Source organism: Thalia democratica, chromosome 7 (genome assembly GCF_965202585.1).
Source record: "Thalia democratica chromosome 7, ktThaDemo2.hap1.1, whole genome shotgun sequence".
Lineage (NCBI taxonomy): Eukaryota > Metazoa > Chordata > Thaliacea > Salpida > Salpidae > Thalia > Thalia democratica.
The window spans coordinates 66,213,137-66,285,225 of record NC_139171.1 but is presented as its reverse complement, the minus strand read 5'-3'; the positions used below and the strand labels follow the sequence as shown (position 1 = coordinate 66,285,225).

General features: G+C 26.0%; 1 protein-coding gene across 6 annotated transcripts; it reads right to left on the bottom strand.

The window, feature by feature from the left end:
* Positions 1–18,233: 18,233 nt before the first annotated feature.
* LOC145841728 (uncharacterized) lies at positions 18,234–63,464 on the bottom strand. 6 transcript variants are annotated; one of them, XM_082949079.1, is made up of 36 exons: positions 63,434–63,464; positions 60,286–60,337; positions 59,165–59,235; positions 51,301–51,318; positions 49,450–49,506; positions 38,774–39,966; positions 38,252–38,282; positions 37,784–38,107; positions 37,423–37,527; positions 36,654–37,048; positions 36,459–36,513; positions 33,166–33,238; positions 32,961–33,103; positions 32,155–32,371; positions 31,857–32,075; positions 31,483–31,685; positions 24,582–24,768; positions 24,303–24,401; positions 24,139–24,236; positions 23,286–24,067; positions 23,066–23,117; positions 22,878–22,945; positions 22,716–22,762; positions 22,509–22,614; positions 21,982–22,202; positions 21,567–21,894; positions 21,322–21,489; positions 20,963–21,103; positions 20,554–20,754; positions 20,284–20,404; positions 19,964–20,172; positions 19,679–19,804; positions 19,394–19,621; positions 19,135–19,256; positions 18,621–18,759; positions 18,234–18,486 (listed from the first exon to the last, which is right to left on the bottom strand). In XM_082949079.1, the coding sequence occupies exons 5-36, from the start codon at positions 49,465–49,467 to the stop codon at positions 18,483–18,485; spliced, it is 6,423 nt and encodes a 2,140-aa protein (XP_082805205.1). In that variant the 5' UTR covers positions 49,468–49,506; positions 51,301–51,318; positions 59,165–59,235; positions 60,286–60,337; positions 63,434–63,464; the 3' UTR covers positions 18,234–18,482. The 6 variants fall into 6 exon arrangements, with proteins under 6 accessions (XP_082805205.1, XP_082805204.1, XP_082805208.1 ...); XM_082949078.1 differs by lacking the exon at positions 51,301–51,318; XM_082949082.1 differs by lacking the exon at positions 51,301–51,318 and having other exon boundaries at positions 24,303–24,389.
* Between the last annotated feature and the right edge of the window lie 8,625 nt (positions 63,465–72,089).

Below are 72,089 nucleotides of genomic sequence, written 5' to 3'. Positions count from 1 at the left end.
TTTAATGTATTGGCTACGACACGCTTTTTTTATTTTTGCTTAAAATTGTTTAGAAAAAATTTTACAGTCTTCTGAACTTTTTACTAGTTAATGTATAATCCATACGTTTTAGCACTCTTACACAAACAATTCTTGACTAAAACAGTTAAAACTTTGCAAATATGTTGTTTAATGTATTGGCTACGACACGCTTTTTTTATTTTTGCTTAAAATTGTTTAGAAAAAAGTTTACAGTCTTCTGAACTTTTTACATTAAAAAACACCTATGCTTGCTTTTGTCAATGTATAATCCATACGTTTTAGCACTCTTACACAAACAATTCTTGACTAAAACAGTTAAAACTTTGCAAATATGTTGTTTAATGTATTGGCTACGACACGCTTTTTTTATTTTTGCTTAAAATTGTTTAGAAAAAATTTTACAGTCTTCTGAACTTTTTACATTAAAAAACAGCTATGCTTGCTTTCGTCAATGTATAATCCATACGTTTTAGCACTCTTACACAAACAATTCTTGACTAAAACAGTTAAAACTTTGCAAATATATTGTTTAATGTATTGGCTACGACACGTTTTTTTTATTTTTGCTTAAAATTGTTTAGAAAAAATTTTACGGTCTTCTGAACTTTTTACATTAAAAAACACCTATGCTTGCTTTCGTCAATGTATAATCCATACGTTTTAGCACTCTTACACAAACAATTCTTGACTAAAACAGTTAAAACTTTGCAAATATGTTGTTTAATATATTGGCTACGACACGCTTTTTTTATTTTTGCTTAAAATAGTTTAGAAAAAATTTTACAGTCTTCTGACATTTTTACTAGTGAATGTATAATCCATACGTTTTGCCACTCTTACACAAACAATTCTTGACTAAAACAGTTAAAACTTTGCAAATATGTTGTTTAATGTATTGGCTACGACACGCTTTTTTAATTTTTGCTTAAAATTGTTTAGAAAAAATTTTACGGTCTTCTGAACTTTTTACATTAAAAAACACCTATGCTTGCTTTTGTCAATGTATAATCCATACGTTTTAGCACTCTTACACAAACAATTCTTGACTAAAACAGTTAAAACTTTGCAAATATGTTGTTTAATGTATTGGCTACGACACGCTTTTTTATTTTTGCTTAAAATTGTTTAGAAAAAATTTTACAGTCTTCTGAACTTTTTACATTAAAAAACACCTATGCTTGCTTTCGTCAATGTATAATCCATACGTTTTAGCACTCTTACACAAACAATTCTTGACTAAAACAGTTAAAACTTTGCAAATATGTTGTTTAATGTATTGGCTACGACACGCTTTTTTTATTTTTGCTTAAAATTGTTTAGAAAAAATTTTACAGTCTTCTGAACTTTTTACTAGTCAATGTATAATCCATACGTTTTAGCACTCTTACACAAACAATTCTTGACTAAAACAGTTAAAACTTTGCAAATATGTTGTTTAATGTATTGGCTACGACACGCTTTTTTTATTTTTGCTTAAAATTGTTTAGAAAAAATTTTACAGTCTTCTGAACTTTTTACATTAAAAAACACCTATGCTTGCTTTCGTCAATGTATAATCCATACGTTTTAGCACTCTTACACAAACAATTCTTGACTAAAACAGTTAAAACTTTGCAAATGTATTGTTAAATGTATTGGCTACGACAGGCTTTTTTTATTTTTGCTTAAAATTGTTTAGAAAAAATTTTACGGTCTTCTGAACTTTTTACATTAAAAAACACCTATGCTTGCTTTCGTCAATGTATAATCCATACGTTTTAGCACTCTTACACAAACAATTCTTGACTAAAACAGTTAAAACTTTGCAAATATGTTGTTTTATGTATTGGCTACGACACGCTTTTTCTATTTTTGCTTAAAATTGTTTAGAAAAAATTTCACAGTCTTCTGAACTTTTTACATTAAAAAACACCTATGCTTGCTTTAGTCAATGTATAATCCATACGTTTTAGCACTCTTACACAAACAATTCTTGACTAAAACAGTTAAAACTTTGCAAATATGTTGTTAAAAAGCAATCGACCAAAAGCATTGCTTAAATAGTTAAATGAAAACTTAGGCAAAGTGTAATTAAGCTATTACATTAAGTTATTCAAAAGCTATTACAAAACTGTTTTAGTAAAAGATAACTAACTAAGTTTATGCATTTTTTAGTTTGTAGTGTAAATATATTATATACAATTATAATATACAATAATTTTTTCCTTTTAATCTTGTATCTATTTTTTGTTATCAGATCAGATGTACCAGATGTCAAAGTTAGTAAAAAGAATGATATTTAAATCTGCTCTGTATATTAGATTTATTTTACAAAAAAATATTTGTGTGAAGTTTAAACAGCTTAACCAACACTAAAAACAAAAATTTCTGCTGTAATAAGTTTTAAAAAAAGTAGCCAGAATATAGCATCTTATAGAAACTTGTTTTTGAAAAAATACTTCATTCAACTTGCCTGTATTAACAAAACTGGATATGTAAATTATTATTGCATTTGAAAAAAAAAATTACTTTTATACTACGGAGTTATTTATAAGACTCTTTGTAAAAAGAGCCTTTGATATTTCTTATAAAATTTAATATACTTTTTTTTTCATAATGAATGGTATGAATGTAGTCTTCCTTGATTTTTATTTTGTAACATTTCAATTTGAATTAAAATATGTATCTCTTTTCTTAGTATATTATGTTATTAACAACTTTTAAAAGCACAGGTTAGAAAGTTTAAGAATTACTTACAAATTCATTTTTAGTTATATAAACAAGCTCTTTAAAAATTTTATTGATACAATATAACTTAGGCGAACAATAAGTTATGTTGTGTTTTATAAAATACAATTAAATTATATTACTAATGTTCAAAATAAGTAATTAATATAACCTTTTTCTAATTTATTTAATGTAAAAATTAATCTGAGTAACTGGAAAAACTTTATCGGAGCGTAAATAGCCCCTAAATACGATAAACTAATAAGCGAGTTTGTTACAGCTCTTTTTTTTACACTTTATACTTGCGCAAAAATTATGTCACATCATAACAAGTTATTAGAAAATAACTTTTAATATTTAAAGAGTGGAAGTATCGCTTGTTTTACTATTGCAAAAAGAAGTTTGTTTTCTGTTTTACAACTTTCATTTGTATGGCTGTTTGTAAATATTAGATGTTAGATTAGTTTTTAAAATCCACAAGTACTTTGTTAAAAAATTAACAAGTTTTGTTGAAACATATCATAGTTTTTTCGTTTAAAAGTAATTTGACATTCTTTTAAAAGTATCTTATAACTTAATAAAATTATTTTAAAGATTTTAATTCAACTTAACAATTAAGAAAAAATTTAACATATTTTTCTAAGGTATTTTTGCAAAACAAATACTAGCTAAGCTACTACAAGGTTATTTAAAGCAATAAGTCTGATAAAAAAAAACTCAGTTCATTGACAATAATAAATATAAATATATAGTTGTTACTTATTGATTTAGTAATTAGTTTTGCTGTTTATTTTTGTGGAGCACACATGACATTTGCTTAAGGTATATTTCATTGACTATTTTTAGTTTATAATATCTAAAGAGCTTGTTTATACATCTTAAAAGAAAGTTCTAAAAATTTTTTTTTAGATAAGACCTTATCAAAATAAATAAATTAAAAATGAATAAATTAAGCAATTGTTGCAAAATTTGTGCTAATGCAACTAGCGAACCCACAAATAGATCTACTGATAAATTTACAATTTTAGCACGTTTTTTGTGTTTAAGGTTAATCTATGACGTCATAATGGTTTATTTGATATTAAACTTCGTAACCATGTTTGACGACATATCAAACTATAAATAAAAAGTATTAAAACGATATAACGTAAACTAAAGATCAGACACATGACATAAAACAATATGAGTATAAGAATGCAAATATTTTGCTAACTATAGAAACATGCTTATGAGAACAAGTTTTTATTTATTCTAAATTTGATAAACAAAAACTAATTAAAACTTGTTAGATTTTTTTTAAGTGACATATTTTACATAACTACTGTCTAATTTTATTTGAATTTAGTGTTATCATTGTACTTAGTGTTATTTTGTAATAAAATAAAGAATTATAAGGTAAATAAAAAGATAAGTGAAGTGACTTTGTTTCAATACAACTGTAATAACAAATTACTATAACTAAAATGTAGATAAAATTACATTTAAGAAAAACCTAATACTCTATACACTGAATCTATTCTTAAGTAAAAAAGTCTGTCAGTACTATTATTTCAAATTAATTTATACTCAATGCAGTTTTATTACAAGAAGCTAACTAAATCACATTTAAAACATAAACAGTTTTTTCAAGTTTTCCCTAAACACAAAAACTTGTGTAAGCGATCAAAAACGTCATATTCGAGTACCGACGGTGGCATGTTTTTTTTTCAGGTTGTTACAAGTTTTATAACGTTTTATATCTATTCTTTTTTTTGCCGTATATATTATGTTGCTTTTTAGTTATTAAAATAAATGTGAACAAATTAAAGCATTTATATTTTTGTTTAGATAAATCGTTTATGTTATTGAAATAATTAAAATTTTTACATTATTTATTTTTTTTAACTTTTTTTAAAACAAATTACAAATTAAATAATAACCGTCTTATAATGATAAGCTTGTTAAGCGCCCGACAAGTATAAATATAAAAATGAACAGAAACAGTTTAAGCTTGTTTCTGATTATGAAACTTAAAGTACAAAGCGAAAAAGCTGTTGATAAATTCAAATTACGAGATGAACGCTGCACTAGACCCTAAGTAGGATTTTAAAATGAGAACGATATCGATTAGGAAAATTTCCTGATCTATTCGGAAAGATGTAAAAATTATACCGATATAGATGCATCTCTTAGAACAATTGAAATTAGGAAGAATATAAGCTCTAGAAATGCAAAGGAAACTGAATAATCAACCTTGTTGAACGAAATAACAAAAAAACATGTTGATGATGCTTCAACTAAAAAAGAACTGAAAAGTAAGATTTTCAATTAGTAAAAATGTATTATGAATTCATTTCCAGCTTCAAGCGCAACGAAACAAAATGTCTGAACCGAATTGTGCAAAAGAGAAGTTATTGTGATCGTTGTCTTTTCAAAACATTGGATAGATACTGGAAAGTCAAACACTAAAAACATCAGGAACTAGTATATGAGAGTATTGCGGAAATATTATAAATACAGATAAACGTAACAGTATATGAAAGACGGAAAGAGTTTTATGAGGAACTACAGAGTTTATTTTCTTCAAAGTATACTATCAAAAGAGGAAGAACGCTATTGACCCCGCAGTAAGTGTTTTTTTTTAATTTCTCAAAAATCGAACATGCAGTATATTAAAGCAGCAGTCATATAAAAACTGACAAGAAATTGAAAAGCAGCAGTCTGACGACATTGATGAGGGTGACGAGCTAACTTGGATTACGGGTGGAGAAAACCCTAGAATGCAAATGTGGTCATTAAATGTAATGACACTTTTTCCGTTCGGTTGCTCAAGTAGCTATGTCTTGGGAAATATAAGTTAAGATTTTCGGAGTGGATTTTATGGGTTGCATAGCAAAAAATTCTTTATATGTTAGACTTATTGATTTTGCTGATGAAATTATATTTTTATAGTTATAGTCTTGTAAATAATATGAGTTTGAATACTGATACTATAGTAGCTCGTAGGAACTGTATTATATTTAAAACTAATAATAACGGGTCTACTTTACAGACTTTACACAAATTAGTATAAATTTAGGTATACTATTTTAAGTAAATATAAACATTTTTAACCTTATAGTTTTGGTTTTTTGGTCAATTTGAAAAACTTACATTTTAATACATTAGCAAAATAATTTTAGCTTTTAAATATCAACTACTGCCCAAAACTTTACGGAAAAGCATACCAGGGTCAATATTTGCAATATCTTTAAGATTTTAGCGCATTTAAATGAAAACAACATTAGTTGCTACGCATTATGTGTCAGTTTTTAAAGATTTTGTTAGTTTTAGTTTTTGGGCCACCTCGTTTTACTCTGTTGATTTGACAACTGACGCAAAAACTTTGTTTTGCTTGTAGACTGATGTTTTAGCAATGTCCTGAGAACTTTTTACATTACATTGTCACTTTTAAGGTGGCTTATTTTATTTTCTATGTGGGTGCATTATTTAAGCTAAAAATCCCATAGCTTGTATAACTTTTTGGCTTTTTTCAATAAATTTTATTTGTAGACTTTTCCAGGATTGAGTAAAAATGCGTGTTTTTGACTTAGTTTTAAGTACTTTATCAGCTAAAAGTTCTTAAAAATTCATATTTGGCATACTAATAATAACAAAATATACAGTATCCTTCTTTTATAACACTGACATATGTTTCTGTGTGTAAACGAGTCTACTTCTTTTTTAGTTATAATTAACAAGTGCTTTAACATAGTAGTAGCCTGTGGCCTCGCGTGGTATTTTTGTGAGGGGGTGTGGAGAATTAAAAGTTTCAAACTTAAAACTTTTATTTTAAACTAGTTTGTGTCTTTTTTGATACAACTATATCAATTTGTAAATATTTGTTTGCTAAGAAAATCAAAGTTAATTTAAAACTACATAAGTAATTCAAAAAGTTACAACTCATTTGAAATTTTATCACTTGATATAAAATGAAATTTATTCTGATCCTGCTATAGTTGCCCCTGCTCGAGTTTTTACGACTCAAGTTTTTCCTGCTCTAATAACCCCTGCTCGAGGTTTTCCTGCTCGAGTTTCTCCTACTTTATTCATTTGTCTTATTATTTTCGCGTTACAGTGAATTTCAAACAATAATCATGATTTAGTTCACATGGTGCTGAAAGTTCATGCAGCTCAAGAATTTAGTTTTTCAACATTTTTTGTATTAAAAACTTGTATACGTTTAGGTGCAGCTAACTCAGACTTAGCTCGCAGCTCTAATTTTACGAACATGTTGAACATAAAATATAAATATTTGAATAAAACTAATATAGCAGAAAATTCACGACAGTCATGTAAACATTTGGCAACATTTTTTATACAACTTCATGATAGCATAACTGTTTATTTTTTGATATAACATAAAATTTTTAATATAATTTTAAAGCTCAATTCCTCAGCTATAAAATAAAGTTTTTTGGGTAGTACAGCTGAAGCAGGGCTCTGTTAGAAGCAACGTGTTTTAAAGCTCATACTCTAAAACTGAAACTTTTTGTACTTTTTTTTTTCTTTTTTTAGGTGGAGCAAAAGCTTTGGCGTTCCACCCCACGCGACGCCCTGGTAGTAACCTCTAAATTTATTTAATTTTTTAAAGCTACTTTATGAAATACTCTATGAGTACAAATGAACAGAAAGTTTGTGCTAACCCAACTAAAACAAAAACTAGACACGGAACTTATTTAAAGAGTAGTAACTTTGATTAAATGAAGTGAAAATTATTTTAAAACAATTAAGGACAATAATTTTCAAAATTATTTATTAATTGAATCTAATTTTAAACTTTAATCAGTAATATCTTTAAAATATACTGCATTTTATAAATAAAATCAGTTGTAGCTAAGAGAACTGGAAGTAGTAGTTTAGGATGTAAATTTAATTTAGGAAAAAAATAAAGTTTAAGTAGTTTTGATATCTTGTTTTACTACAACCAATTTTGTTAACGAACTTGATTGTTAAACATTTTCAAAAGTTTTTTGATGACTCAAGGCTGTTTATAGGTCACTCAGGACAGAATTTTTTGACTTAAAGAATGGCAACCCTAGTTGGAGACGAGAGTTTATATTTCTTAAATTGTGTAATTTGAGTTAAGAAAATGAAAATTAAAATTTATTTACTATTTTACCGTATTATAACTTTTGCTCATTTACACAAATAACATGAAAAAAAAAAAGAAAATTGTAATGATAAAGCCTACCCCATTAAAGTATAATTTCTAATGAATATTTTAAATTAACAATGGAAGTTTTTTCTTATTAGTTAAAACAAGCAATAAAATTATTGTGATTTATTCTCCTTTTTTATAAGCATAGCAGTGGCGTTGCGTATTAATTTTCTTATGTGGAGCAGAAAATTTAAAAAAAAAATGCCCAGTTACCGGTGCTCAAGTCGCCTCAGATCGAGCTGCCGGTGCTCAAGTCGCCTCTGCTCGAGTTTCCGGTGCTCAAGTTGCCTCTGCTTGAGTTTCCGGTGCTCGAGCTGCCGGTGCTCGAGTTGCCGGTGCTCGAGTTTCCGGTGCTCAAGTCGCCTCTGCTCGAGTTACCGGTGCTCGAGTTACCGGTGCTCGAGTTGCCGGTGCTCGAGTTTCCGGTGCTCAAGTCGCCTCTGCTCGAGTTACCGGTGCTCGAGTTACCGGTGCTCGAGTTACCGGTGTACGAGTTGCCAGTGTTCGAGCTACCGGTGCTCGAGTTGCCAGTACACGAGTTGCCAGTGCTCGAGTTGCCAGTGCTCGAGTTATTACTGCTCAAGTCGTCTCTGCTCGAGTCGCCTCTTCTTGAGTTGCGTCTGCTCTGCTTAGCTTTGTTTTCATTTTTCGTTTACAATAGCTCGTGTAAAGATACTTAAGCCTTAACTGTTTTAAGGAATTTTCAATTTAGGTAACTCTTAAAAAAGTTTTACTTTTTTGGGTTTACTTGCGGCAGGCAGCTAAGAGTTTGCGGCAGTGTAGTGAACAAAATGGTCGTTGTCTAAATAGGAGTTTTATAAGAGGTTATTTTACAAAATAAATAAAACGTAACAAATACTTATTTTTTCTTGCGATTGCGGCAGTTCAACACCCCATGCAACGCCCCTGAATCATAGGTATAATAATATTTTTAACCTCTAAGAACTGCATATTCAAAGTTGAAGCTTTTTACATAAAAGTAACTCACCATGTATAAGTGCTTAAATAAATATAAAACACTTTGGTATTTGTACTATTCAAAAATATTTGTGTATCTACTACAGCGGTTGGAAGCTTTGTTTAAGAAAAGGGAGAATTTTTCTTGTAAGACTTGTAGAATGGCTATAAAGAAAACATTCTTATGGATGCAGGAATCATATTAATTAACTGTAGCTATGATAAAAAACATACTACTTTAAACTTAAAACAAAATAAAGTCTGCAATAATAAAGCTCTAATTACATTTATTTTTTTATTAGAGCAGTCGACGGCAGGCATTTAATGGTTGCAGAAATTTTTTTTTTTTCTCTATTTCAAATATCGAAATAATTTATAGTTTAAGTTTTAGAATTTTCCTCGCCGAAAAAATTTGCATGCTTGCAGGACGTAACTTTACCTTTTGCGGCCGCAGTTTTCCTACCCTTAATTTAATGAGCAAGAAGAGCTAGTCGGATAGTTTCAAATTGCACAAGTAAGAGCAAGTTGAAGGGAGGAAAGAAGAAGGAGTAAAAAAACTGCTGCAATTAGCTAAAGAGTACGTCAAGAGAAGAGTTTGAGCATAGAAGAAGGAGGATGCTAAAAAGCATCTTGCTGAAAAAACGGAGCTTACCGATATGAAATCAGAACATCAGTGCCTGCATCAGTGCTTCTATTGTCAAGGAAGAAGAATAAATTTTTCTAAATAAAACGAAGTTAACCTATAATAATATATCTTTCGTGAATTGTTTCAATTTTTTATAACAAACTCAGAGAAATAAATTGATCATTAGCAAAATTTAGTTAGTTTAGATATTTTTACAATTAGTTGCTTAGTAATATGCTTGAAATCTGTAAACTTATAATACGCAGAACATCATGTAAAACAGTGTACACAAAAAACAGCACAAGTCTCTTCAAATTTTAATAAATTATTTCTCTCTGTATAAGTTTTGCTTAAACACTTGTACTTACCACAGAACTGACGTGCATATGTAGGAGCTTTGGAATACATATTTTAATATAAAACAGAAAGTGTTTTTCTATTTGATATAAACACGTATTCCAAACAATGTCGAAAAACAACATGCTTATGATTCTAAATGAGTTTATCTACATAGAAACAAGTCAGAAAAAGTCATATCTATTGGCGCACTTAGCCATCTTTGTAGATGGAATCATATTATTGAAAACATTTTGTAAAAATTATTTGTTTTATATTTTAAAAACAGTAAAGATTTCTTTTAAAATTATTTTTATGTTAAGTTTGCACAGATTTCACTTATCTGTATTAAAAAAACAGTTTAGCTTGATTACATAAACTTCAATAACCAATATGATACCTTAAACAAAAACTTTAACAATTTAGTTTTAATTTCCTCAATTAGAAAAAGTTAAAGGTGACTTTTGCACTTTCACGTAGGTCAATAAGTAAAAAAATAATAGATTGTACAGAAACTTATATATAAGCATGTTTAAAGAGGAAGTTTTGACTGACCGCACAACGCGATTATAAGGTCGCATCAAGCTACGTCATATCTTGGCAACTTTCAAGATGTATAAAGAGTAAACTGTGATGTTAGTTTCATGTTTATACAATTTTTTACATAGACAAACTAAAAGCTATTCTTATAGCAGTTTATAAAATAACAAAATAAACGCTTTGTAATTTTTTTCCAAGGACCTGATGTAGGATAAAAATATTTGGTTAAGGTAAAGGGATATTTTTCAAAAGTAAAACGTCCGACGAAAGTTTATATCTAGTGAAGAAGTAAAATAAAAAATTACGCACCAACTAAAGAAGCTGCACTGAACTTCGAGTAAAGTTCTGGACGATCAACTGTTTTAAAAGCTATATTAAAAACCGTATAACTGCAAAGCAGTACAGATAAAAATGATGTATCATAGAAGAAAGATACAAAAGCAAGATGAACATGTTTTATATTAAAATTGTATTGTGTTGTGTGCAGGGGCGTATTTTGACTGGTTTCCAGTGCGATCCCTGTAAAAAACTGGAGTTAACGTAATAAAAAAGCGGTTGAAATTGGGTTTCTTTTCAATATTTTACTAGAAAATTGTACCTATATATTAAGTTTTTGATATTAATAAAGTTTAACTTAAATTTTTTACAGAACTACGTCGAAGTTGACGTAGTTTTATAATCTTTTTGTAGAAAAAATGTAAAAACTACATAAAATTTGATAATTATGAAAGTTGCACAATTTAACAAAGAAAACTTTTCATTCAAAAAAAGCTAATCAAGTGTGTTTAGAAAATTAGTATTGAATGATTTTACAACTCAAAGAGTTTCATTTTAAAACTAGAAAGTGAAAACTTTCGACCAAATTACATCTCGATTTAACTTTTACAACATTAGAAAGATAGTAGTTTTACATTAATTTTTAGGCAAGTTGTGAAATAATTATTTACGTCTGCTATTAGTTTGTTTTCAAAAATAACTCATTTTTGATTCAAATTTAGTTTTTAGCTAATTTTTACAACTGGAACCATTGGCTAAGTAAACTATTTATTTGCAATTCAATATGTGTTTGTAGTACTAAAACAATTTATTTACTAATTTTGATTAATAATTTGTTTTTAGATTCTTATGTATAAAACATTTTGTTATTCATATTAGCACTATGTAATGCAAAGTTTTCGCATTGTCAATAAAAATAGCACTTAGGTTTACATTTAAATCAATTTACTAAAAATTAAAGAACGGGATTATTTATTAAGATTTTGCATTCTGTTTTACTGGTGTTTTCAGATTGTTTAAAGTTTAAACATCTTATGTACCTGAGAAAGTTTAGACATTAATGTAGTAGACAGTTACGTAACTTTCTAAAGTGTATGATAGAGACTACTACACGAAATATTCTAATATTAAAAAAAATTGTTCAACTCCACCGAAATAAGTCTAGAGACGCCCCTGGTAGTATGTTAGCACTTGTTATTATATTACACATTTTACATATTTAAAACTGCTGTCCAGCCTCTACTATTACTTAATACTTATTATTTAGCAATAACTGTATTTTCTGCTCTCTAGCGCTACTTCTTGGAAAAAAATTTGAAATTTAACAAAAACAGTCATAATAATCAGTGTTACTTCTGAACATTACTACTGCAGCCAGCTTAAACATTTTGTTAGTTTTATGGTTACATGGCAACTGAAATTCCGACAACTAAAACTCATAAAATATGTTTCAAAGGTCATATCTCAAAAAATAATAAATTTAGAAAGAAAAAGCGGTTGTAGATCTAATATTAAGGTTGTAATAATAAAAAAGATTAAAAGATATATATCAACAAAAAATTATTTTGAAAACTAATAAGAATTACACTATTAAATTAATTTAAATATTAAAACTTATTTTAGCCATATCTCAAAAAATATCTAACACTTTACAAAAAAATAGCAACGGTCTTTAGGTATTAATTAGACCCTCATGAGCGTTTTTTATTTATTTTGAGTATTTTAAAAAATATAAACTGTTGCCTTTAAAACATTTTATTTAGATTTTGAATTGTTCGCGGAACTCGAATAGTCGTGCACCTAGCTTGTGAAGAACAAAATAAAATGTTTAAATATATTTAGTCCTTTGGAATAACCATAAATTGTAACTTGTAAAAATATATTTTACTGTAAAAAATTTTACGCTTAATATTTAACTTAACTTTCCGGGTTATGTTTGTAAAAAAATGAAATACTGTTATACTTTTTGATTTATTTAGGTCCAAAACCTTTCAGATCCTGTAGGTCATTACTTAAAATTATCAATAATTTGAAGATAATTACTTTAATCTAATAATTTGTAACTTGAAGTAGTTCAAAGTTTCCCTCATAGTATAAATAGTAAAACAAAGGAATAGTGAACTGCACTCCAACAATAGTAGACTAAGTTAACACTTGTATTATAATAAGTTCCATACTCAGTAAATTAAGCAATAGGTTATAGTCAACAAAAATAAATGCTCAAAACATGAATTATACGGTACTTTAAAAACAAATATATAACTTATAAAACATTTAAAATGTTCTTCAAGGTAGATACTAGTTTAAAAAGCTGCTTTTTGTATTCGAACGTTAGCTCAATTAACACCTTTGATATATTTTTAGTACTACTTTTTTTGAATGACATTACATAAAAAAAATTTATTCTCATTTAAACACACTGTTTTTATATAAAACAAAAATTTTATAAGTGTTTCAAATGTTTTTTTAGTTTTTAGTAAAACAGCTCTTCTTTTAAAATTTGAAAAAAAAACGTCTAAAAACTAATTTACTTTAAAATAAAATAACTTTATATACATTTTTATTGCACTTTTGAATACTAAGCTATATAACTAAAATATTTCTGATATTTTCATAGCTTGAATTGTATGATTTTTTTGTAAAAAATTATAATTTTTCTTATAATTCAATTATTCTTAATAATTAAAGCTTAAAAAAGTATTTAGTCTGTTATAGTCAGTGTTCTGCACTTAATAAACAAACTAAAAACACAAAATAGTTTATTTTTTAAAACAAATACAAGTAAATTTGTTGTGAATGTTGGTTAATTTAGGATAAAACAAAAAGTATAAATTGTTTTCAAATTAGAGTTTATTCACAATTTTAATTTTACAAATTAAAAGCTATTAACAATAGATTAATTGGAATTTTAAACATTTAAACTCGCAACAATTTTAAATGTTCTAGTCTCTCGGGCTAACTTTACAATAAACGACTTGTAAAATATGCTTTAGACTTGAGAAATATCAAACTCTCTAAGGTAAAGTTGATATCTTTTAAGCGTCAGCTATGAACATTTATAATTTAATTCACATAGAAGTTAATTCAATAATTTATGTTTGATCAGTAATTTCTTAAATATAAAACAGGAAAATTCTCAAGGATTTTAATTATTTATAGATAAATGGAAGCTGAAGCTTGACTAAAAGTTTAACTAAATTTTGCCACAATTAACACTTAATTATAAATTATTTGTTTAAACATACATTTTCGCTTAACTTTAGAATTTAAAAACAAAACAGCTTTAGTTTGGAAGTTGATATCTCAAAGATTTTATAAAAGTTTTTAATACAATTTAAAACAAAAGCTTTATCCTAAAATTATTATTCCTGAACAATTAAGTTTTAATACTAGTGCAATATTAGAATTTTAGCTCTAAGTTTATGGTTTTTATTAGATTTTGCATAACAAAATAGTTTCTTTAATCTTAAATACTATTAAGTATTCGAACTTTTTTGATGTGTAAAAATTTGATAAATAACTAAAAAGAAGTTATATATAAGCTTTACATTACATACACATAAGATAATAAAAAAATTGAAAGGCTTATTTATTGGTTAACTTTATTTTTGATTTAGTTGTAGTATTAATTAAGTATTTGTTTTTCTGAAACAATTACTTTTATGTTTTTTTGAGAACTTCAATACAGTTTAAACATTTGTCTTACCTGTTTCAACAGCAGCAAAGTTGAACTTTCTTGTTTATTCAATTCAATATATTTTCTGGTTTCCATCAAATCTAGAGACAGGCGGCCTTTTCTCGCTTCATTGCAAATAGATTCACTGTCTAATAAATCTTTTGTGAAAAATGTTATTTCCGACGTCTTACTAGCAAAAGAAATCGTCAACTTCTTTTATATATTTGCTTAAAGTAAAAAACGTTTAAAACACTATATACAATATTCATGTGTAGTATTTATTATTTGCATATATATACTTTTACTAGCATCCTTAATTTAATGTTAATTTAATTTAAAGTTTATTTTTAGTTTGAACAAGTTCTAAATAGAATATATAAACATTCGAGTGGTTTTTTCAACTAGTCGAATAGTTCTATCAATATGTAAGGTTAAACTACTAAATTATTAAACTTAAATCACAGTTTATTTAACGAAAAAAATGTTTGGTCTTACGACCTGGTGTACAAACAAACCTTTCGGTTTTCGAGTCGCACACCACGGATACTTTCAACTTCTTCTTCAGTTCCAGACTTTAAATCGTTTTTTCTAAGTAATAGTTGTATTTTTTTTTGGTATGTATAAAGTGTTTTAAATTTTTTTGGTCACTGATATAAATATATTTATCGATAATTTGGTGTAAGTATTTTACCGTAATACCAGTACTAGTCATTTTTTTCAATAGTTATCTGTTAACTTCTGTATGTTTGAAGAAAAAATTGAAACGTCAAATTCATCACATAAGATAGAAATTATAAAAAATATATGAGGTTTTTCACGCTTATTTGCATTTGAAAGGTAACAATTAGTTACTTTTGTGACGTAATAACTAGTCTACCCTCTTTGTTTTGTGAAGTAACATACACTGTGTAAATTTTATTTGAGTTTAAAAATTGGTTTTAAGTTTTATGCTAGTTTTAAAGCATTATGGGTCGGAAAACAGACATTTTTGTAAGCAACGTATTTTTTAGCCTAAAGTTAAAAGTAAAATGTGCTAAATAACAAAATATGAGCTTGATTAAAATAAATTGTTGTAATATAGTCTTAACTTGATTTTAAGTAAAGTAATTTCATTAATAACTTGGTTTTTAAGGGATTTTTAACTAAACCTACTTCTATTAACTCGAACCCTTTTCTTATAACTGAATGCTGACCCTTTCTTTGAAGTTTTGGTCCCTCAAATACATTGAATTAAGTGTTTCTAAAAGTGAGCTGAATCTAGAATATAGTCTGAGCGAAAGTTAAACTAATACTACACATCTGTTAACTTGAGTGTTATATGTAGATAGTATGTAGATAATAACTATATAACAAATAAAATATAAGTTTATACGAAGGTAGCAAATTGTAAAAGCTCCATTTATATTAGTTACTATTTTGCTGACTTCTAGCTAGGAGAAGGAAATTTAAAACATTCTACTTTTAAATTTATTGACTTTATTTTTTCTGAACGTTTAAAATATTTAAAGATAAAGTATAAAACAAATAATTTATGTAGTTTTCATTTTAGGTTTGTTATACGTTTACACAACAATGACTATGTACAATTGTCTACTTAATACTTTTATCAAAAAAACATAACTAACATGTTTTTAAAGATTATACTATAAAACACACATTACAAAGCTAACTTATACTTATGATATGCCTACATAGCTTGAATTTTTAGAATACTTTGATAGATTTCGAATACCTCTTAAATGATGTATATAAAGCAACAGTTAGAGATGAGGAATACATTGGTTGTACGGGAGTTTCTTTCGATACAAGGTACTACATCCTCAAGAAATTATAAACAACAGAACTGGCCAAATTTACTACATCAAATAACATCGAATTCTCCAAATTTGATAGCAAATGCTATTTAAAATTAACTGCTTAGTACCCATAAATGTAATAAAAGAACTAACTTCTACATGCCCTAATTATAAATCTAATTATTTCTAATGCTTATTTTATTTATTGTTGTAGTTTTTTGTTTATTATACTATCCTAAGTATTATTAATTTTCTACAATCAGTTTTTTATAAGTATTATCTTATTTGACGAGTGTTTTTGCTTAGTTTTCATTTACAATTAATTCATTACCCTTATACTTACTCAAGCACGTTATTAAAATACTAATTAACTACATTCTCGTTACTTGATTTTACTATATATATATATATATATATTTGTGTGCTTCGTGTTATTTTATTGATAATTAAAAAGCTCTAAAGATACTTTTAAGAAAAACAGTGTCAGCTAAAGTAACAATCGTCGAATAAAAAATATTTTATAAGAATCTTTTGTTAATATTTAAAAACTTGGAACGCATTTTAAGTACTACTTTCAAAAATTATTTACAGTTTTCTTGAAGTTGATAAACAAAATGGAAGTGTTAGTGTTATTTACAGAGTATTTACTCTATAATTATACACCTACTTGATGAATTATTTAAACCAAAAAGTTCTAATCCTAGATCTTACTTTGAAAATAAAAATTTAGTGAGTAGTGAGTTTTATCAACACCTTATTAATCTACATGATATAAACCACTTGAACAAATCAAGCTCTAAAATATTTTATTGTCACCTACGTGCAATGTTATCGCTTTTAATTTTGTACAATTTATCTAAAATTATAAAGTTTCACAACAAAAAGTGAAGTCAGTTAAAGCAATCTGGAACATACCATTGTAAAAGCAAATAAATTCATATCAATGAATTTCTTTTGACGAGTATTTGTATAAAGTTCCAATGAATATAGCAGAGTATAAGTATTATGTTTAAAAATCAAGTACACTGTTGATTTAAAAGTTATAAGTTATTGAAAGCAAACAAATTTATTTAAAAGTAATTAAAATTTTTACCCAAGTTTAAGCTTTGATTAAGTCTTAACAAATACTTAGAAGAAAAAAGTTCTACTTAGTTTAACTATAGCTTGAAATTGGCCAAAAATTAAGTAAAAAAACTTTTGTTTCCAGACCAGTTAAACTTGTGTTTTAATTCATTTTACAATTTTAGGTAATTAATGTTATATCATATTGTCCATTTCGTTTGTATAAACTTTTATTTTTCGCTTAAAATTGATTTAAGATTTCACTACAAAGAATCTTAAAAACTGTATGATTAAAATAATTTTTTTATTTTACCCTAATGAGTAAAAACCATTACTAGTTTTAGAGGTGTTATCTTAATAACTTTTTTTTCAGAAACTTGTGATGCACTTTCAAGTTGATTTTAAAGTATAGTGGCTTTGTTTAGATTATTTGCGTTTTGTAAATAGTTATTTATATATATATATAGGTTTATTTAAAGATGCAAAACTCAAAGGACTCGAATTTCGTGACTATGCACTCATCAGCTTCAAAACCTAAAGCTTTAATGATAAAGCCCTCTAGGTGGGCTCAGTGTGAAAAATTTAATTTATTAAGTTAAATAACTTAATTCTATATATATATATTGCACAGGTTTAATTTAAACTCAATAACTTTCTTGATATAAATTTGTTGCGCAGCATTGTTTTCTAAGAAACCTTAAAAGATCCATGAAAAATTGTTTAATTAAAGTAGTTTAACTAAATGAATGTTAAGCTTATAGTATCATTTTTTATGATGTCTTTGTAAAAACCTCTTACTAAAACTTAAGCTACTTGTTCAAATAAGAGTATTTAAAATCCTATTTAAATTCACATAATATAAATAACTATGTATTAAGTTTGTTATCAAGCTAAGTAATTGGTAACTTGAAAGCTTTTCAACAAAAACGAAATAAGTACTTATAGTTCATAAAGCTGTGATAAAAATATATTTTTACTAAATTTTGTTATTTAGAACATTATGGCTGAATTGAAAATATTTTTGTTGAACATAAATATCAAACAAGTGTGAAATAATTTGTACAAGTTTATTAAAACATGAAAGTATACCTTAAAAGTTTGAACAGCGATAAAAAAACGTATAACTAAAATAGGAATAAAAGAAATGGAACAAATAAAAGTTGATGAAAGTAAAACGGAATCTTTTTCTCAGCAACTAATTCAGCTTCTCAGTACTCTCAAAAGGAAATCAGAAAATACGTGGATATGTATCAGTGATCAGAAACAGCTGGATATGCATCAGTGATCACTTGTTAGCAGGAATTGTAGCTATCTGTTACAAAAACTCATTGTTAATAACTGTTAAAATGTTAAGAAAATGCTTAAGTTTTGCGTTATAATTTAAAAAGTTAAACACAAGTTTTCGTGTTAAAATACTTGTTACAAACACAATTAAGTTTTACTTACATTTTAGGAGACTCGATACTTCTGTAGTCTAGCAGTTGCTGATTTGTTTTTGGGATCCACAGTTTTTTGCTCTTCTCTGCATCTATCATCTTCTGACACCACTGAGCCGTCCTTCCAACATTTGTCCCTCCAACTTTCACTATAATAGTTTGTTTTATACAAAAAATCATCATTTTCACTATAAGTTTCTAATTTACTTTATACTAAATCTCATTTAAGGAATTTATCATCATTTACAAATAAGTAGTTTTCTTTTTATATTAAAATCCATATAATTTGTACTTCTTTGCATCTCAACGTTTACTTCGACCATCTTAAAAGAATAAAGTTAAATTCTACAAAAAATTTAATGACTAATACCCAATTGGTATCTTCCTTTGTCAGCTTATTTCGAGTTTTTAAAAAGCCAAAATTCTTTATTTTATTAAAGACAGTATCACTTTAACAATTTTAAGTATCGACTATACGCCAAAGTATGCTTTATATAAAAATATGTAATTTACAAAAAACTAACCGAACTGATGATCTCTTGCTTCCAAACTCTCAATAACCGGTTTTGCTGCGTTGTAAATTCTCTTGCAGTGCTTCGACCATTTCCAACTTGTTTGATTCCGTTCCGAGTGAGATACTGCTCTTCTGTAAATAAAACAGTATTTTGTTTAAAATCTTGCCAAATTTTTTTCATGTTTTTGTATTTTTAGGGTCAAGCTGTGTAAATACTCAAGTATACACTTTAAACTCAGATCAATGAATTTTTTCATAAACTTACTGACCTGACATGGCTAGTTTTCTTGTACTTGACATACAATATAATGGGATAGTGTCCGAGCTGGTAGAGCTTATCCAGTTTATCAACATCAACATCGATCACAATGTGATAGTCCTTATAATTTTGTTGCGCTTCAGTGATCTGGTCAGGGGTGAGCTCGTAATCCAGACCATCAATCTGCTGGATGCTCAGGACATCTTCACTTCCTGAAGATACTTTCTGCGGCACCAATCTGTAAATTTTCATGATTATAAGTTTTTCTTTTAATAATAAAATTATTATTTCTTACTTGTGATACAGCCCGTAGAGTCTCATCTTTGCAACAATAAGATCCTTATGAGGCCCGTAAACAACCAGGGGCCGTGGAAATTTACTTTCGCGTGGTTCGACCAATTGATAGGTGTTTGAAACATCTCTGTTCGTTAAAACGTTATTTGTTTTAGCTGTTTAGACTTTTTTTCTTACAAAAATGCTTAATTTCGCATTTTTTGAATTAAAACTCTTCAGATGTTTGATTTAGAAGTGTTAAATTGAAACTAATTTAAATTTTTTTTTTTATATTAGAAATATGTACCTTATTCTGTCGTCGATGGTCGCAACTGAGATGTTAACTGATGACGGTGTTGTGGACATGGATGACACAGATGTGACGTCACTAGGCGTGAATGACAACTCACTTGTTCGGTTTGTGACGTCACTACTAGCAAACGACATTTCTCCGTTCCACTGGTTGATTCCGCTGGAACGTGCCGACGACTGACGTGATGATTTCTTGCTTCTCCTCTGTAAAAATTATTACAACTTATCAATTATCAATCACAATTGTATGATGTAGCTTGCTATATATCTCTCAACAACTAGGTTTATACATACTTATTAAATTCAGAAACTAACAAAAAATAATCCTGAGGATCTCTTCGAACTGATGCTTAATCTTTTGTTGGAAGAAGATTCATCTTTGCTTGGAGACAAAAAAATTCTCTTGTATGCTTCCAGTGTAATACGTTCTTCTTCCCTATAATTTAATTGTGAATATTTAAAACTTACTCTATGAAATGTTGACTAACTTAAACTGTCGATTTTTGTTTCTATCTTAGTTTTGTTCATAAAAACATATAATTGCTAGACATTACAATTAACTTTTTTTTTTATAAAAATACAAACTTTATTTTAGAAGGAATTTTGCCCATTTTTATTTTGTTTCCTTGCTCATCGAGAGACCATGCAAGCCACTGGTCTCCAGTAAGATTTTGATTCGGGAGAGTGTCCTCAATCATAAGGATCGCGTTCTTCTCAAACCTCAGTCTGAATCTGTTGTTTTGAATGTCTTTCGGATCGTCAGGAGGTGGTGATTTAAACAAAGCTCTGTAAAAAATTAACTTCTTTAAATTTTAGATTTTTTGTTTTGTTATAAGTACTATTTGGTTAAGTTTAACATTATTTTCTTGTAACAAAATTTAAATGCTTTTCTGTTACTTCTACACTTTAAGGTTTGTATTTAAAAAAAAAATTGTTGTTTATATTTATTTTCTATATTTTTTCTGCTTACGTGTAATTTTAGCATAATTACTACCTGACGTAAAAGTTGTTTGCATCTGGATTTTCTGAAGCTTCGTGGAAGCTTTTCAAGTCATACTTGACAGATATTGGTCGATTCAGTGACTTTAAAAGCAGAATTTTAGCAGCTTCTACAGTTTTCATCGTCATTTCAACACTGTAAATTGTGACGTCATAACTTTATGTACGTGCTTACTAAAGTATATTATTTTACAACTTCAATTAAAGCTTTTAGCTAAAAAGTTAGAAAAACTTGTTTTAAAACTAAAAACAGATTGCAACAATTTCGAGCTGTAAACTGTTATAACAATAACGAATTGTGCAACAAATAATAAACATAACAGTTAGAGTAACAACAGGTTGATTTCTACTTACCTTTGTACAGAAATAATTTTATCTCCCACGTTCAGTTTGTTGTGGTCAAATGGGGCGTCCTCGCCAGTTTGTGAGACGAAAATGCCAGTTTTGTGGCCCCCGATCAGCTGAATATCGTTCATTTGACCCCTGACATACACTTTACGCTCTTCAGTGTTCACTGGTGTTCTGCAATTATTACGTCATAAAGCTTGAAGTATTGATTTGAATCTTTTATTCATTCAGTTATACAATTCAAAACTCACCCAGCCCTAGGAGTGGACGAATTCGAATCTGTCGTTGTTACGTCATTCCTACGTCTCTGGACGGTTTCTGCGTCATAATAATCAGACGTGTAATTATCTACAACCTTCAACTTCTTGATAGTTCCCTCATCTTCTATTTTTCGCTCAATTTTCTGTGGGACACTGGGTGCATCTTTTACTTGCTTGAGCTTGAGATACTTCTCCACAGTCGAGTCCTCAACCTTTGGTGACATAAGGCTCGCCTGATTGCTAGCACTTTGATGAGTTTGAAAAAAGTTGTCACGCTCTTTCTTCGCTCTAATCTCGTCAATCAAATACTCTGCGAACTCTGTTGATTTTTATTTACTTTGTTTATAAAAGTGAACTTCAAAATTGGTAATTTTATGTTGTATTAGTGAATAATACGTAAACTGACTTATTGAGTACTCGTCGAATATGACTGTAAGTATCACCAAGCCCTCGTACTGTTGGTGGAGGTGTTTCGATTTGATTTTTTCCTTATTGACTTCCAGAATATGGTCGCCCACGAACAAAACTCCATTATGATAATCGGGCTCCATTTCCCCTTTTATGTACACTCTAGAATCGTACATATCACCGAATATCAAATTGCTGATATTACGGATTACTTTTCTCCTAAAATATATATAAGCCAAACTTTAGACTTTTTTGTCATAATTTTGATTTTTTAAGTTTAGAAAGTAAAATGTAATTATAATCATTAAAAGCACTAAAATATTTTTGAGCTATTTATGAATATTGCTGATTTCACAAGCTATTTTATTCCAAATATATTTACTGAATTAAGACTTGTTTTGTTCATGTAAATGATTATATTTATAGTTTTGAAAAATAAAAAAAATGTCTTTAAACGAGCGGCATAGATTGTTTATGAAATAAAAATAGAGTTTACCAATAAAAATATTAATCAAAATATCTTACGGCTTATCAATGTATTGTTTGTAGATCTTGCTTGCAAGGACATTACTGGCAGAAAAAATGCTGCAAACACTTGAAGAAGCTGCATCTTTGTTCGTTATTGTGGTCACTATATTAAATTTTGCTTAATTGTAAGTTCAACTCTAATGAATTCTGAGCTTTATACAGATTAATAATCAATTTTTTATACGTCTATTTTATTTAACTTACTTTGGTTAGCGGTTTTTTTCAGTTCTTCCCTACCTGCAGTTGAAGATCTGAAAAAAAAATTTACCATAAAAATTTGTATTTTTTTGCTAATTCAAGTAAAATACAGTTTTAAAACTACAAGAATTCAGCTTTTTTTCAATGAATAGTACCAAAAAAACTTACTTTTGAGCAACTTGGTAAGTCATTGGTTTACTTCTAAATTGAGGAAGAGTATTTGATGCAGAAAAACCCTAATAAAGTATTTATATAAAAGTCAATATACAGTTATGTAATATAAAACTTTATGTAATATTTGTCTCACACTAACTACTTAGACATGACAAAGTATTAAAAATTGTTTTTCAACTTACCGAGTCTGGAGTTTTTGATTGGTTCTCCAGGGATAGTCTTCCCGAACTAAGCCTATAAAAAAATCTGTAATTGAAACTAGATATGTTTACTTTTCATATAGTGAATTGTGAACTTAGTTAAAACAGTTAAACCGCCTAAAATAAATAATGTACATTTCAAGTAATTAAATGAACATATTTATAGCAGCTAGTGTATTAATATAACGAATAAGAAGCTTACTGTGGAGAATTTGTCGATGAAAAACATCCAAGATCAACTTGCATAACTTGCTGATTCAGTTTTGGATTTGAAATTTTCTTCCTCAGCATTTCAGTTTGTCTCTTAGAAAGTCTTATGGGAGTTTGATCGTAGCTTCCAAACTCTTCAGGTTCAACAACCGATGCAGATTTTTCCTCACTGTTCAAAGCCTTCTGGTGACCTGTCAATGTTTTTTCGTGCATTTTCTTTTCAGGACTTGGACTCCAATGTCTTAAAAGTTCAGACTCAGCGTAGTCCACTGAGAACTTCTTGTAAGTTATCTCTTCAGACTCAACTGTTTCATCGTTAACTATAGCATGTTGATCATTTACTACTCCATCTACTGTTACTTGTAGCTCATCAACCTTTTGGTTTGTTCCATCCTCTTCTCCTTTGATTTTGGCTTCTCCTAACTGAGCTGTTTCTTCAGCAGACTTCTGAACTTGATCTTGACTTTCACCTACAATTTGTTGGTCTTCTTCATTCAAAATTTCACTTTTCTCCACACTAACAACTTCTTGTTCTTCAGTGACATCAATAGCAACTTTTTGATCATTATTGACGTCAACAACTTTACGTTCTTCAGTGACATCAATAGCAACTTTTTGTTCATCATTGACGTCAACAACTTCTTGTTCTTCGGTGACGTCATTTACATTTGGTTTTTCAATATTTACTTCATTAGCAACAGCCTCAACTGCATCACCCTCGGTCTTGTTTTTCTTGGGGGTGACGTCATCAACATTTAACACGTGGTCACTCAGCTGTTTTTTAGCAAATGTAAATTAGTTCAACAAAAAACTCAATAAAAAATATCAACAAAAATAATTCTTACAATAGAGAAAGTTTTCATCACAGGTGCAGACGTGGGCCGCATTCTTCGGGTCTGTGAAGCGTCTCCTTGGCGCTTCCTCACACGCAGATGAGGTGGTTCTGAAATGAATTAAAAAGGTAAGTTTGCACGAAAACAACTGGTATTTTATAATTGTTGAAACCAACTTTCTTGATCACTAGTGACATCACCAACAGCGCCCGGAGGTTGGAATGTTTTTTTAAGAATCAACCCTCTTTCCCAACTCTTTCCAGCTAACAAAGTTTCTGTAATAATTTTTTTTTTCTTAATTCACTTACAAGCTGATTTCGGAAGTTCATATTTGTAGTTTATGAATGTTCCGCATTTAAAAGTGGTGTTGCAAAGTATTAGTAAGATTTTTGATTAGCTTTCTAAAGGTAATTTTTTTGTGTTGATAACGTTTTTAAGATCAGTATAAAGTTTACCATCTTGCAATGAAAGAGGTCTTGTGTTATGGGACCAAGTATGGTTTGTTTTGATAGCTGCTTCTTTTTTGACTTCTCTTACATCTTCCTCTGCCTGTTCAGCTTCTTGTACCACTTCATTCAATGTCTTCTTCTTATTGCTCCTTCCAGTGAACAGTTTTATTGGAAATCTTTTCAAAAACTTCAGCTAGAAAAGTAATTGTTGAAATTTTATATTAATCTATTAAATTATTATTTCAAGTACAAACTTTTTTATAACCGAATAACTTCAAAACAGTTTATTCTTGTTCAAAAAAAGCTGATTCGAAAGTTTGAAAAATTAAATATCACAAGGTAGTTGATTAATTGGTTACATTGATATTGTTAATACTTGCGACAAAATATTCTTTTTTTTTTTGATAGTTTGTTAACTAATTGGATCGTAACAGCTTGAGTTTAAGTTTCGACGGATCATAAAAAAGTATGTAGAGTATTATAAGTAAATTTCACAAATTAAAAAAACTTTGGTAAAAAAAGTACAGTTGCTTAAAACATTGTTTACATTTGAATTATAAGAAATATTTGCATAAAGTATTTTGTTTTAGTATCAGTAAATATGTTCCTACTGCTTAATTTGAGTTTACTTAAATTAACTTTAATAAGAAAAAAGTGACATCATTCTTATAAGTTTAGTATAAAATGGATCAATCTTAGCATAAAACATTTAACAAATATCAAGTATTATATTTGTAAAATATGTTTTATACAACAAACTTTTACAAATAAAAGTTTTTACTTCAAACTGATTTTAGAGTTACTATACATTTCAGTAACCTAAATAAATAAATAAATGGATAAATAAAAAATCCCATGTTAAGTTTTGATTAAGAAGTTTAAATTTGTATGTGACGAAACATTGTTCAAGTTTTGTTAACAAAAAAAATAGTTCTATTTCGTTCAGAAAAATAATTAAAAGGTATAAAAATTAAATAAATCGAATTTTAAACGTACTTAGATAAACTTTAAAGTTTAATAATTAGTTAATATTTCCATCTTATATAGAATTACTTCCCAATGGACATACAATTAATATATTTAACAATTTCGCTACTTGTAGCTTTCAAGCATGAAGAATTATAAGGCGCGCTTTTAATAACGGCGCAGCTAATTTCAGTTTAATATGTTGCATTTCACATTTCGCCAGTTTTATTCAATATTTAAGAGTTTAAAGAATTTAACCGTCTTTATTTTATATCTATTTTACATAAAAAAAAGTGGGTTTTAATCATATTAGTATAAAACATTATAAGATTATGTTTAAAATTTAATTGCACGTTACACTAATTATTTTGTACTGTAATCAGTTTTTAGAAATATATTTTTGTGGTAAAAGTTTCTGCACATATGTAGAACATTGATAAGTACAGATGTTTCATACTTGAGTATAAATAAAAAGCACTTAGTTCAACTGTCGCGACAATTTAAATATACAAGCTAACACGTAGACACAACATGTGCAATGATGTCACGTTGAAAATAACTTGCACTTAACAGCTGTCAGTCAAAAAAGTTATTGTTAGAACAAGCATGAATAGGTACCAGTGCACGGTAGCTCTTCTACCAAAACATAATTAATCACCGAAATAACTGAATGTTCAACGTTCAAAATGTTAAGTGCGCCTTCAGGGCGAATTTCAATTAACAAAAGAATTTATTTCGATTCTGCGAATAAATTTATATTCAAGTCGATTTTATCTCACACTTATTCAACTTTAGTATAACACTGCTTCGATAAAAGAAAAAGGCTACCTGTTTACATTTGAAACAATGGTTTTCAAACTTATACTGTTTTCAAGTAAAAATAATTAAAAAATCTTTTACATTAGTTTTAGAACTTAGCTAAACTTTTGTTTTTCCAAGAAACCTTTAGTTTATAAAATTACGCTCCATACAAATTTAAATTTCGAATTAAAGTTAAAGAGAAAAGCTGTTTAAAAGCGTGAATTTTTTTCCGTAAGAAAGCACTAGAGATAAGGAAAATTTAACAAGTGGGCTTCGTGCGAGAATTTAGTTTTACGCAAAAATTTTGTAAAAACTCATTTATTAAGAATTAGAAGCTAAACATAAGATTCTTGGACAAAAATAAGTTTCGCATTTTCATTTAAAGTTTTAAGATTTAGCACAGTTCCAGTCAAAAGGTAACACTTTTATTTTAAACATAAGTATGTATAGATCGTTTGATTCAAGTAGTTTAATAATATAATTTAATTAAAACAAATTTAATTAGTTTTTAGTTATAAAACTAGTTATGATAATTAAAACTTAAAACAGGTTTTTAATATATGAGTTTTTGCCTATAGAGTTCATATAAAATAAATATTGTTTTAAAGTTATAAAATAAATGTTTCGTATCTACGATTATTAGCTAAGTATTATCATGAACAAAAATATTAAAGTCAAATTTCGTCGGTAAAAGAAATATATTTAGTTTAATTATAATTATACCGGAAATACAAAAAGTAAGCTAAAAACAAAACTTTGAAAGTTTCGAAATATCAGACAGTTTAATTTTCTATTATGTTGCAATATCCTGTAATTTAATTTCAGAAGAAGCAATTTAGTTTTGGACTCACAAGATGAAAAGAAATTACAATTGATAAAATCTACATTTTTCTACCATACCGCGCTACCTCGCGACTCGCTGGACTTTGAGTTAAACATTAAACGTTTATTTTAGTTTCCCCCCGGGCCATAAGCAATACACATACAACTCTACTTCCTTATTAAGATAAAAAGTTTCAATATTTCAACGTAACTTGATACTAGCTTTAAAGAATTTGCACATACGTTAGATAAAATCATTTCAAATCGTCAGTCTGAATCGGCTACTTTTAAATTGTTTTTGAGATCAAACATTTCTTGAAAATGCTTGTTTGATTACTTTTTCCAGTTTATAGATAATGAATTTAAAACTATCAGTGCCAAAAACACTTTTATTACAAATTAAAACTACTTTTTTTTGAAAAACTTAATAAAAAATTTGATAACTGATAAAATTTGTAAACAATCCGATGAGTTAAAACTTAGTTATAAATCATTAATTACGAGCTAAAAACTATTTTTGTACTACATATTTATACGAATAGCTTAACTTTATTAAAAAAACTTAACAGTCTATGTTAATACTTTTAATTTTATTTGTTTTCTATAAAGTTAGTAAGTTGAAATAATTCATTAAAAACCGCTAGCCACAGCGCAATATAAATTTAGCTTAAAAGTTGTAACAAAAAATTTTAAGAAAATAAATATTTTTTATGATTCGAGTGCAAACTAGTGATGAGAACAAAACTGAAGGGGTGGCCGGATTTCACGTGACCCGTGTAAAAAGTTTACAGCAGTCATGTGATCATCGGGCGTAAAAATTATCACCAAGACTAAACACTATGACGTCACAACAAATTGAGCGTGCAAAGAAGCTACTCAGTGGAAGTGAGGCGTTTAAGACCCCACCAGTTGATTTCACAACAAACACCCCCCGTGTCCCCCCCCCCCCCCCCAACAACAAACAATCCCCACATCCTCCCCACAACAAACAGGCTGGTGTTACGTCATAAAGCCGAAACTTGATACTTTTTTTGTTAATTTTCCCACCCAGCCGTTTCCGTTCGTTTGAAAACTTTGTTTATTTTAATAATTTTTTACTTAAAGAATAGAAGCGCTATAATTCGAAAATAAAATTTACTTGTCTAGCTTTGTGAAAAAATGTGAACTGTTTTATTATTGAGCTTTCTCAATTTTTAGTAAAATAGTGTTATATTTTAATAATTTTTTTTGTTTAATGAGATACTTACTTAAGCTAAGAATAATTATTAAGGAAATTTTTTGTATGGGTATCAAATACGTCTAAATAAAACAAACAATTATACAAATACTTTTAGTTAATTTATGAAGCAAAATTATATATGTGTGATTATAAAATTTAACTAAACAAAAATTTACCAATCACGGAAAACAATGAGTTAGTTTTTAATTTAAATTAATGCAATTTGTTTGTTAATTGAAAAACCACGTGATTCATTTAAACATGCACTTATAATAACTTTTAAACAAAAGACGCGTATTTTACCAAGTTCTTTTATTGCAAAATAATTTTGCATGATAATCAAACAAAGTCAATCAAGAAACAAAAAGGTTTACAAAAGTGAACTTTTACAAGCGAACAACACAATTATATTAAATAAAAGTTCGAACACCTAAGAAGCTGTCAGTAAATTAATCAAACTTTTGAATCTACTTGCGCATATTTCACCGCGAAAATTAACCCGAGGCTGTTTTGTAATAAACATCGAAGATTCTGTGAGATAATTATCGGCAGCAAGTAGCCACCAGTTAAATTTTCAACATGAAAAACTTCTAAATCCTAACCGACTGGTCTGTTCAAATTTGTAGACACAATTCGGCGCGTCTAAAATATTTCAGCATCTTAATTTGTTTGGTGCGCCGGAAAAAAATTGGTTAATAAATTTATTTATAAAAATTTAAGTACTTTCGAACTTTTCTTTAATAGTTTAGATTATCAAATAAATCAAGAAAAGAGTTAGTGTGTAAGTTTATAAGATTTGTTTTTTAATTTAAAAGCTTATAAAGTTTTAAATTGTTTTTTTTAAATTAGTTTTATGGAAAATGCAAGTAAGTTTTTAACAATGGAAACAAATCGCACTAAATATGACAATTTTTACCACGCGATGGCAGCATAATGCCTTCAAATTTGCTCGATTGCAGTTTCGAATGCGCTAACTGATTTGAACTTTTCAAACTTTAAATAATTTCTTCACTTATAATTAATTTTTTAAGAATCTTTAACGTTTTCACTTAAACAATAATATTTAAATAAAGCTTAACTTTTAATTAGACTTATTTGTAACTAGACTTTACTTTTTATTTCTATTACAAGAAATTATGTTTTTAACATCAACAAATTTAAATTATTTGTTTTTTTTCGATTAAGTCACATTTTCTAGAAATTTAAAAAATTGTTATAAAAGATATTTAATCTAACTTTACATCTGAATGTTTATGTTAACTTAGTATTTTTTAAACAAAAATAAAGTAATTTTTGTAGTTTTTAATAAGAATATTAATATTTATGCTAGAAAACCCTTTGATATTAATTAAATAATATTTCCAGCTAAAAACTGATTAGCTTAAATTTATCTACTTACTGAATGCATAACTATTTATTAGTTTATTTTGATTTCTAATTCTACCACACAGTAAGAACAACCAAACTAATTAGCTTTTGATCATTTATTAAAACAAAAATGATTCAAATTGAACAAAACATAATTCTCAAAGCATGCAATAGCAATTGTGATGAAAAAGTTTGTATTTTAAATTATAAATTGATAATCAAAGATAATTAAACAAAACAAGTTAAATTAATAAACATTTTAATTAAAAACTGTTTCAACAAAAAGAGTAAAAAAAGTGATTTTTGAATTTAAATGTTACTTAAAAAATTAAAACATTTAATTTTGAATGTGATAATTAAATACTAATCTATTTTAATTCTACATGATCAAATGAAATATATCGTTACATGCATTTAACGTTTTTTGAAAAATTTTCTTATTCTTCTAATCTGTTGAAACAAAACGTGTGTTAGTGTGTATATCTAAGAATAATGCAATTAGTCGTATGTATTTTTTCAACATTTGTTATTGTTAATAAAAAAATTATTAATTTAAATTAATTTGTGTAAACTATTGAATAAAATTTATTCAGGTTTATTTATAAACTGCTTATTAGTCTAACAAAGTAAGCTAAGTGTTAGTAATATTTTAAATAAAGCATATCTTAATGGATTGTTGTCCTCTTTTCTTAGATAATTTTACAAAATTTGCTTATAGAATTAAAACTTGACATATTATATTTTCTTCTAGTTGTAAACTAATAGTTATTGTAATTTAATGGTTAAGATACAGTTTAAGGGAAATATTAAATAAGATTCTTCATATTTTTATTAAAGGTTTACACTACTAAGCTATAAGGTACTAAACTTGTTTGCCATACTTATACCTCACTCGGAATTTGTTAGCTTTCAGTTTCATATGTATAAGAATAGTTAAAACTCAAACCATACCGTTTTACTAATTAAAAAGTAAGCAGCTTGCTTCAAGTAAGTAGATTATTTCAATTAGTTGTAAACTTTCACAGTTTTTAACATTTTTAAAGCTAAGTTGTTTAGTTATTTCTGAGGTATATAGAGCTTTCATGAAGGTACAAAAAAGTTTAAAACGTTCTTTTAAAAGCGTTACAGTAGTTTTTATTTTACATTACTTAAATAATTAAAAAGCTTTGATAAACTAATATCAATTAGTATCAAATATTATGAGTGCTTTTTACATTGTTAAGTTTATTACCCTTTTATATAGCTACTTTTTATCTAAGTACATTTCAATAAACATTTTCAAGTATTTTTTCAACTTATTTTTGGTTTTTTTTTAATGCATAATTCAAGCATACATATTTTGTATATATTAACTAAATTATTTATAACAAACAACACTTCAAATAATTAACGTTTTGTATTTTCACTAAAATCAGCTAAGTGTGAATAAGAGTGTTGCTCTACGTAAAGTATAAAAGCGAGAGATTTTCTAGAAGCTTCTGAAATATCATCACGGAAAATTACAGAATATTCTGATGTGTCATCTTTGCCTTAGGGTTTAAAAAATGGCGGGAAATACCTTCTGTGCCACGAATTTAGTGTTTGAGGTTTTTTTGGCGCCTATTGACACGTATGCAAAGCTTACTGAATTGAAAATGTAAAATGAAGTTGTGTTCAAATTTTCTTGCCGCAATTTTGCTTGGTGTGAATTAGGTGAAAAACTCACTCGCACAAATCACAATATTAACTTACCACTCTGTTCTTAGTTCTGGAAGTCACGGGTTTCGTGTTGGATTGCGTGGAAATTGCTTCCTGAGAGGTAGAAGGTCCAGATTCTTCAACATCATCGCATACTGGAGGTTCAGGAGAAGAGATCCTCTCCTCTCCGTTGTTGATCTGATCAACTGACTGACTGGCAGGCATCTTCACGAAACTTCCTGGCATGTTAGCTTCATCTGTGATATAAATCATAATACGATTTTTACATCTTTCAATGTGATAAAATTTTCCAATTTGTTGGGTAATTATTTATGTGAATCACCAAATGATTAAGATTAAAGGAAAACTCTTCATTTAACTGTTTCAACTTGAAAACTTGTTTATTATATAAAATATGTGAAACGAACATCTAGCTGAAGCCTCTTCTTCAAGAGCTACTCTATAGATTGAGTTGACCGCTTCAGTCTCCGAGACTTCATCTCGACTTCCTGAAGGCATTATGACGTCAGAAGGATCAGCAATGACGTCATACGCCTTCATCACACCACCCGGAGAGATCATCCCAGGCTGCTGGCTGTTCAACGGTGTACTGCTCAATTGCGCCACCACCGGCGAAAGCTGATCTTCTGTGAAATTTAATTCATTATCAAATTACTTTATCTGATATTGAAAACTTTATAAATTTTTGTTAGAAGTATTACCAACCAGTGCTGTAGTGAGTAGAGACGATCATAGAAGGCTCAACAATTTTCTTGTTGATCTTTATCGTTGCCGAGTCCTCGTATGTAGCATGTCTCATGCCTGCTGCATTGTCAGAAGTCCTGAGTGAAGCATATTGGTTGGCTGGATCATTGTAACGGTTGAGTGAATTGACAAATTGAGGTGTGATTTGACCATCACGATCATTCCTAGCTACGTGGTTCTGTTATAAATTTTGTTATACTGACATCTTTCAAAATTACACTAAGATTAGTTAGTTCTTGACTAAAATGAAAATTGTACAATATTTTCTAAAATTTTATGGTTAGTTTTATTTAATCTTAAACTTTTTTATAACCTAAATTAAATTTAAAACAATAAACTGAACTTATTCTACTTAAATTTAATATTTCAAAAAATATGCTTCCTGTGCAAACACTGCAAAGTATAAAAGCAAATATATTTTGTTATGTAACTAAACAAACATGTCCCAGCTTACACAATTTGTGATATATTATCACTTTTGTAAAAAAACTACTTTTATCAGTAAAACTTTTCTATTTGTTTTAAGTTTTTTGCTTTAATTTTAATAGTTTGCTCTAAAAACGAGTATACATTTAGTTTGTTTTCCTAAACTTAATTTCTTTAATAATACAGTAAAATTAGTATCAGACTATACTAAGAGTTTATAAAATTAAGCAAAAGTTAGAAAACTACAAAAAACTATTTCAAGTTTTCTATCAACTTCACTTCAAATATTTTCTAACAAACCCAGTGAGTGAAAAAAATCAAATAAATATTTTCTAACGTACATTTGATGGCCCTTTAGGAGACATAAGAGCTGATTGTCCGGATCTGTAATCAGAAGAAGGCATATAACGTCTCTCGTCAGATCTCTGAAGAGGATCATTCTTCTCAACCATTGATGTTTTGGGTCTTCCGTTCAAGTTGAAATCTATATATATATATATATAATTTTCTATATTTACTATGAAACTAATAAAATAGTTCATGTACCTCTGTTGCATTGGCGGTTGTATGAAGAAAATTTGTCTTCTGGGAAGGAATTGGAATTCTTTCTCGACAGCTTCTGAAAGTTATATTAAATAAAACAAAATTCAAAGATAAACGAAAAAAATAATAAAAATAAGTAAAAACATACATATAAACAACAATAAATAAAATTTTCCGAACTGTAACTTAAAAAATAATTTGAAGAATAGAAAAGTTTAGTAAGCACATAGTAAAAGTAAACAAGGCTTCTATTGTGCTCAAATTTCAATGTAAACACTAAAAGTTTTTGTCCATAATTGTTTTGTTTGAACAATTATGCATTTATTTATAAAGTGTCTGTAATTTTCAGAACTAACAAGTAAACATAGGATTACTTACTGGGCAAAGTGCATTGTGTTTTACAAATATATATATTTATACTTTTTTTTTACTTTGGTATATTACAAGTATACAAAGTTATCTAATTTGTATGTATATTTTTGCAACTTATCATAATTCTGTTATATTTTTATTTCTGTATGTTTATATCTTAAAAAGCAGTATTTTTCTATTTGTAAGTTATAATTTATACCCTTTTCTAACAACTTTGATTGAATTTAAAACAAAATGTGAACAATGTCTGAAAAAAGTTTTTAGAAAAAATTCAAAATTAAGTGATTAGTTACATAAATTAAAACTTCTACCAAGATGTAGGATGTTTATTTAACAAAATCAATGATTAACTTATTCATCGCATCCGGTAAAACGCAAACACAACTAACTACGTTGAATTTTCCCATGTCTTGAAAACAAATATTAATTCTGATAATTTCAAGTCAGTTTTAAAATCTATATATATACAAAAAAAACTGATAGTAAATTTAGCAAACAAAATTATAGTTTAAGTTTATTTAGATTTTTTTAACTTTAATTGTTGAAACTATTTTAGGTACAACATAAACCGTAACAACCATCTAAATATTAACATTTACAAATAAAACTAAGCAAAAGAGTATTCAATTTGCAAAGCTGTAGGAATTTTTAGTTAGCGACCAACCAATAAATATCAATACTCTGTGGACTCAATAATACTTTAATACCCAAAGGTCAGATTATATTATCTAATTTGTCAAAATTTAAAGTAACAATTGATTTATGTTTCCATAACTAAATTTATACTTTATTAGATTAAATATTTACGTAATACTTTTGAATTGTCCTGATTAAGTCTTTTGAGAATAGAACTTTTTTAAACACAAGGTTGTTTAAACAGAAACTTTAGGATAAATAAAATACGAACTTCAAATTAGGTACAATATATTATACGCGCGTGAATGTCAAACAATTATTCTCACAAGTTAGGAAAATCAAACTTCCGCCAATAATAAAGTTTGAAATATTTGCTTTCAATTTTCATTGGTTAACAAGAGCATTTTGGAATGTTGTTTAAACATTTAAAGAGAGAAAACCTTAAAAAGTAAGCTTTGAAAAAAATTCTTGTTAACTAAATATTCAATTAGTGACAATGTTGAGTCAAAACTTCTTTGTTTTCGTTACGCTTCATTAACTATGTAAGCTAATTACATTTTTGATGGAATACTGTTGAAATTTTATGTATTTTTTCTTTTATATACAACTTTGAAAGAACGCTTTTCGGTCTAATGTAATAGTTTAAAGATTGCTTAACAATTTTGAGACAAAAGTTTTTAAATTATACCAAATAGTGTTTTAGTTTATGAAGTTTTAAAATGATATCATTCAAAATGTACTGATTAAAATATTTATACAATGTACTAAATGAATATGACATGCTTATCTTATTTAGACATATATTTTTAAGACTTCTAAAATATTGTTCTCAAAACTTTTTTTAACTGACTTAGGTTTTAAAAAACGAAAAACTTTGAAATTAAATATCAAAAGCAGTTTGTTTTTATACAATACAGCTTATATAATTTTGTTCTGCTTATTACTTCACTTTTTAATGAACAAGCTGCCATGTAAAGTGTTCTATTGTTAAAATTAATAATATAGCTGTAGCTGTTAATATTGTTTAAAAGTAAATATGATTCCTTAAAAAGTGTTTTGATGTTTAAATACTAGTAAAATTAAGAGATAGATTTGGTTTTCTAAGTAATTCAAAATTAAATTAAGTTGGTTTTAAATAACAAAGCATCAAATAGCTTGTTGAAAGCCACTTGACTTTTGTTAGAATTTGTCTTTACAAATTGTATTCAATGTTTTATTTTTTCAATAATTGTATTTTTTGTTTAAACAAATGTTTTTACTCATTTTCCCTTTTAAAATTTATACAACATTATTGATAACAAACTCAATATTATTCTGTTTGAAAACTAGTAAATTAGTTAGCAATATATTATTATACCTTAATACAGGTTTTACACTTATTCACAATTTAATTATGTGCATTTTGGATTTAAGTCTTAGCTTATGTCTGATTTAAATTTGTAACATGAACAAAATTTAGTTACTATAAAAGCTTTACAATGGTGTGAACAATTGTTTTCTGATTTTTAGGAAATCTAAAACAAATATTACAATTTATTTATATTTACATCTATGTGAATTAAACTGTTATTCATAATTTAAGCCAAAGTTTGTTTAGATTTTTTTCAAAATTTAAAGAAAATTAATCTTTAGTAGTTTTTAAAATAATAATTACTTTAGTTTTAAGTTAACATTCTGTAACCTAATAGAATAAACTAAATATAAACTATTTTAAATTAAAGTAAGAATTAAAATTTTTAACTTCTTATAACACTTAAGGAAATAAAAGGAAGCAAATTTAGTTGTAAGCAAATTATGTGAAATTAGAAGTCGCATGTATATTGAAACTTGAGTAGGTTTTTATTCAACACTTGAAAATATTGATTGTATTTTTGCATGTACTTTTTGTCTAGTGTTTTTGGTAGAACTTAACAACTCATTGTTTCCTAAAGTACAAATTTAAATGAAAAAAAAATCATAAATATAGCTTTGTGGTAAAATACTAGTTTCATTTTAGTCATATTTGCAAAGTAATATATATATTCATCAGTTGTAATAAGAAAATTTTTTGATTTAATTTTGCACTATTAAAAAAGAAAACAATAATTTCTTAAATTCTACAAAAAATACTAGTTGGAAAGTACATGTTTTTTTTTCTTACATTAATAAGTTAACTTACTTATATAAGTAACTTTATCTTTTAAATTGATAACCGTTAATTTTTCTTTAACTACACTTTAAACTATTTAGAAAAATATAATACAATTTAATTTTAATAAAATGCAAATTTATAAAAAAGAATAACAAACCACTTGTTTGGGTTGTACCATACTTGCTGAGTGTCCCTTATTCCAATTCTTTTCACTGAAAATTAAATCAAGTATTTAAAGTTTATTTTTAGTTTACAGTCTTTTTAAGCTACTATTTAACTTTTTTAATGATAAGCTAGTTCAAGTGTTTTAATAAAACTACACACAATCTAAAACTTTTATGAAGCAACTCACTAGAACTGGATGTAGTCCTCCTGATGTGCTACCTTGTACCGCAGGTCATCGTTTTCTCTCCTGTAACTCTCAACTTGCTCCTTCAATCCCTGCACGACCCCGTTGTAGTTCCTCTCAACATCTTTCCTCCTCCTGTTAACTCCTTCACAGTCCTTTTCCATTGTCTTCCTCAAATCGTCCATCTTTTTCCTGTGGTCAAACTTGAGGTTTTCGATTTCCCTTAAGTGTTGCAAGTCCTTGGTGTACTGCTTCTCATCGTGCCTCACGACCTGCCTTCCCAGTTCAGTGTTCCTCTCGTTGATCTTGTGGATAGCTGTTCTTGTTGTGGCCACCTCTCCTCTCATGCTGCTGATCTCCCTCTTCAGACACACCTGAGTACTCTCCAGATCACTCACCTGCAAGATATTATCAAAATTATTAACTAAAACCATTAAACAAATTATACACAAGTTTAAGTAGAATTTGTAGTTTTTATTTAAACTCATAGCTTGGATAAGTTATTGTATAAATAATAAATGCTTAAAAATTTTTAATAATTTAAACTACAAAAGTAATAAAGTTTAAAATGTTAGTTCCTAAACATCAAGATTGATATATTATATATACTGTATCTGTAAATCTTTTAGTTTATCTTAAATTTAGTTTTATAAAACTAATTAAATTTATCAGTTCTCAAGGGAGGTAATAGCATATGTTATAATTTAAATATGTCAAGTCAAAATGCCACAATTAATTTTTAAATTTTTAAAATATAAATTTATTCACAAACTTTAGTTTTGGCCATTTCTAGCTCTTTTTTCATACATAGTATCTCATCTTTTTTTTGTACCAGGTCTTGGTCGTTTTTTTCTTTTTCAGTGGTTACCTTTTGAAGCTAAAAAATAAAATTCCAAATATTATAAATAAGAACTACTATGTTAAAATAAAAGTATATATCATCTTATTTATTCATCCTAATATTTTTTAGTTAAACCTTATACAGCAATTCATAAGCTGTTCATTTTTAGTTTTGCACTTCTTTACTTTTTTTACAAAGCTTTCAAACATATGTTTTCATTTAATTAAAATCTACCCTATTTACTTAAAAAGAGCATATTATATTTTCTGTAGTTTATAAGAATTTTAATCACCTGCATTTTCAACGCAACCACTTCACTTTCCAATAAATCTTTCGGAGTTCTACAAATCTCCTTCCTCAGATTTTCTCTTGTTTCTAGAACCAATATCCGGTCATCACGCGCCCTGAGCTGCTTTATCAGGCCATCAATAATGCTATCTTTCTTGTTGATATTGTCATTGTACCTTCCATTAGTCCATGTAACTTGACCATGGAGCAGTTTGTTTTGCTCCACGTACATGTCTAATTTTTTTTCCAAGTCTGTACAGCTACTGCACTTGGAAAATTCTGGTTGAGAGCTATAAAACACCAAGCTTTGGGCTGAAGTGACTCCATTCTGATTAATATATTTATTTTTAATACAATAAGTAACAGTTCATTTCTATACTAGGTACAGTCAACACGAGTATTAAAAAGATATGATTGAGTACTTTGAAAATTTTATACATATCAAAAATTTATAAAAAAATAAAAAACTTACATTGTTGGAGTTGCGATTCACATTCATTCTGCTGAAAATTAAATAAAGTTAACAATTGAAAACTTGCAACTAAAGTTACTAATGCATCTGCATAAAAAACATGTTTGCTCAGCAAACATTACAGAAAAATAGTTATTATTAGAAAGTAAATATTATCAACTGTTTCTGTGCCACTACAATAATATATACTGTGGTATTACAGAAAATTTGCCTACTTAATTATGAACTTAAGTTGAATATTTACTTTTTGTTCATGTAGTTTAAAAAAACATTTTTTACTAGATATTATTAATGAATGAAATGAATATTATTATGTTTTATAAAACTAATATTTTAATCACCACAAACAATATGTGAATATCTATCAATTTTAACTATATAAGTAAAACACTTAAGCTTCAAACTAAACTAAATTTTACTTATCTACTTGCATACACCCTCTATATGCCAAACATATACAAAATAATTTTATTAGTATATGTATGTTTAATTAATTCTACTAAACAACCAATTTTAACTAACTTCTTTGTGGGTGATCTAACAGATATGGTCGCTGATCTTAAGCTATAATCCCCAACATTATTCACTAGTGATTCTTTGTCACTAGCGCTATAATTTCTCCCACATATGGGCTTACTGTTGTACTTCACACCCTGGTTTGTTGGGCCACTAGAGATCTTGTTGGACCAATTCTGTACATTGGTTTTTGGCTTTATCACCGACTGGGACAAGGTATCACGGTAATATTGATTGACAGTAGGTGGCGACATACAGCTCAACCGTCCACTGTAGTCAGTTTTTGAAGAGCTTTTGGGCGGGTACTTGACATCCGTGGTCTTCTTTGTCAGCATCTTTACTCTGTTTTCCTCTTTTACGCCCCATTCTAACTCTTTCAGAGCTTGTTCATTGCTTTGGGCAATTATTTTCTTATCGGCTTGTGATGGTTTGCAGGCATCATAGACCCTATTGGTATTTGTCCAAGAAGAAAAATTGGCACCAGACAACTCAACAGATGGTTTCTCTTTATTACTAGTAGTGCTTGACCCAGCTAGGTTCACTGCAGCACTTGCACCTGATTGGGTAACTGCTTCTTTGGAGCTACCTGATTGGTGGTTTGCATCTCCATTGGCACACCTTGCTGCCAAGTCATCACTTTTAAACTCACTACCTTTTGCTTTATTCACAGTATTGCCCACATTCTTCACTGTAGCTTCCACATTGCTTAAATTAGCACCGGAATTGCTCACACCTTCTACACTTTTCTGCTGGTCACTTTGCTTGATGACTTCACTACCACGCCCTTTTATATTTGCAGCCCACTGTGAGGTTTTGACACCATCAACCTTCCCTTTGCTCTCACCAACTTGCTGGGTAGCATCACGGGTCACAACAACTTCATGGGTAGCATCACTGGTCCCCATACTTGGGCTAAATTTCCCCTTGCTCTCACCAATTTGCTTGGTAGCATCACTGGTCACACCAACTTCATGAGTAGCATCACTGGTCCCCATATTTGGGCTTAATTTCCCCTTACTCTCACCAACTTCATTGGTAGCTTCAGTATCCACTCTTGAGCCACCAATTTGCATGGTAAATTCACTACAAACACTAGCACCTGTTTGCACACCTTCATTGCTGACACCTTGCTTGGTCTCACTGCCTGCTTTCTTCATGGATTGCTTGTTGCTTGGCATTTTGATTCTACCTTCTGACATCTGAGTTTGTTTTTAATTATGATAAAAAACACCATTAAGTACTAAAACTTGTAATATAAAATCTATATATGCAGCATAATTGTTTAAAACTTACTCTTCTTATATCTTGGTGGAGACTTATTTAATATAAAAAGCTAATCTGCAATTTAAATATAACTTTAAGAAGCTTAATTAAAAATATAAGCTAAACATACAGACATTTACTAACTATATTAACTAAGTTAATTTGGTTAAAGATATTTTATATATATATATTTCATATGTCAATGATAACTTGTTTTCAGTCTAATGAAAAATATATCTGAATTTTTAGTAAATGTAAGTTTTTTTTTCAGCCAATTTATTGAAAGTTAATAGAATTTGTTTTAAAATTCAAAATATACAAAGATTTATGTAACTATAAATTTACAATATCATTTAACTGTATACAACAAATCTGAACAACTATAGTATAAAAATGGCTAACTCAATAATGTGATTAGGTATTACTTTTTAAGTTATACAGAGGATGATGGTAGTAGAGTCTAACAAAAAAAGCAACTATTAAAATTCATGTATGTACCACTAATTACTTTTATTTTACACTATTAATTTAATGTAGATAATGCAAATTATTATGTCATAACAATTTTTTTCAAATACAACACCTTATTGTTTTCGAAGTTACTGCACATATAGTTATGAAAAATTGTATACATACTAATTTTACAGTATCTAAACTATAAGATCTGTTTAGTATTTATGATGTTACAACTCTTTGATTGTTTGAAACTACACTCTAACTACACTCTGATAAGAAGTCTATAACTACAAGGTCTAGTTTCAAGCTCAAGAATAATTTAGAAGCATATATTAAAAACTAACTAGCCATTGGTAACATATTTTGAACATGCAAAATGCTTGTTTTTATTTTTGGTAATTACCTAGAATGATGGTGCACCAATATCAAGCTGAAACTATATTATACTTTATATCTTTTTTAACCTTAATTTTAGGCTAAAAATAAACGTTTTAATTCAAATATGTTTAATCTAAAAAGATATTTTATTTTTAAAAAGTTATATAAAAACATAGTAAGAATTAAATTAGTTTATTATAAACTAAAATATTTAATTTTATTAGTTTGTGATAAATAAGTTTAACATAATCTAAGTATTTATAAAATAAAAAATTTTAGCTCAAAATTATGGTTAAAAATTGCATGAAATACGATACAATTTCAGCTTGATATTGGTGCAACATTGTTCTAGGTGATTACCTTTCTTCTAATTACTAACTTATAAAAAGAACCAATAAACTATTATTATTTTCAACAAAAAAAATACATATACTGTTTTCTTTTTACCACAACTTTTTTGAATTTAAATAAACAAATTGGTTTAAATTTATGGACTTTCTTCATAAACTTATACACAACTATGTTATATTTAAAGCCACTTTGATATGAGTGGTACAACTTATGGCCATATTTTAAGCGTAATTGTTACTTTGTAAATAGTATTGTTGGAAATCAAGCAATCAAATACTTAATACAAAAGTAAACAATTACTAAACTCAAGTGGCAATCTCATATTAAATATATTATCTGGCTAATACTTAGTATATAGACCGGTATTTTTTGTTGCTTTGTCTTATACTATTTTTATTGTTAAATCACACAGTAATAATCACATACAAATATTATGTATATTGATTACAAGACTGTTTAACTTCATTCCATGGATCATAACATATGAGTACTTGCATAAAAATTATCTACTTATTGTGCGCACTCAAAAACAACTACACACAACAAGGCATAATTTTTAGCTTTTATTTCATATGGATTTTTACTTCTGCTGCCTTACAGCTAGTTAGCATCTGTGTTGATTAATGTTTGGTATCCCTAAGTTTCGAATAAAAAAGAAAAAGGCATTTCTAAACCAAGATTTAAAAGGAGCAATTTGTACTAAAGCTAAAGTCCAAGGTAAAAAATGCGTGTTTCCTAAAGCCATTTTAAAAACTAGAAATTATTATTTCATTTCAAATTACATAGTACTATTATATCTTTTGTTTTATTTATTATGCATGCAAGCTTAATAAACACAGCTATTCAGCTTACCCTTCGTCATTTATAGCTAACTACTTTTTATTTATTTATTTTTATTCTAACCAATTAATAAAGCAATGTTTGTGCAAGTAACTGAAAAATTATAACAGATTTATAATTATAGCAAATACAATTAATAATGTTTAACTTAGCTTTTTTAATTGTGAAACACTTAAAGAATATATGAAATACCGTTCAGCTAATTAAATAATTATTTATTTTGTTCTTATTTAGCATTTTCAGTTATCAATGTTAAAACGAAACACAAACTCTTTTTTTCTATAGCTTTAATTGATATCAAAACTTGAATTCTTTCAGAAAAACCAATATCTACGAAAAATTATAGATGTTAGCTTTTCTGATGTCTTTCTTGATAGTTACTAATCTAACCATATTTTTCCCTATTTTAACGAAATAATCTACAACTAATCAATTAAAGTTAGATTACATTTGTTATCAAAAAATTTTATAGTATAGGTTTATAACAATTAATATTCCGTCATATAACTTATAGAATTTTAATAGCATTGTTTATTTTATTTATATTAAGTAAAATCAATTACTTCTAAAAGATTATAATAACAACAACTCACGTAACTGAAGAAACTTCAAGAATTATATGATAATAAATTTATTTAGCTCCTATTTATATTAAAGCTTTCTTTTTTTCTTTTTAATGTAAACTACCAAATTAAGTAGTGTAAGCTGTCTTTATAACAAAAAATTATGACTTATTTCCTTGAAAAAGTTCCGACAAAGAAATTGTCACTAAAACGAGGCGTTTTTATTGGCCTGTTAGTTTTTTTTTAAACATCAGATGTTGTTGTGCAGTTTTTTTTTTTGAAGTTTGCTCAACATAATTTGTCACGCAATATTTAATAATAAAAAAATTAGTAGGTAAAAAGTTATACAGGTTAAATTTTGGTAGACCTATATATTTGTATCTTTGAAGTTTTACATTAAAACCATAATAAAATTGTATAAAATTAAGGTATTTTGAAAGTTAGTTTCAAATTTGATTTGAAATTTTAAATAATTTCATTGACAAAATTGTTTAAATAAAACATAGTTTAAATAATAAATTAAATAGTTAAGCTAATGATTTCTGAAAAAAACAAGCTGTATTGATTTATTAAATTTATTTTTCTCTGTAAACCTTGAATTTTAGTCTTATTATTAAAAACAAACTTTCTTAACAAAGGTTATACCAAGTTACATTTGTCAAAAAAAAAATCGGCAAAAGTTTACAGAACTTAAATCTGGATTTTCTTATGCCGTGATACAAGCTCAAGTTAGTATAAAGTTTGATCATTTCAATCATAAGACCGAACACCTTTGTAAGACTGAGACCTGAGTTTCGTTCATATTGAAACTTGTTTGTAGGACGCAACCGAAAGACCTGCAGTCGTCAATCTAAAAACTGTTTTTCATGTTTTCACATGAAGGTAAGGTTTGCTGGTAGTGATATGTGACATTATGTAAAACTTAATATATATATATTGATTGTAAAAAAATTATTTGGTTATAAAATCGACTCATATTTATTTTGGTTGTTCTTTTGTTGTTATTAAACTGTTAAATAATGATGTCAAATTAATTTTTTTTATGGTTACTTAATACAAAGTATTTATGTTATAACCTAGGCACATAAACAGATGATTTAAGTTACTAACAATATAAATAAAGTTTAACATACTAAAATGAAAGTGTTTTAGTTATTTTAACAAAAATATAAACTAAGTTTTCGACAAAAATCATTCTTTAAAATAAATAACGTAGACTAGAAACTATCAAAAAAGACATGAAAAAAGGTAACAGCTATACTTTTTTGTAGATGTTGGTATTTCTGAAAGAATTCGAGTTTTGACATCATTTAAAGCTATATAAAAAAATGAGTTTGTGTTTCGTTTTAACATTGATAACTAAAAATGCGTTACTTTTCTTTGGTTTAAGTCACTGTGGTGCAACTACAATTCCTTAAGTATAAAATAAATTTATAAAAGCGTTTAGTATGTAAATTATTAATTATTATGTATAAGTATAGTTGAAAAAACAATAACATAACTTCATGCTTATTTAGAAACACATAAATAAACTATGTATACATTGTTAACATCAATAAACTTTCTAATCAATATAAAGGAACAAAGGCCTATAAAACTTAAATATTTTTTGAAAGATGATTGTATTTTAACTTATCAACAACCTAATGCAGATTCAACAAACATGCGGCCAACAAAATAAAATATACAGACTGCGATGTTCTTTTCACCCAAAAACATGTTTTAATGATAATTTTGAAAAAGTTCTGGTAAAACACGTGCAATTGGGCTTTTTAACAACTATAAATTACTAGTGGTGAATTATTGCTTATTCTATGAAACTTTTAGTCAAAATTTGCATTTTACATTGATGAGTTTTTTAAAGAACCTGTATTGTTTTAAAAACTTTCTTATTACTTTTTCAAAGTGCACCATATATAAAAAAATATTTGAATACAAAATAATACTACTTTGAAGTTAAAATTATTATTTAACTTATATTTTTGTAGGAAAACCATTTCAGATACAGAATCTTATTTATTTTGTAATTAATTAAATAAAACAGTTGCAAAATTATTTTATATTTTGCAACATCTAACGATTGCAAACTATTTTTACAATAAATATTTTCCAATAAAAGTCCTTTTTAAAAACATATTTGTAACATTAGATATTCTTTATAATACTATAAAGTTGAATTTTTAAATAAATAAACTTGTTTTAAAATAATGCTAAATGTTTATACTTAAGTTTTTATTAAATTTAACTTACCCATAACTTTCGCCTCTGCTAAGTTTATTGATGATGTGACACATTTTGTTGTAGGTACCATTTTTATAATAATTTAAGTTTTTTGTATAGAAATAAACAATTAAAAACAAGGTCTTAAACAAAAAGCATATTTTTTAGTTTGGTCTTGTTAGTTGGGATTGTTATCTAATCAACTCTTTTGTTTTCTAATAAATACAGCACCAGAAAATTTTCTTGAATATTTTACAATAAATTCTAACATTTATAAAACAACATGTACTATATGTACTACATTAAGTTATAAATTCAGTATTTTAATTGTAAAAAAAGTTGAATGTACTTATCTTATTAAAAAAAGTATATTTATATATAAAAAATAAAACTACGTTGTTTACAGTTTTAGATGTTATCAATAAAAAAAATAAGTTTAGTTATTTTAAATATAATTTGCAGTAACTAGTATCAAAATTTCTATTATAATAAATATTATATTTTAATTACAACTGTAAACTAGAAGTACTTTTTTTTTCCTTTGAAAAACAGAAGAGTAAAATTTTTGTTTTAAAACACCATATTTTGGTATAATGTTATATACTTATTAATAATTTCAAAATATATGTACATATTTATATTGTAAAAAGATTGTTTTAATCTAAAGAATAACCTTAATTCATTATACCAAATATTTTTAATACTTTATTTTGTCGTTCAATGAACAACACATGAAAGACTTAATAAAATTTGTTAATTAGCTACCTATTAAAAAACTTTACTTGTAAAAAACGGCATGTGTTAACATTTAATACTTTTCCAAATAACTTCAAAGTATATAATTTTGGCGTATTATTATTTATTAAAGCATCATGTTTAACTTAGTTTTAAGAATTTTTTACAAACAAAATCGTTGATGTTAGAAACAAGCAGTAAAGATGTTAAAAAATCTTGGAATAGTTTCAATATGTCTTATTTTATTTAGAATATTACGAATAAATCAGCATTTACATAGCCTTAAAAACCTCAGAAATTAACAGTACAAAACTTTTAAACTAATTACTACATCTCCTCATTTCATCTACTGTCATTAAAAATTTCAAAAAATATATATTCAATGTTTGCTATGAAAAATTTTGAAAAAGATGAAATCTTCTTTGTTTTTGTTTGATTGTATGGATTTTGATTACTTGTATATTACTAGATAGTACAACATCTTAGTAAATTTGTTACACCTTTTAATTAAAAATGTTAAATAACATTTATATGTCATTTAAATGGGAATGGGTCAAAATTACACGAGAATAAAATTGCAGGAGGGAAATAAATTGCACGAAGACAAATTTGCATGAGAGCACAAAATATCACGAAGACAAATTTGCACGGAGGGTCATTTTTGCACAAGAGTAAAGGCAATATTAAATAATATTAAAACAAAAACAGAAAAAAAAAAGTAAAAGATAGATTAATAAAAAAACAAAATGAAAACAAAAGTTAATGACCGAAGGTAAGGGTTAGGGGTAACAGTAATAATAAAAAAAATAAAAAAGTATCGAATAAAAATCATTATAAAAAAAAGAGTAAATAAAAATTAGTTAATTAAACAAAAAAAAAGCTATCGACCGAGGGTAAGGGTTAGGGGAAATAGTGGTAGTAAATAGAAAAAAAATTAAAGAAATAATAATAATTAATAAAATAAAATAAAAACAAGTTACCGACCGAGGGTTTGGGGTTATAGTGATAGTAAAGAAAAAATAAATTAATTTTAAAATATGTATATATAAATTAATTTAAAAAGATTTAACCCGTGCAAAATTGTCTGTTCGTGCAAACTCTTTGTGCAATTTTATGCTCTCGTGCAATTTTTTACGCTCGTGCAAATTTGGCAGCTACCCCATTTAGATAGACAAAACTAAGCTTAACAAATAAATAGCTAGTAACATTAAAACGCATTAGTAGAAAAACAACTTAATCTCTCAAGAATTTAACTGATTCAAAACTAAAACATAATTGACTACTAACTTTTTATCTTTATTTAATATCACTCAAGTTATTTTTTCCTACCATCTATGGACTTGAAAAAAATAAAGAGAGTTTCAAAAAAACAACACTTTTGATATAGAGTAGATAAACAAACATGTTTTAGACTTATAAATTGCATAAACAAAAAATAAATACAAATCAAGAAACTTTAAACTTTGTTTATATCTTAGACCGTTTATTTGAGTAGTTGTTTTAAGTTACTTGTATAGTTTTAGTAATCGCGTCACAATATACGGAGCGTCAATTTTGCAAAGGTGTCAGTTTTGCACGAGTAGTCAACTTGGCATGAGTCGCCAACTTGACACAAAGCAGTTTTGCACAAATAGTCATTTTTCACTGCGTCATTTTTGTACTAAGTCTCGTTTTCCCGCCGTTAACTTACGTAACAAAAGTAAATTAAATTAAATGATAATTAATTGCAAACATGATAACTTGTAAAAAATTGACATACGTCAAAAATTCATCACTCGTAAAAAATGTCAATCTTTGCAAAAGTGACGACGTGCGAAAGTTGCTTGGTACTTTTTTGACACCTATTTATAATTTCGAATAAAACATTTTTTTTAACTTAGATTTTTAATAAAAAATATACTTTTTTTTTTAACAATCACTTTTTATGTTCAAAAGAAAACTAACAATCACTTTTTATTACAAAACTCAAAAAATAAAGTTCTGAAATTTCAGTAGACAAGAAATCGGTAAAAAATAAAATTATTCATTTTTTTAGTGAAAAAATTAGACTAATGTTATAAATAATTATTAAAACTTCGACATTGTATTGTAAGGCTTAAAATAGATGTTTTTCATTTACACAAATAAGCTTTTGTAGATTGATTTAATATAATTATTATTCTAAAAAATTTTTATTTTATATAATTTCAGGCATAAAAACAAATACTAAACAAAATGTTATTAGAATCATTTTTAAAAGTCAGCACTAATATTGAGTTCAGTACGTCGTAGGTATATTTTGTTTGTGCTTACGTCTTTTTATAAGTTAAATTCTTTTTAACTTTAAATGTGATATTCTTCATAAAATTTTATCTAATGTTGTAAATATTTGACTAGAAAACAAAACTAGAAAAAAAAATCTTATAACATTTTTAAGATTCTTATAAAATTTAATCTTGTTCATTTAATGATCAATAGTGAAAAAAAAAAGTTGTCAAGTACTATGAGTATTTCAAAATAAAACTCTATTTAATAGTAAGTGTAGCAAACAATGTTTTTATAAGAAAATTTACAATATATCTTTATATACATAACCTTCGTAAAATTTAAACAGTAAACATTATAACAAATTGTTACCTGTCTGTGATTGTTAAAAAACCTTTAACTGGTTAAAGGTACAAATCCAAAGTTAAGATAATTTGTTGTTTTGTTTATATTTTAGTATAAAGTGATTTACACTTTATAAGAAATGTAGAGAAAAGTTAATGTTATACAAATTAAAACAGATACTGCTATACATGTTTTTTCTTTAGAGTAGTAATAATATCTACTTTTAAGTAAAAACTCTTTTTTATTTTATTGACTCAACAAATAATAGGAAAAACATCTCAACGTTTAAATAAGACCCATTTAATTTATACAAAATTTGTTTTGTAAAAAACTAAAAATTTTTATTAAACTTTTTTCCGACATTTTAAAATTATAAAATTGGATTGTTTTGTAGACAACTTAAGCTTATTAAAATAGCCACTTAACAATAAAATTCATGTTTTTAGATCTTTTTATTAATCAAAAGTAACATATTTCTGTTATTAAATAATACCTACATAACTTAATTTCTGTTTTTTCAAATGAAATTTTAGCTCTAGCACAAGGGTCGGTAGCCTTTTAAAAGTCGAGAATTAACTTTTTTTGAAAAAAGTTTCTTCCAGGTCATACTGCATAGAAAAAAGTCTTTTAAAGCCTCAAATATTTTATAAAGTTTTCTATAGGCCCCGCATATTTTATAATAACTGTAGTAGCAAACAAAAAGTTGTATTTCAGACTAAAAACTGATAAAATAAGCAATGTTAGAGCACTAATAAAGATTAGTTATCAAATTAAGGAACTAATTCTAAGCTTTTTGTAGGCCGCAGCTTTCCGACCCTGCTCTAGCAATTAAAGTTTATAATCCAACTTATTTAAAAAAAATTGAATAACTTAGAAAGATATAATACTAATAAACTTTATGTTCATGTTTTAAAATATTATCAAAGTTAAATAATGAAGCTTACTTTAAAAAGTATCGATGTTGTACAACTTAATTTAGTACAAAGTTTTATTGAACTTTGTAGTCTGAAAACCTTTTTAAAGGCTATCTTTTATAAAACATTATATAAGTCTCAATAAAAGTTAGTTTAAGAAATCATCTTTTCTAAAGCAATTTATGTATAATTCAGAGCTAAGATTTTGTTGTTTTGTTAAGTCTATATCATTAAAATACAACATACTGTATAAGTTAAACAATTTAAAACAATTAAAGGTTACTTAACCTAAAACTTAATAGTCAAAAAACTTTTAGTTTACATAAATTCAACAAAAATAGCATATTACATTTATTAGTAAAACTTGGCCCACCTTGATCACTGGTACCATTATGTGGTTGATATCTTCAAGTTACTTTTGAATAGTATCCTGTGATGAGAAATATTAAATAATACAGATTTGATGTAACTTATTGTATAGATATAGACTAAAATAACTAAAACTTCGCATTTCTGTCAAACCCTTCAATTTTCAAATGGTCACTGTAGCAAAAAAAAAAAACTTAACTTATTTTAGTACAATGAATTATAACTATTTTAAATGGTCCACACTTTTTTATCTAAACTTTTTTTACGGGGTAGCTGGCTGTCAAATTTGCACGATCGTACAAAATTTCACAAAGATACTTTTGCACAAGTGGATAAAATTACACGAAAATAAAATCGCACGAAGACACTTTTGCACGTAGGGCCACCTGTGCACGAAGAAGCTTTTGCACGGAGACATTTTTTTATGGGTTGAATTTTTTTTTTTTTAGTTTTTTTTTTTTTTACTATCACTGTTATCCCTAACCCTTACCGCCTCAGTCGGTAGCTTTTTTATTATGAATTTTTTATGAAAATTTTTATTACTTATTTTTTCATATTTGTTTTTACTACCACTGTTACCCCTAACCCTTACTCTCGGTCAGTAACTTTTTCTTTCTGTTTATCTATCGATTTATTTTTTAATGTTTTTTTAAGTTTTTTTTTTGTTTTTTTTACTCTCATGAAAAAATGTAGAAAAATTAACTCGTGCAAAATTGACCCTTGATTCTAAATTGTCTTCGTGAAATTTTGATCCGTCGTGCGATGTAGCCCCCCCGTGCAATTTAATAATGTCATGCAATTTAGTAACCTCCTGCAATTTTTACCTGTTTCCGTATTATGTAAGACATGACCCATGCACGATTCACTAAAATAATCTTTATTTGAACATGAATCCCTCATGTTATATTTTACTATTTATGTTTATAAAGTGTCTTTATATATTTTTTTATAAATTTTAGATTAAAGAGAAATCTCTTAAAGGTTAGACTTAAGCAATTAAAAATATATTATACCAAATTTATCTAAAAATATCTTTTCAATAGAACTAAAATTTTTGAGAACTTAAACATGTTGTTATAATGAACATATAACTGTAATTAATTATTGTGAGTATTAAGAAATAATTCAAAAATGTTAATGTTGTGATTTCTACATAAAATTATTTGAAAGAAACAACTTAATACTTGTTAACTATTAATATCTTACAGTTTTTTTAAGTGGTTTTGTGGGGTTCAAAGTTGCTAATGGCCTCAAAACACTTTACACAAAATAAGTTTGTTAATTTTTGTTTGAAGTTTACAACTACTTGTTTTAAAATATCTTTAATAAACTCGTTACTTCGTTCGTGAAAATTCTGGGCTAGTGGTAAAACAAAATTAGAATATTGTATTGTACATTTACCTATGGGTAAATTTTTAAGGAGCGGGTCAAATATGCACAAGACATTTTTTCACAAAGCATCAAACATGCACGAAGGGACACTTTATATGAAAACTTTTTTGCACGAAGAGTCATATTTAAACGAGAATTTAAAAAATAAAAATAAAAATAAACAGATTGATAAAAAAAAAAAAAAAAAAAAAAATACGGACCAAGGTAAAGGTTAGGGGTAACAGTGATAGTAATAGTAAAAAGGTAAAAAAAAACTAATGCAGTTTATCAATAAATAAAAACAAGAAAATAATAATAAACTAAAAACAAAAGAAAAAAAAAACTAATTAGACTGAGGGTAACAGTGATAGTAAAAAAATAAACAAAAAAAAAATTATATTAATTTAAAATAAAATATTTTTTTAACTCGTGCATTAGTGACCCATTGTGCAAATTCGTTCATTCGTGCATATTTGAAACTTACCCAAAGTTTTATAGGTGCCTTTCAAAATATAAACCTTTAGTTTTTGGAACTTTTAAGCTTTTAGTAAATTATAGATAATAAAATATGTTATTTTATTGTATATGTGTCAACCACTAGAAGACCTTACAATGTTTAATTTTTAGAGTTAATGTTATTAATTATAATACTTTATAGGCTTTATCGAGAAATTAACTATAACTACCAACTTTATTTATACATTTTGCAAAAAACAATGTGTTTGGTAGAGAGAAAATAAGTTATTTAGTATACTCATTTAAAACACACAAAGATATACTTTCAATTTTATTAATTTAATCTTTTTCTTTTAATAAAAGCAAAAATTATGAACTTATCTAAATAAATCTAAGTTCACATATCTTAAACTTTTAGTTATGTTTAAGATTTTATTCCTGAAATAGCAAATAAAACTATATAAATAATTTTTAAAACATAAGTTAGATAGTTTCTTTATTTTATTTTATTAATAACTTATGGTACAATGTACAGTACATGGGTTATCAAGTTAAATTTACTTCAGCCATACAGATTGATAAAGTTAAATCAAATATTTAGTTACAAAACTTTGTAATACTTTAAAAATAACAACTACATTACACTACCTGCTAACACTAATTTTTTTTTTAATTTTAGAAATGAATAAAAGTTGTATTTATTAAATTCCAATCTAATTGCTTATTAACTTTAAAAAAACATTAGTTGTGTATAAAGGTATAACATTTTTCTTTACTTATTTCTGATACTAAGGGTTAAATAGTTTTGTATGTATGTATCGTAACTTAATTATATTAAACCATATGGCTAAAGATTCTATTTTATTATCAGTTTTAAAAAAATATATTTTAATTTTTACTAATACTTTAAATATTTTTGTCTACAGATTAACAAAAGCTAATTTAACAGTGTCACTTTGAGCCTGATGTTTGTATAGAAAGCCACATTTGTTTTATTTTTTAAGAATGTACAAATTAAAATAATTTTCAAAAAGGTTTTTATGGAACTTGTTCAATTTCAGAATACTAAATTACTAGTAAAAAAACCTGACTTAAATGTTTTTTCTAAAGCCTTTTTATTATTTTTAGAACAGCATTATAAAATGCATAAAGGTTTTGAAAATAAATAGTAATTTTTATCCATTTTATCAAGGATCGCACAGTTTAATCATTAACTTTGTTAGATTTTAGTTTATATGCAGTTAAAAAAATTTTAGGATTTCTATACTCAAAATTTACAAGTTTTTTTTTTTCGAGTAAAATGCTACTTGTTTTAATTTCTTTTATTTTTATCCGTTATAACATGCTTCTCTTTATTTCAAAGTTAGACTTTAATTTAAATAATGTTTCTCAAAAACAGCTTTTTACTTTTAAGGTGGCATTTTAAGCAATCTGACCCTTTGTTTGCTAATGGTTAATGTCAAATCCAATAAAAGTGTAATATTTTGTATAAGTTGTAAAATATCAGCTGAACGGTGATTCCAAATAAAAAATGTAAAATTTTATACTTTTTTATGTTGTAACACATTTTACTATAGTTATTTTTCATCTTTCTAACAATCTTAGTATTGTTTTATGCATTTTCGATAAATAATTTTAAGAATCTTTAAGTTTAAAGATGCCATCTTTTAGTTTCTTATAATATAATAGTAGAAGATTAATTTCTAATATACGTAATATTTGTACTTTACTTACATGTTTGATATTTATTGAAATACTAAAGCTAACTATTCTACAGTAAATAAAACTATAAAAAATACTTTTATAAATACTGACTAAAAGTAAATAATTTTTTATACCAAACATTCTATAATATACTTATTGATGTTAACCTAAGTTTAAATTAAAAAACTCTGCATGCACTATGACCATTAATTATTAATAAACAGATCATAACTGGGTGTGCTTATTTATGTAATACATCTTAAATATTCCAAGTAAAATATTAGTGGTAATTAGTATCTTTTTATGTAATTTGTGTTGCTTATTTAATCCATATGCTGTTATTGTTACTTAATTTTTCTTATATCAGAAATTGTACTTTATTAACTTTTGAAAAATATTTAAGTTTAGTAATTTTTTTTTTTCCTCAGTTATGCTTATTACAATAACTTTTTCTACCAGATATTACTGTTTTAGTCATAAATTACTTGTCAAGCAAATATATAATAAAGTTTTAACTCAATAAATGTTATGCATTAAAGTGTTATTTAGTATAACAAATAGTGATTAAATATAGCATATTTTAAGAGTTAATTATAGTGTTTGAGTCATACCAAAAACGGTCTAAAAAGTAGCTAGTTCTCAATATTTGTAAACTTTTACAATGAAGCATTTAATACATGGAGCAGTGGTTCTCAACTTTTTCAAAAGGTGTGCACAACAAATTAATTGGAAAAAAAATGTGCACATTAGACTATATAAAGTTTAAATATGAAAGTCACATTGGTTATTTTTGATGTGTCTTGACATATAAATATCATTGAAAGAACAGTTATTTATTTTAACCAGCTTTTTTAAAGAAAGTGAAAATAAATGTGTTTTAAAAATCAATCTTCAGGGTGGCCACTGGTTTTTGAGAAATTTCTTTCAGGTTTTTAAAATTACACGTTTTTGGGCCTATTTCTAGTTTAAAGTTAAGTTTACGGTTAAAAATTGTGTCAAGAAGTATAACAACATTAAAAAGATACTGTAAAAATACTTTAGATATGTTTTTTAATAAAAATGATTCTGATGATGAAAAATAAATTTATCAGTATGACGAAATTTTCGTGTCAATTCAAAATTTTACTACTTAACATGTAAAAGTTATTAAAAATTTAAAGTTATTCTAAATTTTTTAGTGGTTTCTTTCCAGTTTTTTTTTTTTCTCAAGTTCCATGGTTTTTTTTGGACTTGTTAACTTCGAGGTTTTTTGAATTCCAGATTTTAGGCCACCCTGAATATTTCACATTAATAAAGTTTCTTTGCAGTAAAATAGGTATCCGACTGTGAAAAGCCACTGACCTAACAATTGCGTTATTAATTGCTGGTTTAAGTTGTTAATTCTGAGAAGGTTGCTATAGATTTGTTTTTGATAGAGTGTATAAAAGTATTTATTAATTTTTCAATTTTTCATATAAATTTTATTTGAAATGTTATTTTAGTATATTTTAATGTTTTATGAATCAGTGAGTAAAAAATAACATCTGTATTTATAACTTAGAAAAAGATATATTATGAAGGTTTTTGCTAAATAAGTATACTTATTATATGTATGAAAAAACTGTTTAAACTACTCAGATTTTTTGATATATTCTATATTTATTTCATTTGTGCATTTTTAGTTGATTAAAATTTACTAAATTATTTTAAAAAGAATAACTTTATTAATCTGATAAAAGTTTATTGAAAATTCAAATAAATTTATTTAAAATTATCTAATTTTTATATTATTTAAGTACTACCCTTTTATTGCAAGACACAAAAATGTTTTCATTTAACTTTTATTAAAAATTTAAGCGCTTTCGGAATTCACAAACTCCCTTGTCAAAAATAATAAACACTCAAGTTAACTAAACATAATATATATATATATATATATATATATATATATAGAGTGAAACTAAACCATTTGTAAAAAACACAAGTAATTAAAACGACAAGCAATTAGCAAAATTGGATTATTAGTAAACAAAAACTAATTAAACCAAAATGGAATATTTAAATATATTAATAGTTACTCTTGATCCTTTATCAGGGCCAAGCTGATTATTTATATTTGGCTGAAGTTTTTTAACTAGTAAAGTTTTGATAGATAATAAAACGTTATACAAATTCCACGTTTTAATAATTTGAAAACAATTATAAATGTTTTTACAATTAGTACAAAATACAGAATGTTCGATATGTTTAATTACCGCACTATTAGTTGGAGTCAATGTTACGAAGAGTTGTCTTTCAGTCTCACCAATAAATTTGTTGTTCAGATCACTTGGAAACGTAAATTTGTAGACTAAACAACTTTAGATAAAAAAAACTCTTTCCAAACCAAGTTAATCGATGACCAGATACAAAAGAAAAACAACTTTGAGTCAGAACTAAATGAAAATACAGATGATAATAAACATTAAATTACAATACCATATGTTAAAAAGACGTCAGAGAAATTCTCCAGAAACATAAAAGCTATGTTCGATAACATTGGAGTAAAAGTACGTATTGTATATTATACAGAAAAAGTTGGGAAATATTTCTCCCTCAAGGACTCAATAAGTCGTTTGTATCAAAAGTACTTTAGTCTACAAATTTACGTTTCCAGGTGATCTGAACAACCAATATATTGGTGAGACTGAAAGACAACTCTTCGTAAGAATTAAAGAACATTGACTCAAATTAATAATGCGGTATTTAAACAGGTTGAAAATTGTGCATTTTGTACTAATTGTAACAACATTTATAATTGTTTTGAATTATTAAAACGTGCAATTCGTATAATGTTTTATTATCTCCAGAAACTTTACTAATTAAAAACTTAAGCCAAATTTAAATAATCAGCTTGGTCCTGATAAAGGATCAAGAGTAACTATTAATATATTTAAATATTCCATTTTGGTTTAATTAGTTTTTTGTTTATTAATAATTAAATTTTGTTAATCGCTTGTCGTTTTAATTACTTGTGTTTAATTACAAATGATTAAGTTTCACTCTATATATATTATGTTGGGTTAACTTGAGTGTTTAATATTTTTGACAAGGGAGTTTGTGAATTCCGAAAGCGCTGAAGTTTTTAATAAAAGTTATAATGAAAACATTTTTGTGTCTTGCAATAAAGTGGTACTTGAATATATTTAAATCATCTATATCTGATTTATATTATTTATGTTTTACCTTTAAGTTTTATTTGATTGCTTTTAATGAATTCTTCATAAAACTATTTTATATTTATTCTTTCAAGACTTTATTATGCAAACTAAGTTTTGGTTAAAGACCTCGTCAGTGTTTAAACAAAAAATCTAAAAAGATATGTAACAGTCATGGAAATATTTTTTCAAATAATTAATTAAAACAAGTTTTTACTTAAAAACAAAACAAATTAAGTTTCAATAATAATGTTGAATTAATGGTCAAGTTTAAATTTTAGTTAAGTTTTAATACTTAAAGTACTTAAATACTATTTAAATACTATTTTTCATGACTGTTACATATCTTTTTAGATTTTTTATTGAAGCACAGCGAGATCTTTGACCGAACTTAGTTTGCGTAAAAAAGTCTTGAAAGAATAAATATATCATTTCTACTCTAGTAGTTGAGATCTCTTTTTTTGATTACTAAAAATCAAAACATATAATAAAACTATTTTTGTTTATAAAAATAATAATCAGGTAGGTTAAAGACTTACAGTTTGTAAATTATTATCATAATGTAAAACATATTTACAATATAATACTTATCTATAAAATGCTTAAAAACAATTTTAAACACTGAATTTATTAAAAGTATATGTACGTTTACTTGAAACATAAGTTGTATCTAAACATTCAAAACATGAAGTCTAGTTTTTTTTGCTGTATAATAACTGTTAAAACTAGTTTGTGTTGTACAATTTAAATTAAAAAGAATTTGAGAAAGAAAAAAATAGTAATAAAAAAAACTTTTAGTTAATTTTAATGTTTACATGTCAAGAAAATAAATTAAACTTCAAAACACCTGTTGCAGTTTCTTAAGTACATAAATAAATGAACTACAAAAAGATACAAGTTAATTAATCTAGGAAAATTATTTTTCAAAACAAATTTACTGGTCAACTTTTGAAACTGAAAGTAACTTTATCAGATATTTCTTTTTACTTTAAAAACCACCGACAACTACAATTTTTGTGAAAAACCTTTCTAACTTATAATTAATAAAAGACATATATATAAAGTTGCCAAATAAAATGTTTGTGGCAAATTTTCTCCAGGTTTTTAAAATTTCCTCCAGGTTTTTTAAAATACACATTTTTGAGTTTATTTTCAGATTAGATAAAGTATGAGTTAAAAACTGTTAAATAGTATAAAAACATTAAAAAGATGCTTTAAAGATACTTCATACCTGTTTTTTAATAAAAAAAAAATTAATTATGACAAAGATTTTTATCAATATAGTAGATTTTGTGTGTCAATTCAAAATTTATAACAACAAGTAACAATGTTTTAAATTCTAGGTTTTTTCAGCTTTTTTAGTAATTTTTGTTCAAAAGTCCAGGTTTTTCTAGGTTTTTGGCCTAAATTGTCAAATTCCAGATTTCCAATTTTTTTGAAACCGTGTACATAATGAATATAACTTACTACGCTTTATGAAATAACCTTGTTATTTAAAACTAATTAGTTATAAAATTTTTCATTTAAAATTTATTTGTTCATCAAAAATGTCTTTTAAAATCAAGCATTTTACAAATAACTTTAGGTAGTTTTAAAATACAAAAAAAAACAACTTTTTTTTTCCTAGTTAAATGATACTTACGAATCTTTTCTTTTTAAGTTCATAAAATAAGTTAAAAAGTTAGAGTTTTTTTTATGCATTTAATAACAAAATTAGAAAAACGTTGATAACAATTAGTACTTATTAAAACTATGTCCAGCAAATTAAACTCAATTAGCATTGTTAAGAAAAATTATCATATCTGACGTGTTGCTTATAAATAATACCAGTTTTAAAAGAAACGTTTTTGTAACTTTATTAAAAATAAATTGATGCTGTTCATTGATGCAAAAATGTTTCAATTAAAAGAAATTCTATGAAAGATTCAAATTAATTTTTATGAGTAGAAAATTATTGTTTTTTTTGAGATTTACTAATAATTTTTTTTTTCATATATTAAATAACTATTTAAAGATAAACTAAATTTCAGGCTCTAAAATAATGAAATTAACTTGTTCAATCAATAGAGAGTACAGTTAGAAATTGAGTTTTACAAAGTGAATTAAACTCTTTCAACGCGTTTCATATTTTTTAAAATAAAACTAATGCATAAGTAGTGTATTAGTGAAGGTTTGATAGAGTGTTTAAATTTTGAGTAACAATACATTTACAAAGCTGTATTATACAACAACTGTTTTTACAAGATTATTATACAATTTCTAAATTAGTACAATATTAAATAACCTTGCTTATCTACTAGCGCTATTTAACATAGTGCTTTAAAATGTTACAATTTGAATAAGACTTATATAATAAAACTACTTATCTTAATAAATGTGTAGCTATGAGTATTGCTTTGTAATTATCTAATTATATTTCTATAAAATAATCTACACTAGAGGAGTTTGCTTTTATATTGAAAAATACTTTTCAATGTACAACAAAAATATACTTTTTGTAAATACTTAATATTTTTTTTTAATAAATTTAAAACAAACTCCTACATAATGTTATAATATAATCATATTTATAACACGTCTAACCTAATAAAAACAAATTTGTACAATTTAAATATACAGTTATATCAATTTAGCTTATATCTACACTTTAACTATTTAGATTTATTTTAGATAATAACAAAGTTTTATACAATTATAACTTCTATCGAATTTTAATGCTTAAGATTTACGTTTACTTTATTGCTATTATTTATGTTTCCTGTTATGATTAATAAAACTTTTAGTTTCTATTTTTTTTTAAAACTAATTTAATAGTACATAGAAAACTTTAAAGATTTAGTAATTTAGAACTAGCTAAACTTTTTTTAATGGAGTTTAAAATAGTAAATTTTTTTTTTATTTGCGTGTGATGTTAATATTAAAACTTACTTTTTCATAAAAAATTGTAGAAAAAAATTGTCATTATCAGTATAACACTATAAAGTTTGTATGTTAAATAATATAAAAACTTACTAAATTACATTGAATCAGGATCGTTTATAATTCTTCACAGTTTATTCCTTTGAAATTGAGGTTAAAGGTTTCTGTTTATATTTAATTATATCAAATATAGTTTTTTTTAAGTTTATTTGTGTAGTTTTTGTATATTAATAAACTTAAAATTATTCAGTAATTTTTTTGTTAATAACTTTATGTAATATATTATTGAAAAATTAGTAACGTGCATAGAAATTTTAAAGACGATAGCCATCATTTCAGCCAAAAAGTTTTATAAAAACTTGATGATATTTTTAGATTTTTTTGTTGTTGAGAAGAAAGTTTAATTAACAAAAAGTATTACGCATAAACAAAAAAGACCAAAAAAGTTTTGTTAACAGCAAACAAATTATGTAAACAAAAGACCTTACAAGTGAAGTTCTTTTGTTAATAATTTTGCAAGGTTTCTAACAAAAAACAAAGTAAAATTTCCTGTGTCTTTTTAACCGTAAAAATATCACTAAATTTAAATTATATTGGATTGTAAAAGATATTTTTTATAACTGTTAAAACAAGATATGTTAGTTTTAAATAATTTTAAATATAACTCCAAGTCAAGATTTGAAAATTCAAAACGTTAAATTTTTAAATAAATAACAATAAAATAATTAAAAAATTTAAAACTACTTTTTTTCAATATTTTATTTAATTGACACTCTTTTGAAATGCGCAATAAAATTTTAATATATTGTTTCTTTAGTAAAACAGAAAGAAAAAGTAAAACTGTTTTGTCATTATTAAAACCAAGTTATTTTTTATAACTATACAGTTTATATATTTAAAATACAATATACGTCTTTAACTTAAAAAAAAATCCTTAAATTATAACAACATTATTTTTCAAACTTAAGATATAAATACACTCATTAATTTATCAGGAATTCATTTAGTCTGTTTAATTAACTCAAAGGTTTAGTATTTCAGATATAGTTGTTTTAAATGTTGTAAGTTTATAATAGCAACTCAAAAAAAAATTGTATTTTACTTCAGAAAAAAAACTTAGTAAATCACATTTTTAGATTAAATTAGTTAAAAGTTTTAGGTTTAAGTTTATGTAGAAAAAACTAATATTAATTATAACATTAACTTTTATAAACCTTTCAGTCGATAGAAAATTCTGTCGATTAAACGTGTTTCATTGTTGATTATCTGTTTAAAACGTTTTTAATATAAAACTTTTATTTTAAATTTATATAAAGTCATACAATATTAGAACTAAAGTATAAATATTTTTAGAAAGTTTGACTGTTTTTTTATGTGTTAACCGTACATATAATCAAAAAATTTATAAAAGAAATTTTAGTGAAAAGATCGTTATCGGACTATCAAGAGACCTTATTGAAGCCAAGTTCATAATTCTGTGGATTTTTTAAGTATTTAGATTTCAAGTAAATTAATATTTACTGAGTAGTTTTTTATTGTAACCATTAAAAAGTTTTGAAAAATAATCTATTAAAAATAAAAAATATCTGATGAGACTTATTGAATTAGGACAAGTTGTCAAACAAACTGCTCTTTACTGTCACCAGACGGATTAAATAATTTATCACGGTCAAGTTCAAATTACGTCATTATTTAAATGACACAGCTACAGTTTCCTATTTAATCCCAAATTTTTGTAGTTTTTAATAAGTGTCATCATATAAATTTAAATAGTTTTTAATGTATTGAGTAGTTTTCAAATTAAAAAAGCGATAATATCTCTTTGTAGTTTATAGATTTTTTATATGAACTGATTAAGGTATGAGAAGTTTTATTTGTGAAGTGGACCACAATAATATCTTTAGTAGACTTATTTTGAATATTAGTACATTAAATTTAAATCATGCGTTAAACATCAATAAAGTGCAAATAGTTATAACATTATTGTTTAAAAGCGCTCAAGTTTATGCAACATCGTAATGTGTTCGACTTAAAACATTTTCTAAAAGAGTTTATTATAGTTTAATTTAACTTCAATAATTGTAACTATTAAAACATTAAACTAATAATTATGTGCAGAAGTTAACAAGAAGTTAAAGTGAAAATTTAAAAGGACTTTAAAAAATTCGGTTTAAAATAAATTTTTTGATTAAGTTTTAAAAGTAACCAAGTTATTGAAATATAAAGAAAAGAGAAGAAGCAAGTTTAAAATATTTTAATAAAAATGACATGTAAAATTAGTAAAAAATGTTTTACAGGTTTTAAGTTACTGAAGACTAATAAATAATCTTAACTTCTGATAAATTTATAAAAAAACGTCCTAAATACGTTTTGACCATGTTCTTTTATTTTAAGACTTTTGGTGTTATTTCAACTTTTTAATTACATGATAGTAAAATTTTAATAAAAAACTTTATGAAATGAAAATATTTTACATTTCAAATATTTTTTACAGTGGACTCTTGTCTGGTATACTTCAATTTACTTCAAATATAGTAATTAGTAATCTCTACTGTCTAACATATATGGTTTAATAAAAACTAACATTTAACTTAGTCTACTATTTAAAGACACGGTTTGAATTACTTATATACGGTATATATTGCAAACCGCACAACTTAAAGAATAATTCATAGCATCGATATTTGTGAATCTATTAAGGATATCTAGTGAATTTTTCAAACAAAAACATCCTGAGTCAAAAAAGATCCTGAGTAACAAAAAAAGGTTTTATAAACAAAAATTCTCCTGAGTAGTATAGAAATTGTCCTGAATAATAAAAAGTTTTCTGAGTAACTAAAAAACATCCTGAGTCACCGAAAAGTGTTTTGAGTACCTAAAAGTGTTTTGAGTACCAAAAAGTGTCCTAAATAATAAATTTTTTAATAATTTTAGTCTTAAAAGAGTTATAATTGAGCATGTTAATGTTTAAATATATAATAGAAGTTTAAATAATTAAAAAGTACTATAATTCTTCTAAAAAAAAATAATTCAATGTATATTACTAATAAAATCCGAAGTAGTACCTTAGTTACTGAAAAACCAATAATATATTTACCGTTACTTAATGTAATTTCTACTTTTATCGTTTAATTCCAAATTGTTCTAGCTGGCCAGAGTTTTATGAGTTTTCTTAGTGAGTAACAACCGCTTTTGAAAGTTTTGAAATAATTTAAAAGTTATATTTTTATAGAAACCATATACTTATTGCAATGGTAAAAGAAATTTACAGCAGATAAATAACTCTTAAGTAACTCTACTTACTGATAAAACACATAATATATTTAAACTCACTAACTAAATTAAACTCCAATATATTTTGGATTAATATTTGAAAAACTATAAAGATTGGTACTAAAAAGGTTAGTTTTTTATAAATTGATTATAGTTTATATGCATAGTTTTTTATAAATAGGATGAACATATTTTGGAATTAAAGATATAGTTCTATTTTAAAATTAAAATAATTTTCCTGGGAGTAATGATAATAGTATTGTTTCTTATAAAAAATTTTCAACTAGTTGACAATTTCAAGTTTTAGTTTTATACTTTTTGTACTGGTTTAAGGAAGAAAAGAAGATTTAGTTCAAACTAAAGCATATAGAGGTTGAAACTCTACAAATTTTGTTAAGTCTGAGATATTGACTTTACATCAGTTTTTACAAATAAAATAAAACATTTTGATATAATTAAAAACTTATAATAAAAAGTGAAAACAGTAAAAATTATCTAAATTCAGCCAATTATCTAAAAACATAAAAAATTATTTAAAAACTAATTGACTTTTTGTACAGTTTAAACTATATTTGAACAAATGGTGACATTTTGTTTATCGAAGAACAAAAAAAATACTATTTAATAAAATAAACCCTTAGTAAAAATAACTATTAGAAGTTAAAATGTTAATCTATTTTAATTTTTTAAACTTTTGCTCGCTTAAATGATGAATTTTTAAGAATTAAAACAAATTTTAATTAATTTATCCCATACACTTTTGTTAAGTTAATGAATTTTATTGTATTTTTCAATAAAAATGCTATATAAATTAGATGTTTAATAAGCTTAAACGTTTTGTAGACATACAACTATACATTTGTTGAGGATTTTATCAAAAATAACAAAGAACAGTTACTTTTTTATGAGCATTTGACTTGTTTGTTTTGACAAATAAGCTTAAATTTAAAAGAAAAAGTCAACTCTAACATAAAAAAACTTAAAATTTTGTACAATTATACAGCTTTTTTAATTTGTGATCAATTTAGTTCGTTTGAAACTACTGATATCAAAAATAAACTACATACAAATAAAAATAAACAAACTAACAAGCTACATGATATTGATTTGAAGATTGCTGTGTGTATTGGTATTGAGCAATGGTGTTTACAAATTCGCCCGGCTGGACACATATTAAAATATCAACGTCGGGTATTTTTCAACCACAATATCTGAAACATATTTCACTGAAATAATTATACATGTTTGTAAGCTAAACTATTAAGAAAACGAGATTTGATAACTTTTAAACGAATATAACTACTTTTTTCACATTACATACTCCAATTGAATAAAAAAAAAACATAAAGTTTTTACTCGGAGATGGTATTTATGATTCAAGTTACCCGGAAAAATTTAGTCTGGTTAGTACAAATATTTTACTTTTAATAAATTTTCGATTTTTACGTGTAATAAAGCATTTTCTGCCAGTAAAACATTTCCAAATATTTAAAATAAGCATTGTGTTTTTCAAAACAATTTTTTAAGTATAAAAACATAAAATCGATAAAAATTTATTGAAACAAAATATTGATTATGCGAAAAAACTGCAACACAAAAATCTGATCAAGTTATATTATTAGAAAATTTTAAATAAATTCTAATAAAATAAAACAGAACTAGTATCTAAATTATTTTTTCGAATAAATTTCATATCTAAATAATTATAAATACGAATGGTTTCTATAAAACATTTTTAAAGTGTATTTTAAAAAAATATTTACAAAGTATTTAAAAGAAGGATAAACTTTTTTAGCGCAAAAAAAGCCACAGTAAAAGCTTGCACAACAATGAACAATGAAATAATTACCAAAAAATTTTAGTCTTCTAATTAGATAATAGCAAAAAACCAACAAACGTTCGCTTCACATTATTTGTTCTAAATTTTGTGTATTTAAATTATTTAGAACATGGTTAACAGACATGTTTTCCCACATGCTTAATTTTAAAACACTATTTAAATAGTGTACCCGAAAATACTAACCTTTTAAAATCAGGAACTTTCATAATTAATTCTATACTAACAGAAATTTTTGGAAATTATTGAAAGCTGCAATCATAAGCTACTTTTCTATTGATTTTATTGAGATATGATTTAGCAAGTTTTTTATTTACCCTAAATTATTAAAAGAAGTTAATTATCTAAAACAGTAAGCTATACCCTTTGATATTTTTAATAAGCTACTTAAAAAGTAACGTCAAAATACTTATATAGATATAGATTTTTTTTAAATAAATACCTAGAGGAATTATACAGCATTTTATAATTTTTTAAATGTCTATAAAAACTATATATTATTTAACAAGAATATATAACTTTAATCTGAAAAGCTCTTTTTGTTGCAAAATTCAACTTGGAGTATTATTTTAAAATTGCAAAATCATACTTGAAATTTTTTCAATTGTAGTTAAGTAACTTTGATTACTTTTCTAATTTTAAGTAGTTAGCAATGTTATTACAATAAGTAATAAATTCATTAATTTTTTCCAACTTATTTCATTTAAAAAATGAAGTTATTTAACAATTTTGGTTGTACACTTTTAAATAAAGATTAGTACTACAACAATTTTTTTTAAATTTTTGAAAAAGTTTAAAGTTTATTATTTTTAATATTGTGAATGTTATGTAAAAAAGTGTTTTTTTTTGTAAAGAATATTAAATTGCAAGAAAACAAAGTACAATAAGAAACCACAACTTTGTTCAATAAGTCTCCACTATCGGCGTATCTTATTAAATGAATTATATATTTTTAAGTTTAAGCACAAATTACACAACATAAATACTGCAAAATAAGTGTATAACGTTAAAATTTGATTAAAAAACTTTTTGAGCATGAATTTTAGTTTATAAAACGAATTCTGTGTCAATAGTTACGAAAGTTGAGTAATAAATTTCAGAATTTATCTTTTTCTTTGGCAAGTTTTTAATCGTCAAAAAAAATATGCTTTTGAATTTGAAAAGACTGAAATTGAGTAAAAGTTTTATAAAACTGCTGTTTTTTTTTAATTATTTACTTTTCTAGCTTCAAGTTACTTTAACTCAGGTTTTTACTTTAAAGTAATATATTTATATTGAATTTTGTCTGTTCTTTAGTAACTTTATACAAAGATAAACAACAATTTTATTTATTTTTAAAATATAAGTCTTCAGTTTGTTTTTGTTTTACCACTTCGTTAGTTTTTTCTTTGAAACTATTTACAATTTGAACAACCTAAAAAAATTATATTTCAATTCAAACTCTATAAATGTATTCTATAAGTTAAAAAATAATAAGTGTATTGAATCTCTAAAATACTAAATTTTCTTGAAAACTTTCGGTATAAACTTATCTTTCTGATAACAACTTTCAATTGACGGTTAACTATTTTTATTGTTTTATATTTTAATGTAACTGTTTTAAAACTTTTGAAAACAAATAAATCACAATTGGTTAGAATTAAGTTTTTATATGTTTTATGAAACCTGTAAACTTTGTACTTGTACTCTTTGATTTTTGTTTAATCTAATAACATTTTAAATATTAACTCATTATTTTTGAAGAAAGTTCAAACATCACAACTTACCTGTATAAAATAATTTATTACCTTAATTTTAATTAACATTATTCCTTTCTTAAAATTGATTAAATTAAAAGCAAAATTGCTCTGTGTGACGTAAGCAGAACATTTGCTAATTTTATATCAAAATATAATTTCGCATGCTGCATAAATTCGCACTTTTAAAAAAACATTTTTAATTTTTAACTTAAAAACAAACACTTGAGATATTTTATTCACAAACAAAAGTTTTAAATTGTTTGTAAATCCTTATACTGGTTTACTTAATATATACAAATTTATTTCAAAAACAATCTACAAACCTATTTATTTATTTCTTATATGAATAATACTTTATTTCAATATTAAAATTGCTTATTAAAATACAATATTTCAAAATGCCCAACAATTTTGTGTTTACGTAAATAGTTTGCTAGCTTTTCATCAGAACATTGCAATATAAATTCACCATTCTTAAATTTATTAATTGTTTCAGTATTTATTACAAAAAGTTTTTATTGTAAAGTAAATCATAACGAAAATCAATAATACTCGTTTAAGATGTTTAACCCTTTCAACAATATTTTTGTATGATTTTTAATGTTGATACATTCTTTACGCTATAAGTTTTATTTTCGAAGAAAAAATAAGAAGTCTCTACTTTATAAAAGGAAAACAAATAAACATTTCATGTAAAATTTTGTTTTAATAATTATTGACAATTGTACTAATAACTAAAACTTTAACTTAGTATAAAATAGCTGGTGGAAATACAAAATTGCAAAATACTAAAAAATTCTTCTTTGTGACATAATTAAGGTAGCCTTTGTTAAAATTGGCATAATAACAAAGTTTTTCCTGTCATAAAGTTACGGACTTTTCAAAAACTAATCATGTTTTAGCAACTAGTTTAAAAAAATTATTTCTATATTTTAGACTATTTCAAAAATTAATAAAAAGTTGTTTAAGATGTTTCTAACTCAAAATTTCTTGGTATCCTGTAACTTTCTATTCTTAATATATTATTTACTTATGGTTTACGTTTTCTATAAATTTTTCCATGTACATTACTGTGTACAATTGTTGTAAATCATATCTTATTTATCAAAACTATTTATTTTGATAGTTAGTTTGAACTACTTAAAGTTGTTTGTAAATTTAATGAAAATTATGACCTAAAATTTTTTTTTTTTCAAATTACTCAAACAAATTTTTAGCGTTTTAAAATTATTAAATTATATCAGCTTTTAAATTTTTGTTGTAAAGTTTTCTTGTTTTAGTCTATCATGCTTTTATGTGATACAAAGATGCAAATATGTTAATTAAAATGTATTTTTAAATAATTATTTTGATACTTTGAACTATTGCAATTTATTTGTAACGAATATATGTAAAAGTTTATTTGTAAGAGTTTTTATAATTTTAATCTATTTATTGAGCATAAACGCGTTAAATGTTCATTTTTAATTTCAGTTATAAAAACTAAAACATTTAAAATTAATTACGGTCAGCAGAAATTTTAACGTCCATCAATAGAACTATTTTTTTTTGAAACAAATGCATTAATTGTTTTGTATAATAATTATAAATAGGAAATTGATGATATAAATTTTGCTTGGGTAACCTTAAAAGTTTAACCAATATTTTTTTAACTAGTTCAATTTTTTCTATTGTTTTATTAACCAAATTTTTTCATGAAAGGTATTAAATAAATGATTAAAAATCATTCGCTTATTATTGTTCAAAAAATCATGATATTTTCCAGTTTTTCTTATAAACTAAATTATAATAAATTAACTAGTTTAGAAGATCTGCTGCTAATGAGTTTAAACATTTTTATGAGTATTCTCTTACTTTTTACTTATTCTGATTAAGCAATTAATTGTCTTATTACGACTTATTTTTTAGCAGTTTTTCAATGTATAAAACAAGAAATACACAAAAGTTTAAAAAACTTTTTTTTATAAAACTCTGAAAACCCATAATTAAAATACTTATTACTTCGATTTATAATAGAAAAGAGTACAACATTGTTAACCTTCTTCGAAGTTTCACATAATGTATTATATTTGTATAACTAATTAAAATATTTTTCAGGTTTAAGAACTTTCAAGTACATGTGCATATCAGATATGCACTAGCTTATTTAACTGTATTTCAAGTATTGATAAGAACCCAATTGTGCACGTGCTTTATTTTGATTAATTACAAGTTTTCTGTGAACAAAAATTTGGTGATCAACTCGTGAAATAAGTCAATATAAGTTCATTCAATTGTCTGTGATAAAACAAAAGCATTTGTTTGTAGCAAACTGTTGGTTTGTAAGTACAAATTACAAAACTTTCTTATCTTACTTTTTTTTTAAACAAGTGAAAATTTTATGTTCTACTAAATAAATAAATTTTGACTTGTTTAGTAGGAAATGAACACAAAAATAAAAGCATCAAAAAATTATTTCTATTGCCGTTTATGAAACGAAGTTAAAAATATCTTTAAAAATCCTTTTGTATAATTACTTTAACTGATACACAGTAAAACTTGAATATTTTATAATTTATACGAATGTTTTATATTCTTATATTCTGTTGCGTGTTTTTTAAACTTTTGTAAAATTCATATTTAAATACTTTGAATTCATTTTACAGTCCTAGCTTAAAATTCATACCAAGTTTTAGCTTTCATATTTTGTATACGGTCTTTAAAAACATATTTATAAACTCGCTAATGAACTTTATAATAAAAATAAGATAAATTTAATCTTAACACGCAGCTTTATGTGCCTTAAATCAATACAATAATGTTCTAAAAATTGAGGGGACCGATCTTTGGAAATAGCTTGTTTAAATATTCAACAAAATTTACTTATTTCTCGGAAACAAGTATTATAATATTAACATATCACAGTATTTGGACACACATGCCAGTATGTGTGCCAGAAAGTTTTGTAGGAAATTAATCAACATCTCAGTTAAAATGAAAACTTTCAATAATAAACTTTATTTAGGTCTTTTCGAGTGAAAACGTAACAATTACTTTTTTTCTAAAATTATTTAAAATCAATCCTAACAATACTTTTTAAGTATTAATCTGTCTAATGAAAGCAATACAAAAAATTTCAAGTTCTACGAACAGTAATTAAATATTAAGTATCATAATCTAACGCATAAGTATTTTTAGCTCTGGAAAACTACTTAGTATTGGAGATTACTTTATGCACCTTAAAAAAATTTAATAAATGAAAAATACCACTTATCGTTTCCAAATCAAAAAAATGAAAAAAAAAACAATTATCTGAACTTTGTTCATTAAAAAATTATAAACGAATTTAAAATAATCGAGTAATAGAACTTAAACTAAACATACTAATTATAAATTAATTTATTTAACAACAGATTTCGAACAATTAAAATAACACCTACAAAAAATATTATTTCCTCAGACTAAGTTAAGAATATTCCTTAGTTGCGTGTTTCAATCCTCTGCAAGTTTTGTAATGTTCTTTGCGATTGTTGACGTACTGAGCTGCTATTTTTGTCGAAGAGGCTTTTTATAGTTGCAGTCACTTAGAAGTGACAACTAGACAGTAAAATTTCTCAAAAATAATTAAGCCACGCCATTAAAATCATCTTGAGCTTACCTTCAGAGCTCCATTACAGTGGAATATTTTTGCTGTGAAAGTAAATTTTGGCCACTTACTTGGATACTCATCAGTGAAACTTCCAGCAAGAACGTGCCTTCTTCATATGGCAATCTTGGATTGCAACTTCATCAGGTTTTCTTTCTTCAAACGAACGCTTATGTTACCTGGTGGCTGATAATCCTTGCAACTCTTTTGGAAGTCTTTTTGTTGCAACCCTAAATGAAGATAATAGATATTCAAACGCTTGCATGTTCGATCTTTTGATCCTATTCACTTGATGCATCACTTGGTAATTTGAATCATCAACTTTCCACAACTTTAACCACTTTTACTTCTTTTCAGAATGTCCTTCGTGTGGCTCTTCTTCAGTTTTACTTCAAGGAAGTAAACTTTCCTTCGTCAGACAATGACATATTTCATTGAAAGCTTCATTATTCACCTCTTAAAGATTTAGTGATAAAATATTTAATTTAAAATACTTTTATTTATTTTCAGTATACAAAACGTTTTCAGTTTCAACTAATCACAGTTTAATGCTGTCATAATTTGATATCATTTGGCTAACAGTACTGTTTAGACGTATTTAATAGGTAGTTGTCAAATTTGCACGGTCATATAAAATTGCACGAAGACACTTTTGCACGAGGTAATTAAATTGCACGAAGATACTTTTGCACGAAAACAATTTTGCACGGAGACATTTTTGCACGGATTTAATTTTTTTTCTTCATTTTTATTAATTTTAAGTTTTTTTTCTTTATTAATTTTTTTTTTTTACTATCACTGTTACCCCTAACCTTTACCCTCAGCCAGTAACTTTTTATTTTGTTTGTTTTATTTTTATTATATCTTTTAGTTTTTTCTGTTATTTTCTTTGTTTTTTTTACTCTCGTGCAAAGCGTAACTCGTGCAAAATTGACCCTTGGTGCAAAATTGTCTTCGTGCAATTTTGTTCCCTCATGCATTTTTGTGCCCTCGTGCAAATTTGTCTTTGTGCAATTTAGTAACCTCGTGCAATTTTGTCTTCGTGCAGTTTTGACCCGTTCCCTATTTTTTCTATTTAGATATATTAGTTAGTTTTATAAAAAATAAATTAAAATTGGTAACAACTAAATGATAAGTTTTAAGTAACTTAGTTGATAACTATTTATTTAAATATATTTATAATTGCTACTTTTTGTTCGTTTTTGTATTTTAATAAATAGACAATAGCTTCATCAAAAGTACCTAGTAATTTAAACCGTAAATGTTACATTTAATACTTTATTGAACGACAAAAAAAAAACGCTTACAATATTTGTTTCTAGGACATCACGTACGAAGAACCTTTCGGTTATCGAGTCGCACACTACAGATATCTTTTAAGTTATTGTCTAGAACTTGTTTTGTTCAAAAAATTATGCAGTTTAAATAGTGTTTATATATGGAAAAAAGACAGTTAAAGTTAAAGTAGGAGAATAAATGTCCTGGATAAGACATTAAAGTGCATCGTGGTGTGCGACTCGACAACCGAAATGTTTTTTCGTGCATCAGGTCCTAGAACCAAATATTTTGAGCGTATTTTTAGTCGTTCAATAAACTGTATAAGTAGATTTCAGCGGTGCTCCGTGTGGGGTGGAACGCTGGAGCTGATGGTCCACTTAAAAAGATAAAAATAAACTGTACAAAAGTTCAGTTTTCGAGTCTAAGCTTTTAAAAACGCTGCTTTAAATGGGGCCCTGTTTCAGCTGTAGCACCCCAAACTTTTTTTTCTTTAATTTTTATATTTGATGTTAAAAATGTTCGTAAAATTAGAGCTGCAAGCTTAATCTGTGTCAGCTGCATCTTAAACGTATACAAATTTTCAAAATAAAAAAACATTGAAAAGCATCATTCTGAAACTGAATAAACTTTCAGCACCATGTGAACTATATCATGGTCGTAGTTGAAAATTCATTACAACGCGAGAACAATAAGACAAGATGAAATCGAGCAGAAGAAACCTGAGCAGGAGCAACTTAATATTTTAAATTTTCTTTAAACAGTACTTAAGTACTCTATTAAATTATTTAATTTTTATTTTTTCATAGTTTAATAATCTAATCAACAAAGCATGTTTTGACTACCATAAAAAACGTCTTTCTAAAGTTCTTTGTTTTCAAAGTTTTTTGTGATTGATATTGTAGCCGTAGCATTATATTAGGTCTTGTAATTACAACCTGATTATATACAAGTGTCTATGTTTCAGTAAGCCTTTTAAAGTAAGTTTTTTTATTCATGTTATCAATTTTGTTACGGTAATGTATAAAGCAAATACATATAACTTTTATAACATAAAAACTTATCAAATTTTAGAAACATTTATTTCATTATGGTATAAATCTGACAAACCTACAGCTATTTTCGTACACAAAGTCTTTGAACCAAAATTTTTGAGCAATTTTTTATTTTGTTCAATAAACAAGGTATAAATATACTTTTTTCTACGAAACTTGCTTTAAGAAAATATTTTATACCTTTAAAATTTGTCTTTTTGACATTATTTTAAAA

Coding starts and splice junctions, on each gene's coding strand:
- LOC145841728 (XM_082949079.1), bottom strand. Junction 20,755..20,962: donor GCAAACAACTTTTACGTCAG/GTAGTAATTATG, acceptor AATTTTTTACAG/AGCTTTGTTTAAATCACCAC. Junction 18,760..19,134: donor AGCAAGAGATCATCAGTTCG/GTTAGTTTTTTG, acceptor AAACTATTATAG/TGAAAGTTGGAGGGACAAAT.